Below are 72,089 nucleotides of genomic sequence, written 5' to 3' on the forward strand. Positions count from 1 at the left end.
TATTTCACTGAAGTTTGGATCACATCAATAATACTCACTGTTATTAGCGATTTGTTGTTTGTATAATATGAAAGTAAAGGAAAGGGACATAATTAGATTGTCCTGGGGTGATATAGGTCAACAATGTAGACAAAAAATTGAAGTAGTACCATATTAACTCGCTCTGTACTGCAAAAAGCTATTGTTTGACTATAAGAGTTATATTTGTCACTCTGTCAAGTAATGGTATTGTTATTCCATTTTCTGCAGTGTTACGTATTATAATTTATTCCAGACAAGCCTTCAATTTATTATGTTATATGTTAAGATTTATCCCGGAGAAACCTCCAATTTATTAGGTTACTTATCACAATTTCAAATATCCTGAAGTGAATTAACTTGCCATTTTGGTTTGGAAATTAATTGAATGTCTATATTTATTAAATCTGTTATATTTGCCAACAACATTGTGACATACAGTTTTTTTCTTAATACAAATATATATTAATATACAAACTACAATAACGATTATTTTAAATAATGATCTATAATCTATATAAAAAATTTTAAAAACTTACAAGCAATATTGAGTCTTCCATCTGAAGCGAACGAATTTCGAGCTGATATCAAAATAGTTCACTTTATGGGTAGTTAGTTAACTCGCTTATCACACTGCCGAGGTTATACAATATCTTTATAGAAATACTAACGTCAAAAGTTAATCCACTGAAGTTAAACAATTTGTAATATTCGAAATATACAAACGTTCCTAGTCAAATATCTGTAGTTCCCAATTAATAAGCGTTTATCACAGTTATATCTTCCAACATATATAGTATACGAACTGTAGTAAACCAACAATATAAACTGTCTCTTCGCTTGTTGCAATGGCTACATTTTATAGTCATAAGGCGAGGTTCTCGAAGTTTAAATTGGCAACAATACTGGTAATTACTAGTGATTAAATACATACATGGTATGTTGCTGATTTTTACATCCGAGAATCTTCTATAAATTTATGGAATAGGGATTATTTCTCGATGCATATTTAATAGCATAAGTTATTTACATTTCTAGATTTATATTTAACTAAAACAAACATCAATTTTAAAGTAAATATATATTAGTAAATCCATTACAATGTCCCAGACGTCAACCTCTAACTTTTTGTATTTTAATCTGTTTTGACTTTAGATCACTCTTAATATCCAGTTAAAAACACAATAGAAATAGAGAGAGACTAGCCAGTATCGTGACGAACATAGACCTTATGTTAGCATTGATAACATACTGAAATAGATGTTTGATATAAAACTACGTACAAAGTTACAATACGGGTAAAGACAGATGAACCAACACGTAAACATCTGGTGTATGGAGAGTCTATGTTTATAGTTTGCAAAAGTTAATGAGCGTTACAATTTCCTCAGAATACTGTCCTAAATTACTGGCATGCATATGCAAAAAGGCTACAAAACGTACATGTGCCTGAAACAAACATGTACAGCTAGGGTCGATTTCTAGAATGCAAGTGTTTATGCGAGAGAACATTTTCTATATGAAAGAACAAGTTTTGTGCCAAGCCTTAATGACGGTCATTAAACAGAGCACATTTTTAGTGAAACTAACCACAAATCTAGAATAGATATTTAAACTGTATTTTGAGGACTAATTCACAAACAGTGGAAAAAATTATTTGCACATACCTAGACCAACAACAAACAAACAACAATAAATCCCAAAATACAACAAGCTACAAAACCTTATATTGCTGCATGCCATATGTTCCCGACATCAGCGAAAAAAAAAAAAAAAAACCAACGTGTGGAAGAAACTTATAACAAAACACAACATTCAAGTGAACATCAAATGTATTCAAAAACCAGGTACAAAACTAAAGTCTATACTATGTAAAAACTACACTGACAAACACAACACCAACATAATATAGTACAGTGCAACAACTTCCATGACTTTTATATTTGAGAAACAAGCAGAAAAATGGAAACTAGATTCAAAGAACACAAATAAAATAAACACAGCATAACCATAGAAAACTCCCAGATACTAATTAGGGAAACAAATATAAACAAACGCAAAATCAAAGAAGCCCTACTTATACAACTAAAGCCAATATAAAGGAATACATTTATACCTATGCTAATTAATAACCTAACATCCAACTGCAACGCCCTCTACACTCCCGTACTCGTTTATACTTTCGTCCTTAACACATGTGTGCAGCAACGGCCACTTGCAAACCCTCTTTCTTAATCTGAAGATGACCTAGGAAGGTCAAAACGTTGTTCTCTGTTTATCAATGAAAGTGTTTATTATACCCATACCAGCCGTTCTGAGTATTTGTCTCTGTTAAATACAAGTAAAGTATCCGATATTGTCCGGATGAAAATGGTTTTACATACCCTGAGCCACTTTGATTAAATCAACCACATTAATAGCGATTGTTTTGCTAAAAAAATTAAAATGATATTTTAAGCTAACAAAATATTCTGATTAAAATCAATGACAATGTACGAAAAAAGATTGGTCAGATTATTTTAATCGAAGCAAAGCCATGTATATACATTTAGTTGTAGTCTAGCCATATGAACATTCTAATTACAGATTGAAGTCACGGTTGAAGCAAGAAGTAAATATGCGAAATATAATAATAATATGAAAACCTGACTGTTTCAGTTATTACGTTGTTCAGTTTATAATCAAGACATAAAATGAATCGTTTTGTCCGAACGTTTCGTTTTTTTCAAGTGTACATTTTCATGTGAGTTGATAAGAAAATCTAACATGCCCTTAGAAAGGAACTTATTACATTTTATAATGTAATACCTGTGGTGAGCAGAGCACAGATAGTCATTGTGTAGCTTAATTCAAAACAACAACGACTTTATAGACTTTTACCTTTAAATGTTCCCTGAAATCTCCAGTAATGTTATAACACACAGAAGTTTCGAATAAAATATTTAAAACCTTTAATCAACTGCTTTTGGTATTTTGTGTTTCTAATACAGATCTAAAGTATGTTATGTTGTGTCATTATCGTTACAGTCCATATCTCCCCGTCCGTTCATGCTCTAAATGGCGACAGTACACTTTGACAATAGCCATGCAGCGTAGTTTCTACTGAAGAGGTCTCTATTGTGCCGTCACCCATGTTCAAAACATATACATTCTCCTCTGTACGTTCTTTCGGTCAAACGAAGCAAAACGACGTTTTCACCGAGATCGTTAGATCGCGCAACCATTCCTAAGTGATGCGTTCTGCGACTTGACCGGTATCCATGGGATAAAACCACTTATACAAGTGTAGTCTGAATAAAAGTAAGTGAACCGACAACTTAATGTTTTTAAGTTACTTATGAAAAGCGTAAATAAAACTTTCATGTTCTACTTACCCAAATAATCTTTAGGTTTGTCATAAAACTGTTGTCCTTAATACTATTTAGAAACAAAGTTAACTTAAAAATAATTCTGATTTTATCAGCTCAGACCAGCCAAATCTCCTAATGAATATCTTTCTGTATACCAGTAGTCGGTTTCATTTGCTGGATGTGGTAGAAAACTCTATCATCCGTAATATGCGATAACTAACTCTCTGATGTTACTATAACTTACTAATGTTTCACATCCGGGTTAATATGCCAGCTGTTTAGAGTTAAGTTGCGCAGTAATACATTGCATATCGCATTGATTTTTCACAACAGATGAATGTATGTGTTAATCTCTTTACAGAAAACAGCGAATAAAATATCTGAGCGAACAACCTCCAAAATAAAGATTAATGCACCCTGCCTCCAAACTGAAAGATATATTCAATGCACATGTTTCAACTGGATTAAGGCGCCTTCATCAAAGGCTGATAAGCTATCTGAAGATACAACCTTCAAGATAATTATGGTATTTTGACTCAGAACTGAAAAGCTGTCTAAATGCACATATTTCAGAGAGGTTAAGTCAACTTGAACTAAAACTCATCAGCATTCGTAATGCACATATTCTACAAAACTAAAACACATTGACTCAGACCTGATGAGCTATCAAAATGTACAGCCTCCATAAATACTGATACACCTTACTTTAACACTCAAGCCACTCTGTAGCACAGAGGTACGTCCGAGGTTTCATAACGCTAATAATCCAGTTTGATGCGCGAGATAGGTACGACCCATTATGTAGCTCTGGGCTCAGCAACAAATAAACAAACATATCAGAAACGAGTATAACGAGCTATAACAATCTAACCACCTGTTCTATTCACTTATATCAGGGTCACTCCATAGAAGTAATCTAAACAGACTTGTTGCAGAATAGTTGTAATAGATTTTCGCCAGCTGGTAAAAGTCGTACACAACGTAACAATTATTTAGTGGTCTATTCAGGGGCGTAGCCAAGGGGTTGGGTGTTAAAACCTCCCATGGACCCAGATCTTTTAGACAAGTTCAATTGCCATCTGTGAAGTTTCATAAAGATCCGTGATTGTATGGCAGATAATTCCACACACAACAAATGGTCAACTGCAAATTTCTGATTGAACATTCTTTTAATACAGCAAGTTTTGTCAGAACTAGAAATATACAATCTAATATCTATGAAAGGCTTAAACGCCTGTTCGTTCTTGCCAGGACACCTACAACACAGTGTGGTTAATCTTTAATATCACGGTGAATGTATAATGAGGTCAGACCATTCAATCGATCTTCAGTGGTGGTATTTCTCAAATACGTTTTGAGTCTTCTGAGAGTTGAAAACGAACGCTCCACTGAGCTCGTTGACACAGGCAGCGTGACAACTACTTTCAACAGTCTAGAAATGACTGGGAATATTTCTGCATTGCACATTGCATATGCATCTATGATATTTTTTAGTCTGTTGTTCGCAAGTGATTTGTACCAAACCATAAGTTCACCTACTAGAGCTAGTGTAGTGCTGTCAATGTCAGCCTTGTATATATTGACTAACTCTTTAATTTGGTCACATTGTTGTGCTGTAGGTTCTGACCGTTCTGTGGCAGATCCTGATGGTAGTAGACACATGAAGTTTCAAAGGAGAGTTTTGTGACTGGACAGAGGTCACATATTTGTGAAAGAAAGTGATCAACAAATGGTACAAATACAACAATACAAAAGTACTCCTCAAGGCTAGTGGTTTGTGGGTTAGCACGGTACATTTGTATTTTAGCCTGCCTTGGCATTATGATGTCAATTTGAAGCTCACTACACAGATTTTGAGCCTCATAGAATATGTTGTTAAATTCATTCACAGTATTATTTCTGAGTGAACGTATTAAATCTTCCACTATTTCTGCGTGATGCATCGCAGCACCTAAATCAATGTTGTGTTGCTGCAGTAAGTTGCACAGAAGTAAACTAAAGGAAAACAAGTTAGCAATGGTAAGTAGAGTGATGATGAATTCTGGCTGTGTTATAGAACACAACAATTGATTGGCTTGCGTGGCAGAATCTCTGTCTTGCCAACCTGATATGGTCTCAAGGGCATCTGCAACTGCATGGATTAATTCTAGAAAGACAATGACTGAGTCATGACTCTCAATCCACCTGGTGGACCAGAGACCTTTCAAACTTTTTTTTTCGATTCAGGTGCTTTATTCTCCACAAGAGCCAAAACTTGCTTTCGTTTAGATGTATTGAGAAAATGTTCAATGCTAGAAATTACTCCCATGTAATTTCGTACAGGAACTTCTTTACAAGCATCAGAAATTACAAAGTTTAGGGAATGGGCACTGCAGTGTACATAGGGTGCAAGTGGAAATTGAATTTCCCACTCATAGAGGCAGCACCGTCGTACCCTCGTTCTTGCAGGTAAGCCATGTCAATACCATATTTTGTCAGATTGGTGATGATAAATAACATCAGCCAAGTTTCTGCCTGTCACATCATAAACAGATATAAATTACAAAAAGAATATTCTCTCATTGCAACAGAGTTGTCATTGGCAAGCAAATAATTAACACACTGCGAAAACTGTTCAATGCCTGAAATATCTGTTGTTTCGTCAGCTAATATTGAGAAACACTTTGCAGCATTAACCCTGTTGACCAAAGCATCAAGAACATGAGTATTACAGACATTGATGATTTCATTTTGAATTTGAGGACTCAGATACGTAGCATTCCTCTTTGTACTCTTAAGGCTTGCTGAAAGCTTGACATCACCCTTTGCCCTGTAGCGCAAAATTGCCCAAAATTCCCATCATTATTGATGGGTTCCTCATCAGTTTTACCAACAAACATTGGACCAGAATTATATTTTCCCCTCAAAGCTAAACCCTGTCTCCCACACAACAATACAGTATCAATAATAGGCATTAAATATTTCCAGTTCTGTTCAATTTCTTGCTTGTAAGTTGCATCAAGCTGCAAGTGTACAGATGAACTTGTGTTTACGACCTGTAGAAAATTGTTAGCTTTTTCTTTGCTGTCTTGGTGGTACTGTTTCAGTTCATGTGCCTTGAAGTCTTCAACAGCCTTCATTCTTCCAGTTTGTGTATGGAAATTTCACTTCCAGGCATTCTCAAGGAGGCATTTTTTTGGTTTCAGCGTTTATCTAAAAGAGACAGAAAGACATAGTTATAATTAAGTTATTTTGCACATAGGGAAGTTTGTTATGAGAGTACAATAACCTCGAAGAGAAAGGCTTAGAGCTGTACTTCACAGAGCAGGCCTAACATCCTGAGGCTGTAGGCTTACAATTACTAGCAGCAATGAATATTCAGTCTAAAACTCATCAGAGTGTTTCCACGATTTTAATACAAAATTAATATTATGAGGAGTCGACTTACCTGTTTACCAATGCTGACATCATCAGAAATGTAATTTCCAATGCCCCAGACTGGACCTGAGGTGGTAGTGGCAGCACTGGTAGAAGGCCACGGTGATGACTCTGACAATTCAGTTGACAATTATGATTCAATGTGATTGGCTGCAGCAGATTGATCAGGTTCAGCCTCGTGAATGGGTTTAAAGAACCCTTGCAGTGTCTTTTGCTTTTTCAGGCTTGACATAGTAAATGATTGTTTATCGCAACTTCTGTTTGTCAACGTCACATTCTTTTTGTCAACGTCATGAATCAGTCACTATAGATGGCGCCAATGTAACTAGGTTAGTGCCATGGTGCTGCCAGCCTGCCACGGTGCCACCCACTGTTTATTTGTGAAGTTAATTCTTGAAATCCATGGAATCTGAACATACACTGTCCATGATATTTGAATACAGATATATATATTTTGAACTCTCCTAAGTGACTCTATATTTTATATGTTGATGACAGGACTGTCGGCCTACTTTGCTGGGCCTGATAACTTTAAGCTATATATTATATATATGGGCCTATATATTTATTTATGATTAAAAAATTAGACAAACACCTCAGTGTTCCATTCAGAAATTTGCCAAAAAGATGGTCTCAGAATGCATAATTCAGGCTTTTCTTTTATGTTTTTAATAAAAAAAACTTCCAGGGGGACATGCTTCCGAACCCCCCTAGCATGGCTTTGCGCCTGTGGCGCTTGCATCAAGTACTCAAACTACCCCTGCATGGCCATTTCTTGCTACACTCCTGGGTCTATTTAACTTTTCCTTACAAAAAACAAAGAAGAAAAAAGGAAAACTACACAAAAAGCTGTCAAATGTGTGTATTCTATCTTCAAATACATAAAAACAACACTAAGTTATATCACTTGAAGTCCATAAAATTGATCTGTTTTCTTCTGTGTTCTCTACAAGTTATATCTGTTCTGATCACAGCAGCACTTTTTATTTATCTGTAATATCCACACCACTTTATTACTTTTATATAATATTAACAAAATTACATTACGACAACAATGAAGAATCTTTTCTAGAATCTGACATTATTATCAAGTGTTTCGGTTTCCCATTGTTAATAAGTTTCGAACAAATAATCATTCTGCGATAAACTTCACAATGAAAATATAACAAGCTCCCATTCCTCAAAATGAAGGTTACAGAGGTATATAATTCATATACTACAGGGGTTTACAGGAAACCCACAGACGTGGTTACTACCTCGACTATAAATCAAACCACCCAAACAGGCCTCAGACTTCCTACTTTTTTTAATCAATAGAATTGATCTATAGTAATTTCTGCTAGAGCATTTCTACATCTTCCTTGTAGTGCAGAACAATATTATACGTTTTAAAGCTGTAATACTATTGAATAGACGCAACTGATCTTTTAGAAATTTTAATATTTTTTGTTAATATGAACGAAATCCAGCTGTAAAAGTTAAACGCAAAGCTACAATGGGTTATCTGTACTCTGACCAGGTTTCAAGCGTTGTAAGTCGAAGACATCCCGTTGTGCCACTAGAGGAGCATATTGTTAAATTAACATTCATTTTTCTACTATCCTGAGATTCAACGACAGAAAAACTAAGAACTCAATACAGAAGTATTCTAAAAATATATTATGTTTGCCATATTTTGTAAATTATACATGTTTCTAATTTCCATAGAATAAGTGAATTATAACAGAAAATGTTTGCAAAAAGAAAACTTAAGTTAATGTTCAAGAGGTTAACAAGTTAAAATGTCTTAAAAACTGGTAAAAGTGATGAATGTATTGTTTCAAAATTCAAGTCTCACATGCTGTGAAAAAGAATACGCAAGTGTGTTTCGTGCTACGTAAACCTGATTTATTATGGAATTTGTACGAGTTTCATCCCAGTATGAATTTATACTAGTACCTATTCTCAGTCAATTTCACCATGGATTAATTTTACATCTGATAATTATTATATGGAAAATATGTTAAAATGTTTTATTAATCATTAAGATATTGGTTATTTGATATATATTATTTGCACACTCGTTTGAGGTTGAAGCACATTTAATATCTTTAGAAGGATAGACAGATGATTTATTTAAATATCTTGTAAATTAAAAATACCTGTTTGATATTTAGCCTGAATAATTTGATACTGATATCAAAATCAATACAATTTATGTAACGCGCAATTCACCAAATGATCGAAAGGTCACTCTCAGCCTACACTCTGCAATCACGAGCTCACGACATGTAAAGGCTAAAGGTACACCCAGAAAGCCTTATGACACTTCACTTCTGAGGTTAAACTTAAACAGTGGAGGAGCTAAAACAACTGAATATAAGTTAGTGAGGAATTTAGTGTTTTTGAGATGAGTGGAATAATCTGTAGAGGACTGTGAAGCAAATACTGATGAGAACTGGTTAAGTGCAGCGTTGGTTAACTCCACCTAAAAGTCAAAAGTACCATTAGTGCTACCAACATAAACTACTTTGTTAGCAGGTGAGGTAATAATACTTGACGAAAGACACCTTTGATAACAGATGAAGTAGAGGAACGTACCTCTGGAATAAGAAACGTCTTAATTTCGAGCCGATATTTGAGAGTGTCGTATAAACCATTGACAGTCAAACTAAATTTCCTTTGTGATCTAAGAGACGTAACAATGATCTAAGATGGGTGTCAATGAAAGTTGGGAATGAGACTTAGAGATACTCAGGATTGTTGGTAGGCGGCCACTAAGCTAAAATTAATGAGTGAGTTGCCACGGGTGGTCATTTGACACTGACAGAATCCGTATCATTAACAGGTGAAACAATAAGCAGTCGCCAGTAAGGACAAATATCAGGGGTAGTGGGGCATTCCAGAGCCTTTAGATAAAAGAGACAGCTAGCTACTTCAAGAGCAATAAGAAAGTTACACTGGTAGAAATGTTCAATTAAATCGAGCTTTTGTGCCAGTGGGTACTGTAGGAAACACCAAGAGAATCAACGTAATTGAAGATGAGGGTCTTAGGTGGCCAGAGTTTCTGAAGAAACCACAGAGTTTCCCACGTGATTAACAACGTGCATACAGCTCCTCGTGTTTCAACAAATCTACGAGGTGACGTCAATTCTCGATATAGCATAGATTTTCTATAACTCACTAATCTAATGGGCAAGTACAATGCTTTTCCTGAAATGCAAAAAGTTAGACAGGAAAACCAGGATACTTCTTCTGAAGGTCCAAGTTTGTAACTGCCCGAAATTGATTGTTTTAGAAACTTGTGATACAATGCCTGATCCTGAAACTAGACATTTTAGCTTTCACTGCATTTGAGAATAAAAAAAGAAGTCGCAGCTTAAAAAAACCTATCTCGAAATGCCAATGGCAGACGATGTTTTGTTTTTACTTTCGCGCAAAGTTACACGAGTGTTATTTCTCTAGGGGCCTGGCATGGTCTAGCGCGTAAGGCGTGCGACTCGTGATCCGAGGATCACGGGTTCGCGCCCGCGTCGCGCCAACCATGCTCGCCCTCCCAGTCGTGGGGGCGTATAATGTGCCGGTCAATCCCACTATTCGTTGGTAAAAGTAGCCCAAGAGTTTGCGGTGGGTGGTGATGACTAGCTGCCTTCCCTCTAGTCTTACACTACTAAATTAGGGACGGCTCGGTGTAGTGGGCTAACAACCTACTCACTTAAATACCTGTTGAAGAATCCGCAAGCGATTGAGGCCCTATGTTCCTTGATGGAATCTAATGGTGATAACTAACTAACTAACTATTTGCTCTAGCCGTCCCTAATTTAGCAGTATAAGACTAGACGGAAGGCACCTAGTCATCACCACCCACAGCCAACTCTTGGACTACTCTTTTACCAACAACTAGTGGGATTGACCGTCACATTATAACACTTCGACGGGTGAAAGGATAAGCATGTTTGGTGTTATGGGGATTCGAATCCACAACCCTCAGATTACGAATCGAGTTCCTTAATCACCTGGCCATGATGAGTCCAATAACAGACCATAAACATATCTTCTTTGGCACGTTCATTAAGGAACTTCCAAGTAAGACACTAAAACACCACTAGAAGATGCGAGATACTTAAGCCGTAATTAAGTTGATTTGAATAATAAAGAATTTCCAGATAATCTCCTGAATATAAACACAGGATCATAAACAACATTAAACAGCTGTTCTGTCTTCCACATCAGCAAAAAATTATGTTCAATAAGATATTTCATTGCAAGCTTCAACTCCATCACAATTTAGTCCATGACAAACACCTCCAAACATTATAACATAAACAGTCTAGTTATTTTACAATAGTCTGTGGTGTCAAATCTCCCTCATTATATTTATGGTGAATCCACTGTTGTCACTGTTTATGACTGAAGTTTTATTCTAAAAGATAAGGTGTTAAGGGCTACAAATAACCTAAAAATAACCTAAAACTAAGTTATAGGCTAGATGGAGAAGACTTTAAATTATACCTACTGGTTACATGGTTACACAGAGCTCTGAAGTTAGCTCATAGACTCATGCATTAGTCACTAAAATTAGACCCCAGTTTTGATAGCTGTGGTGGGCAGAGCAGAGATATTCCATTTTGTAGACTTGAGCTTAATTCCAAACAAACGCTAAAATTACAAAATATTTGAGATACTGCACAGAAAAGGAAAAGAGAACCTCTCACCTGATGCGCTATATGAACATCCTATTGATTCACTACAAGGAACTCAAAGTTTGGATGTTGGTAAGATGTCACCTAAATTTTTTGCCATTGTCAAGTTAACTCTAACACATAGCTACATATGATGAATATAAGCTTATATACTCTTATTTAAAAACTGGAATATTATAAGACGATTTTGCTATAATTTCAGGGACTGTAAGTAAATCTAAATAATATGTCTTGAATGATAATGTTTTTTATTAAACGAAAAGGTTTGTTAGTAATGGTGAATCTAACCGATTTATTCTCAAAACACTGCGACTACCAATGTTAGTCCAATAGCATGATCATCCTATGAATAGTCATTTCGGTGTGAGAAAGGACATTAAAATTATGCGTTCTAATGCTGCGTTTGTCAGACCACTAAATTTGATCAAAAGTTAAACTAATGCGAAACACTAAACCAATGGAACCTGGTTAGATCATGAAAGTAGACGTCATGGGATCTTATCCGAATATAGAATAGGGAATAGTTATTTGTTGGTTGTTAGAGATAAATGGGCTGAACTTCTCGTCCTACTAATCTAAGAAGCGCTAAGGTTTGTCACACATTGTGTACTACTATCAATCTTCTCTGTCTCTGAATTGACCTAATAGTAGTCGGAGTAAGTCCTAGTGCGACTCCAGTATCCAAACCATCCTCTTTTACATCAAATCTCCTTAACACATCCAATATATTCACCAAACTAATACGTTTTTGAAACTAGAACCAATAGTTTCACTTAATGCATTATTCTGGGTGAGAGGATATTACTTTTGAGGAAGAACTCAGTCTCAGGAACACTATGCGAGGAACTACCACTAACGACAGTGGCTAACATTTGCTTAGTTGTTAACGTTGGTGTTCTTACACCACAGGCAACGTTTAGCAATCACTTGCTCCTTAGCACTGAGTAGTTACGCGTTGGCAAACAATGTCATAGCGAGATGCTGCACAACGTTAAAGGAAGATTATCCCTGTTGGATCAGCAACTTAATGATCAAATATTAATCAGTATGACTTTAAGTAAAGACTTCCTGTATTTATTATCAAGGAATCTTATAATATCGTAAATATTTCATATTTATATTTGATATCCAAAACATCTACTTCATTTTATCATAACCTATTACATTTTTTACCATTGCAGTGTTTTAGGATAGACGATATGGGTTATTCTACATTTGCTGCCAATATTAAAAATTTCGTACTATCTCCAGCTCTGAAGCACTAAAAATAAAGCTGGCTACTACTAGTTTAGTGATAGAGGCGCAAGGGGGATATAAAGAGGGTTATTGTAAAACCTTGTAAATATATTGAATAAATTAATAAATAAGCCTAAAGTAAAGATATATGTAAAATAACCTAGACTAGAGCCAACTCCATAAACTATTTTATAAAAGTAAACATATTGATTCAGTTTTAAACATTATTAATTTCTGAATTAAGGTATTTTCTGTTATATCCCAACGTTTATAATAAAAATAAACAAGCCTCTTCAATCAACGTAGAGTCTAAATTAAAAAATCAACAAATATTTTTTTTTCCAGTTTTTGTTGTTTAAATATTTTCGGTACACAGACTAACAATAATATTAGGTTATATTTTTTCTGCTAACAACTAGACATAAAAGCCATTGTTGAAATGCATTGTTACCAAAACGCACTGGCTTCTCTATATATTACAAGTTGTTGATCTAATTGACATACTACAGGAGTGATAGTACTTGCCTCGTCATTGTTGACGGATTGTGTACTAGGTAAAATGGTCTGTAATATCTATTTATGACATAAGTAGCTGCTTATTTTCTATGTGGTTTTTCGCTAATTTCCTTCATTAAAAAATGCATGAAAGCACGCATACACGTAGATAAGTAATAATAACCGGGTGCATAGCCTCAGGGTCTACTCAGTAGAAAATGTCTGGTTTCTAGGTTATTTCCTGTTGAAGCTATAGCAGTTACACACACAGACATGTCCTCTGTCATTACAGATTTTTTCTTTTTAAAACAGTTTCTTGGTTGCATAAGTAAGCAATAATAAGGACAAGGTATTTTAGACATCAAACAGACTGTTTTGGTCTATTTACAAAGGTAATTTTTCCTTTGACTTGTCCTACGATTTTAAACTTAAATCAAAATTTCTATAGTCAATAAACTCCCTGAAAGCTTCTTCTGCAGCTGTCTGGTTTTTGAAAGTGTTTATTGTTCGAAAAGTTGTCAAAGTGCTTGAAAAAAATGAAACTCTGTATGGAAAAGGTCTGAGGAATAAGATGGATGAGACAGAACCTCGATTCCTAATTCGTTCAGTTTTTTGGAGTGTCGTCCTTGACAGGTCTCATAACTGTTGATCTTCAGTCAGCGTAACCCAGTTATCCAACTTTTTCGTTTTTCCAATCGCACTCACGTGGTTGACAATGCTTGATTTGCTTGTGCCTAGCTTTTCTTCAAGCTCGCGTACTGTCAAGCTCGTAAGACAGTACGAGGGTCCGTCTTAACTGCGTCCCTTAATGTGTTTTCATCTAAGTATGGCTTCCTTCCACGACTTTCGTGGTCTTCAAGACTTTCATCTCCATGTCGAAACCTTTGGAATCAACGCTGAGCTGTACGTTCAGTAACAAATCCATGGCCCAATGCCTGATTGATGTTCCGTGTAGTTTCGGCAGTTTTTCGTCCAAGTTTGAAGTCGTAGATGAAGATTAGAAGGAAGTCCTTTTTGTTCATGCTGCCTTGGGGGTTACAAAACTTACTCTGAGTAGAGCTGAAACAGCAGACAACTAAGACACATTTTAAACGACAACACCAACGATAAGTTACTCAATATTCAGCTTCTAAATGTAATCGTGAGAATTTCGATAGTTATTTCTGGACAACTTAATATATATTTTAGTATCCACTGTCAGATGATTTAGACTATTTTTGGAGTATATGTGAAAGGTTTCTGAGCTTCCATACGTTAAAAGTACAAGTGTAGAATCTGTATTCCTAACTTTCTGAAATAAATACTTTTTTATTACTAAACTGATGGCTCCAATAGGATATTGATAAATAATGAGCAAACCAAGTACAAATTGTTTCTTTTCAATATCTCAACAAGAAAATATAAAACACACTTGGGTATATTTCACAAAGTCTTACGTTTAAACTCTTGCTAACAAACACACAATAGGTATCTTTAGAGTAAGATGGTCAAATTAAGAGCAGGCCAGTAATTAAAAATCACGTAATTACACTTAAATGCAGTTAAAAACAAACTCCTGAGAATGCCAAAAGATTAAACAAAGTCAATTATTCTATATAGAGAATAAGACAAGGAATCGATATTTTCGGCAGACTCTACATTGAGACATTACAAACAACGATGTAAAAAATATCAGCTGTATAGAGATACTCCACTACATTATCAAACATGTTACTAAACAAAGTACTCACTTTAGACCCTTTTTTCTTTTTCTCCCACGCTCTCTCTGAGTGTCTTAGTAGAAGTTTGAGAATTTGAGATTTTAACCAAACAGATCCGACCAATTACAAAGTTGTGAAGTCATTACAAGATATACTCTTCACCAAGACTGTAAATCTCTACAAGTTCCTCAGCCCAAACATTGTTTGTCTGCATCTTTCGAATTTCATGCAAAGCTAAATGAGGGTTATCTGGGCGAGTCTTCTCTAATTAATCAGTTTAAGACTAGAGGGAAGACAGCTAGTCATCACCACCTACTGCCAACTCTTTTAACAACGAGTAGTGGTATTTACCGTCTCCTTATAATGCTCCCACGACTTAAAGGGCGAGCATGTTTGGTATAATTGCAAATCGAATGTTTTAACCACCTGGCCATGACGGGCCTCCCAAATGTTGTGAAAGGTTACTTCAAAGTCAAAGAACACAGATACTGCAAAACAAGTCCTGATAATGGACTTTAAAGATGAGCAAGGAAGTTAATAGTACTAGAAGAGAGGCCACTCTACAGGTACCTGTTTGTTCTACCAGTACTAATAGTAATATTCATACCTCATTGAAAGAATTAAGAAAAAGTGAACATTTTAGAAAAAAATTAGATGTTTGGGGAGAGAATATTGTATGTGAAAAGTGTTAGAACTCTCACCTAAAGTCCAACTACTTTTATTGAAAATTTTGTTCCGTGGTAAAGAAATGGTTGTTGCACAAACCTTGGTAATTTTCTTAAGTATCTCAATATTCAATACTCAAAGTGTGAAATGTTTTTATGGATTCTTGTTTGTGGTGCCTTTTAAAATATGGCGTCCATTTATTATTTCGGTCACATATATAAACACACATATATACCCTACGTCAATTATAGTGAGATTTCACCCCCCCCCCCTTACAGAACCCATCTTACTGAGGAAACCACTGTTCACCATGGTACAGAGATTGCACTAAATGAGCTAATCATATGTTGTATGACCTTAACAAGAGTAATGCAGCGACAAAGCCTAGGTTGTCAAGGTTATCAAACTTCAGAATATGAATAATACAGTGAAACCTGTCTAAGAAGGTATCACAGGGATCGAGTAAAATTTCCAGCTTCAGCAGGATTTCCGGCTTAGACAGAGTGAACATGTGTTTCCTTAATTATATATATATTTTTAGAAGAACGTTATACTTGCTTGACTGAAGGGAAGTAAGAAGTTTGTGAATAAATTTATTACACTGTTTATGCTATATTTATTAGAATAAGAACAAAAATAGACATTCAAAATACGCAATAAGTACATAAAATCTTAATAAAATTTATTTGAAGAAAGTGTCCAATTTCAACTGTTTAGTTTTTTAATGGGCTTTCTCATGCGGGTTAAAAGTCGGTTAAAAATTCTACGGCCTTTCCATGAAGTTCATTTTCCCCCATCATTTTTGCATACAATTTGATAGCATTAATATAACTTAACACTTGTGATGAAGTAGGAATTTCTTTGTCTTCACTATCTTCTCCATTTTGTTCATCTTCTATATATCTCACACTATTACCATATTGCGATTCTATTACAGATTTTAAATTAGTTTCATCTGTTTCTGTTAAAACATTCTTGTCATCGTTCACAGAACTTTCCGCATTCAGAGAATCATCTGCATCAATCTTCTCAATCAATGCTTGGATTTCACTAGAATCACCATAATAAACAACTTCACCACAATATCTGCCATTATCAAGAAAAATCCACAGTTTCGAAAGCACTTTATTAAATATTCACTTTTACGTATTTCATTGAATGACTTGAAAATGTATTTGCATCTAACACGTCAATTTACATGGTCATTTCAGATGCTCTCTTGCAATCGTCCATATTTGCAATAATATGCTGAAGCATCAATTTTCTGTATTTCAATTTTATACACTATAATTCCATTATCTATTGACTGTAGAACTGATATTGCACATGGAAGTAGAAAAACTAAACGAACATTTGAAAGTTGAACTTTTGGGTGACAAGTTGCATTACCTAGGAAAAGTAGAATATTCCTATTTATTATTCCATTTTGTTTAATTTGCTCAAACATTCCTCGAATATAGCATTTGTCATCCACACTTTATTGATTCTTCCTTAAATTTTTGAAACAGCGCGTTTTTTTCACTTTTATCTATTACCCGTGGTTTCTCTAGTTTTCCATGAGCAAATGCGACCAAAAGTAAGTCAATCGTTCTTTCGAATAGCGACCTCCGGAACACTTTTCTCCTTTAATCTGCAAGATATTAATATTCAATCAAAAACATTTTTTCTGCCGTACTCAGGTTCTAATCCTAATTGTTGATAGATGAGGAAGGTGAACGTTTTCCGTCCGCTTTACGCAGGTTCTGCCATATAGAGGGCCTTTTATAAGAGAAATCTTAAGATAATGCTGAAAAATGTTATATATCCGGCTTGTACAGGTTTTGCCGTAATATGTTTCCAGCCGTTAGAGCAAATCCCTGTAATCAATCTTACATTGTAAATAGTTAATTAAAAAACAAAAAAAAATAACTAGAGGACCCAGCAAGAAATAACAATCACTCACTACCTAAAGCCCAGGAATAAATCTTTATGAAAATACATCACTATATTTACAAGAGGGCTAAAAACTTACGTTAGTCCTTCCCATTTTGATTGGGGACATACAGTTACGACAGAAAGTGTTTGTACCCCTGTGTCACGAGTGGTTTTTGCTCATAACTTAAAAAGTATCACGATTAGGCTAATAGAAGTATAATATAAATATTATACTAACACACATCTACATAATTTTTTTATGTAAATTAAACGACAAATAAACTTTATAAACAAATAACCAAAAATAGCAGGAGCAGAAAGTATTCGTACAGTTCAGAACGTGTGAAAAAACTGATATTCCCGTGAAAATGTTTAGCTTGGTGAATAAGCTACATTATACCATTCCAGAACTAGACACTGGGTTCATAATTATTGGAATTTAGCCAGCAAAACATTTACTTCCGACAATTTAGCGCCGTCTCTGTCATTATCTGTTTGGTCATCATAGCGATCAGGAAACAACTGTCCAGTAATTTAAAAAACCGAATTATTGCAAAATACAAGTCTCATGTGTCTCTTTCCGGCATTGCTACACAACTTAACGTACCGAAATCTACTATTCAAAGCCTAATTGCCAAGTTTAAGCTAACAGGATCAACTGCTAACCTCCCTCGTTCCGGACGCTGCACCAAAATTCCAGAAAGAACTAAGAGGAAGGTTCTCAGAGAAATTAGTAAGAACCCTCGTTTAACACGTAATGAAATAAAGAAACTGGTAAGGGAAACTGGGGTTGAAGTAAGCACTTTTACAGTTACGAATACGTTACGCTCTTCTGGGTTCAAAATCATGCCGTCCTCGTAGAACTACATATTTAAAGCCTGTTCATTTAGAAGCACGATTGAGATATGCAAGAAAGCATGTACTCTAAGCAATAAGTTAAGACAGATACAAAATCAGTATATATTGTTATTTATTTCTATGTAGTAACAGCTGAAATCACACTTTTTGCCCAAGATTATAGCTTCTAACCAGACTGAAGAAAAGCTAATTGAATGTGCTATTCTTATACTTACAAACATAAAACCTGACAAAAGGTTTAAAATTTTTGAAAAATTATAACTTTATAAGGTAAAATATTATAAAATACAAAAGTTAATAATGAACACATTTGACTATTTCTAAGTGTAGCTAAATAAAATATTTTGAAATGAAGTTTTATTTTATGAAATGTGAACATAAACACTAACTGAAATTAAAAAAACAACACAACTATAATTACCAGGTTGTACTTGGAGAAACAACAAGATACCCTAATTTAGACAGTAATTAAATCAACTGATTAAAAACTAAACAAGAACAACACATAATTGAGGAAGATAAATGCAGCAAAATTTCTAGGCTATTTTAAGCAATGAAATTGATTTAAAATATTTAAAGTGTTACAAAGTTTTTTTGCAGATGTAAGTTTTTAATTGGCTTTCAACAAAATATTACTTATTGAAACATATGAATAATAATTTTACATTTTTGTACCTACAGAATGACTTTAATAAATCTATTAAGTACACTTTAAGTACTTTTGATTTTTGCATAGTCAAATTAATATTTTTTAAACTGTTAATAAGTATTTGACAGCATATTATCACACCACTATCCTTTTGTACCTCAAATAAATTTGACTTTCCATTCCTAAGTGAATAAAATTCATAAAATTGAACCTAAATTAAAGTTACTTGGATGCCGTCATTTCACATTATTTGTATCTGATGAACTAAACATTTAATATGCGTTACTATTTTTTTGCTACCTCTTCCACTTTAACAGTCATATTTTAGTGAGATTCTGTTATTTTGACTCTTCATATTTATTTGAACTATATCAAATATTAGCAAAGGTTTTTCTGAACACCCAGCATCACATAAAACAGATAAAATTAAGATACAAACTACAATGTAGGTGGTTTAAAATCAGTAAACCATATTGTTAACCATTATACCTGTTTTGATATAAACAGATTATTAACAAATGTTTGTTGTATTTTTCCATTTTAATATGTTCCACTTCATTTGCAAACAATTACATAACAATAAAACAAACAAAAAACTCTAAAATCAAAACATATTCAAAAGATAGAATTTCTTCACCAGGAACAATTTGCTCTTTTGTTTTTTTTTAACTGATTTGCTTTCCCAACATTATATGAGCAATGATAAAGAGATACATGTACAGATTTGTTGAAGGAGGACAAAAGGGCACAATATTGGTGGCTTTTTACACAATTGTATTATCACAGAACCTTCTGTAACACTGAGGAAAAGAGTGTTAAAAGAAAATTATAGTGGATATTGAGGAGCAAGAGGAAAACTATATCTGATAGAAGAGAGACTTCTTGAGATGAGGATATAGATAAAACAAGAACTCTCTGTAAACTAGGTAAATAACGTGAGTCAGGCATCAGCGTTAATATATAAACAGTACGCAACATGTTAAATGTTAGAATGAATCTGATGTGTCCATAAAGCACCGTGGTCACCTTGACAATTTATCATTATTCAAACCCTGTAAAAGTATGGTTTGAAATCAATATTATGATTACTATGCTAGAAGTGATGCAATTGTGTAACTAAAGTTATTTCAAGCTGGATAAACCACAACTGTACACACACATGCTAAACTTATAACTATCTAGTGCCTGTGTATTACATAGCACGTGTATTTAAGTTCATTTTGCCGACAGTTCACTTTTAACAGCATGTTATCTGCTACATTTCAGAATGTGAAAGGAAAATTAAATTACTGAATTCAAGAATAGTTTTAACTTTTGATCTAGACATCTAAAATATTAGTTTTATAGAACTCTAATCATGATGAAGGTACAAACTTTATTGTATAAGCTTTTCTTTTCACTCACCAGTGAGTTCCAATTAGAATAGTTAGTTTTATTTTTTTTAATATTTTTCATTTAAAACAACTACATTTTCACTACCAGATGCAGATGTTCAATGTCAGTTTAAGTTGTGAGGTTTAACACCCATTTTTGCTTTTAGTGGTCATAATGTTCCCTCACACATACAAAGATTTTTAACAGAGGTTAAGATGTGCCTTTTCTGCAGTGAAACTGTAATTTCTGTTGTAACTTTTTTACCAAGGTACTTTTGACAACATACTGTAGTTTCTACCTTAGGCTTATTGTCTTGTCTTTCATTTACAAAGTTATGTTTATTAATTTTGTTTTCTAAGAGTAGTTTTAAAATATCATTCAGGTTAAAGAGACACAATTGTTAAATTTGTTTTTTTCTCTTATGTTAAAATCTACAAAACTGTTACATAATTTTATTGAATATAAATATGAGGTAATTAGATTTTATAATTGCAATGTAAAATTCAATCAACAAAATATAAGACAACTAAAATCTTCAATGATGAATGAACAATACACATTCAATGGAGAAAATTACCAACAGTACAAAAAGGATTAAATACATATAGAATCATGAGGATTTAAACTTTGTCAAATATTTGAGAAAGTAGCCCTTTCCTTAGTAATATACATACACATTTTGTTCATCACACCTACAGCTACCAATTGGATGAAAAATGTTACTTAAAAATAAGCAGATAATGTCACAGCTAAGAACAAAATAATCCTTTTTGATAAGTAGCATCTACCAATGGAAAACTTGAAACATAACATACTGGAACTTTATGGTAATAATTATCTTTCTATAATTCATCGTACAAATAGTCTACAGCTATTTGATCTTGCATGTAATTCTGAATGACATTCTGAAGGTATTATAGAAATACAAATTAAAGATACATTAACTACCATTGAAAATTAACAATAAAAAAACAAAATCTAAAAATATCATGAATTCCAACATTGGCAACAAATTTACACACAGAAATCAAGCATTTTTTGTGATATGTTCAGTAAAAATACTACCAGAAATTATTAACACTATTTAGTAAACAAAGTGATATGTTTTCTACACTTAACAAACTTATACTTCCTTATGTAGTTATTCAACATATGTACCAAAATAAAAATAAAAATGTATACAATTATTCTGTCTTTCTCTAGCTCACATCAATGAACTGTTAGAAACACATTTTTTTATAAAAAATACTTTTTATTCAAATACCACTAGTTTTGAATATTAATTTATTTAAAGGACCATATCAAACGTAAATTAATAAAACAGTGAATATTAATTTAAGAGTCATACCACACATAAATTATTAAAACAGTTTACAATGCACATTAGTATATTTAAAATTTTTGAATCGTTGTAACCAATTAAGTCGAAATAAAAAGGAAAATAATACCTTGTTACATATGAGCCTATAAGACTCATTGCTGAACCAGTTGTTTTCTCACTTTCTATAATTAGTATAATATATTTATACGATCTGTGACATAAATTGTTTTCAAATTACACTACAAATTAGGATACATATAATTAAATTGAAATTTACAATTAAGGTAATGTTACAAGGAAGTTCTGCAGGGACCTAGAGTGGCAAAACTTCCACCTTGTGACCTTGTTCAAGAAGATCCACTATTCCTAGAGCTTCAGTAACATCTTTGGAGAAAAGTGCACCACTTATATCCTGCAAACATATAACACAGTAATACTTGTTGGTTAACATGATCCATTAATTCACAATTACATTGTAATAACACGTTTAGGTTTTATGTATTTGTATGCTTATACACTGAAGTATTTGTGGAATACAAAGTATATGCATATTTAATGGTTTCCAACAATCACATTTTTATTTTACAATACATGTAACATACAGTATAGAGAAGGTAGCAGGTTGAAAGGAAAAATGTTCTAAGAAAATATTTTTACTGCCTTCAGATAAGTAGAGTTTAACAAAATACTATTTGGTTTATTTGTGTTTCATTCTGCACTTGATTTTTTCTAAATAATTGTAGAAATATTGACATTATTATAGTATTATTTGAATATATATACAACTGTGTACTGTTTTCAACTGTATCAATACCTATTTTTTTATCATTATTTTTTATTTTGGCATTTCTTATGTTTTGTATAAAAATAAGGAAACGTAACAAATAACAAACATAGAGTTTTTTATATAGGAAATTCTGGTAATTTTCATATAAGCCTTATGATATGATATTAATATTTGAAGAAGTAATATATGCATTAACTATTAATCTTATATAAAAGATATCCTAATGGACTAATTAGTTTGAGTATAATTAAAAGTAAAGTAATGTTAAACACCTTGACACAGGTAGGTCAAAGAGATTGTATGGCAAAAGTTTTATAAGAGACCAAACTTACTAAGTAGGGAGAATTGAAATATGTGTGGAATACAAATACTAAGTGCATACATATTTAATGGTTCAAAGAAGTGCATTTCTATTTTCAATCATATTTTATGGAGAAGGCAGTAGGTAAAAAAAACAAAAATGATATACAGAAAATGTGGACACTGGTGAACTAAAATTCCAAATAAGGAGTTAGCCTGGTACACATTCCAGTTGCTACCTTAGAAGTGCAAAAATTTACAATTACCAGTTCTAAGACATGGTTGTTGAGTAACAACGTCACTAAAAGGCAGTTAGTAGTTAATGTGTCAATGATGAAAGACAAGGATAAAATAATCTTAGTTACGAGACCAGAGTTATATTGGTTTGTCTCTATACAACATAAGTTAATTGTCTTAGATGAATTCACCAAATGTATTAGAAAAGGAAGAGAAATAAGTTCTGTAATGACCAGTAACAAAGCAGAATTTGGTTAAATTCCTGATGGAATAGTCTACTTCTTGCTGGAAGATCCCTCCTGTAACAACCAATTCAAAAGAACTACTTTTAAAAGTATATCTGTCAAACTTCTTGAAAAATTAGAAAAATGCTAAATATTGTGTATATAATTTCATGTTCATCTCCGAACATTGACTTCTCTGCACTTACTAGTACTTGCAAGTGAGTATTGAACAGCATAAACAAATGAATTTAAGTAATGAGGCCTACTTGAATTGGAGAAAGTTTCTTATATGAAATATTGAGAGATAATGTTTAAAGTATGTGTAAAACTTCTTATTTTGAATAGTAGTACAAAGAATTATTAACTTTCTGCAATCAGGTCAAATACACCATTGTACCATAGTTCTATACATAGACATTTGTATTGTACAGGCTGTTTATGAATATATTGTCCATTTCTATCTTATATTATTGTCTTTTTTTCTAATTTCATACTTTATTCTGTATATGTGTGTATGTGAGTGTGTGTGTGCATATATACACAACTTTGAGTAACATATAGTAGAGAAGGCCATTAAGTTCATCTCACTCCAGCTGTCTTTGTTCCTATGTTTATGGGGAGTATTAAAACAAGACTGCATGCTGAGCAAGAATATTGACAGTTGTATCCTCTAATGGTAGATCAGGTGATATATCAATCATAACCTCCCTTATATCTCAAGTAACTGACCAACAATTGTAAGGTGACACTCATGTTCTGGGAACATAGTGTTATAAAATTTGATACATAATACCATGGTCTCTTAGTAAGCTCTCAAGTTCAAGCCATCTGTTTGATAACTGAGTCTTTTCATTGTAAATAGTAATAGTCATCTAAAATTTAGTCTGTAATGTTAACTGCTATATATTAGCCCTTCTCTTGTTTTTTTTTTCTTAAGTATGTTTTTATTTTATTTTGTTAAAGTAGAGGTACAAGTGAAACATGAATACGTTTTAAGTTTATCAACTGTATTATATGAAAAAAAAAGTCTAACAAAACTTTTAATAAAAACCCAAGATATCTCATGCAATATAAAAAATGTAATGAATATATTCAGGTTTATTTGCATGAAATACCTCATATATGCAGAAAACAATTACACTATTACAACAAAAAAGTAAAAAGACAACTCATCAGAAAGATACATAGTCGATAACAAGGGGATGAAATGTTCCCAAAAGCTAATTCCACTTGTGGGAAAGTAACTTTTTTTTCTCTCTTGCATTTCAGTAACTTCCCTAAAAAATGATTTGAGGAAATCAACTAAAAAAATTCAATTTCCTCACACTATATAGATTTTCCTCTATAAAATTGTAGAAATATTGGATATGGAGTTTCTGTTTAACATAGGACCGTATATTAATAATGTAAATAGTTATGGAATTGCATAAATGTAATACTATATGTAAACAATACATTTTTGTTACTCTGAATATGTTTAACTTGATGTTCTATAAAAAATCACTATTTCTTAATGTTTATTAGTATTATAACTAAAACTACATCACCCATATCACTTCAAAAATAAAAGAACATCGCACTAAAAGTTAAATAGTCCATAGAATAAAATAGATTAAGTTAAAAAGTCTATAGAATGAAATAAATTAAGTTAAAAGTTAAATAGTCCATATAATAAAATAGATTGAGAAATATATTTTTCATACCACTTCATATTAAAGCATTTTTTAGGTAAGACAATGCGTAACATAGTTGTAGATCACAGTTAAGACAATGTGTAATATAGTGGCACATCATAGTTAAGACAATGTGTAACATAGTGATACATCATATTTAAGGCAATGTGTGACATAGTAGTGCATGAAAGTTACGACAATGTGCGACATAGTGGTGCATGAAAGTTACGACAATGTGCGACATAGTGGTGCATCAAAGTTAACACAAAATACTTGTTTTCTCTACATATTCTCTTTCCATGTTACATTTTGTAGCTTACTTCTGATAGTAAATGGAATTTCAGTTTCACATCAACTTTACTCAAAAGAGAAACTTTTGTGGTACAAGCAACCCAATTTAACATGTTTAAAGGATTATTTTCAAAACCAGCTTGCTCAAGTTTACTCAGGTTTACAAAGCATAGAGAGTTGACTATACAGTAAAGGTAGTGCCATTCATACTGTACTCATTATTTTGGTTGTTTTAGAATATAAACAGAAAGTTTTCACTGAAGTGGTTTACATTGTGTCTAGTCTTTCTTTCTCAAACTCAGTCAAAGACACAGAATTCTGAATGACTTCATAATAATAATCCTATTGAACTTTTTGTTATTAAGAGGACCTATCCTATTGCTCTGAAGATTTACCTTAATACACCACATCTTCTTGTTCCCAAAATTAGTAAGTTTATAACAGACTTTTGTTGTTATGAAATAATCAACTTTAAGATAGCTGTACAGTAATAATACAAGGAAATTTCAGCTAACCACTTTCCAAAATCAATCTTTTGTTTCAAGTACAAATAACACAACTGCAATCACATCTTCCACATCACCTATTGGAACCTACTTGTTCAGTGATGGGAAATAGATTTTATTCATTTCACTTTAACACTATTGTAAAAAGAAAGTCTGACAAGAAACAAAAGTGGGTATTATTATTATTATTAAATCTTAATCATCTGTATACACTTCATTCTTCTCAGTGATAACAATTATTCACCTAAAAGTATGTTTTTGCCATGTTAAATGTAGTGACAGCTTTTTTTATTAAACTTTCATTTAGACATTCAGAATTAGCTACCTGATTAAATTGGTGGTTTTAGTTGCATATAGTACATGGAAGTTAACGTATAACGTGCACTTTGACCAATCATAGGAAGTATGTTTCATAACCTTTGATATATCAGCAATGACATTGTTTTGGTACATTTGCTTGAAATCTCAGTCTTCCCACTTGAAGTTCCATCAATAAATCGTAATAACTTAGAAAGGACATAATATACTGGAACATATAAAGTAATTTGGGTTCATAAACTTTCTGATTCATCAAAATATAGTTCATACGTTTGTTCACTGATACTGATCTAACGTGCACATTATTTGTTTCTGTTTAGTATGAAAGAGAAGAAAAATGAAAACACAGTTCAAACCATACTTTTCTGAAGTTATGTTGTGAATCTCCAAGTACCATACAAAGGCTAAATACATGAACAACTTTAACCACAGCTTTATGGCATCAAACATTACAAATGAAGGTGTAATACATATATATATGTATATACTAAAGTCGACACATTTTTGTAAAGAATAAAATTTATTTTCTTGAAGAAAATCGATTAAAGTATAGATACAAAAATTACATTTTTAGAAACTATCACAATTTGTATCAAACATGAATTAAGCTTAATGTGTAAACGAATGACAGTTTTAATTTGTCTGAATTTGTTTAATACGAAAATAACAGGAAGCCAACTGCTTTGGTTTACAATAGTCAGTGTAGTAAATATTACTATACAATACCTACAATGTAACATTAATTCCATAATTTAGGTTCTTTATCTATCTATCCATCTATATATATATATATATATATTAGATAATCATTTTGTTTTTATATCTCCACTTTGTTCAACTACTGAAACATTGTATGTGTCTAGTTCCAATTCAGAAAGTACAAAATTTTTACTAGAAAATAATCAGTTGTACATTTAAGTTTTTAAAGTTTTCTTTATCTCTTCCTTAGCCTACCTGCTTGTTTGCCAAAATTAAAAAATGAACCTTTTGCAGACGTTCATCAGCTAAAAGCTTGTACAGCTCAAGTACAACTGTTAACCTTCTGGCATCTTTAGCATCCACAACAGAAACAAGCACATCTGTGCTAATAAGAAATTTGGACCAATACCTCTGAAAAGTTTCAGAGCCACATACTATAAATATAAAAGTAGAAAAAAAAGAAGCACTGTTATAAGTTAATAAACATATAAATAAACACACTTTTATAAAACCTTATTTTAATTATTAAGTTCTATATAACTTGCTTACTATTACATTTTACTAAAAACATTTCTCACTGAATTTTAAGATTAACCCAATTTCATCCATTTACCAAATGTTTTTCCAATTTATTAACTGGAAACAGCTAATGATTCATAAACTAACATAATGGCTATATGTGAAAATAAGATGTTTTATGGTGTATGATAAAAATTCATAATCATATAATTAAAAACACAATCATGACGCATTGCCACCAAATGGGTAATACTGTCTTTAGAAGTAAACACCTTTCTCCTGTTCAGTTGAGTGCCCAACGTAAACAAATATTACTGCTGATGTCACAGATTAATCATGTTTTGCTATAATGTACATGTTTAAATCTTTTATTTGTTTATGTCTTTGGTATGATGTTTTAAAATGTATCACGGTAAATTCAGTGATTGTGCACATATATTGTTACACAGATGAAATAAAGTATTGAAATGAAAATATAAGTTCTAATCCAATCATTTAACTTTTGCGTGAAACCAGTTTGTATTATTATTTCTGTTTCTTTGTTATGAATTTTGCCCAAAGTTACACGAAGACAACCTTCGTAAGCGTGTTTGGTGGAAGGGGGATTCGGACACACGAGCGTCCTAACCATCTGCTCATGCTGGGTCCTAACAAACATTGAGTAACTCACTAATTGATACTGAGTAAGGCCTGGCATGGCCTAGCGCGTTAAGGCGTGCACTTCGTAATCTGAGGGTCGCGGGTTCGCGCCAAACATGCTCGCTCTCCTAGCCGTGGGGGCGTTATAATGTTACGGTCAATCTCACTATTCGTTGGTAAAAGAGTAGCCCAAGAGTTGGCGGTGGGTGGTGATGACTAGCTGCCTTCCCTCTGGTCTTACACTACTAAATTAGGGACGGCTAGCACAGATAGCCCTCGAGTAGCTTTGTGCGAAACTCCAAAACAAACAAAAAAGATACTGAGTAACTAACTCAGTCTGGGATTTTTATATTGCTTTACTTACCTGAACGAAATTTTCGTTTGACTTTATTTTTATTACAATATGTTTCTTTTAAAAGAATTTTCTTAGTTTTATAGCAAATGAATGCTAAGCAGTAACAGTATTAACGATAAGATATTCTAGACCAGGGGCAGGTAACTCCACGGCCACTGGCCACTTGTGGCCAGTGAATAGCGCAATTGTGTCCAGTGATGTCGAGAAAACCCACTTGTAGAAAAATATATATGCAAAAACGGTTTGTTTGTGGCCCGGCATGGCCTAGCGCGTAAGGCGTGTGATCGTAATCGGAGGGTCGCGGGTTCGCGCCCGCGTCGCGCTAAACATGCTCGCCCTCCCAGCCGTGGGGGTGTATAATGTGACGGTCAATCCCACTATTCGTTGGTAAAGAGTAGCCCAAGAGTTGGCGGTGGGTGGTGATGACTAGCTGCCTTCCCTCTAGTGCTAAATTAGGGACGGCTAGCACAGATAGCCCTCGAGTAGCTTTGTGCGAAATTCCCAAACAAACAAACGGTTCGTTTGGATTCAGAAAATATTTTACATAGAAGAGCGAACAACGTTTCGAACAAGTATTGTTTTATTTTGTCTAATTCATCGTTAATTTTATCTGGTGAGCATAGTTTTATGGCTGTGTTTATTTGGTTTCTTAATATGTTAAGTTTTTGTTTTGTTTCATGTGCTGAGTCCCAAGGAATGTATAGTCCAGTATGGGTAATTTTTCGGTTGATTTCTGTTTTGAATTGTGTGTCGGTTCTTGTAATTTTGAGGTTAAGAAATGATATTTGATTGCTTTCTTCCTGTTTACATGTGAAGTTAATGTTGGGATGTATAGAGTTAATGTGATTGAAAAAATTAAGTATGTGTTCTGTAGATTTGAATCCTGCAACCGTGTCATCTACATATCTGTACCAGTATAGTGGTGGATGTAATGCTGTGTTAATTGCTTGTGTTTCAACTTGTGTCACACAAATATTGGCTAGAACTGGTGATACTGGGTTGCCCAAGCTTAGGACATTTGTTTGTATACAGTTGTGGGTGTTGAACATGAAGTTTGTCTTTATTGTGGTGAATTCCATGAGGGTTGCTAATTGGTTGCTGGGAATGTCTATAGTTGGGTTAGGGTCTCGGATATAGAGTTCTAAGGCTATCTTGCAGGCTTCAGTGGTTGGAACTTCTGTAAAGAGGGATATAACATCGAAATTGGCCATTAAGGCTTTATGATTAAGGTGGATTTAGATTAGACTTGAAATTAAATGAGTCTTTGATGAATGATCTGGATGATGTTACATATTTGGAGAATGTCCATGCTATGTAGGCCTGGCATGGCCTAGCGCGTTAAGGCGTGCGCTTCGCAATCCGAGGGTCGTGGGTTCGCGCCCGAGTCGCGCTAAACATGCTCGCCCTCCCAGCCGTGGGGGCGTATAATGTGACGGTCAATCCCACTATTCGTTGGTAAAAGAGTAGCCCAAGAGTTGGCGGTGGGTGGTGATGACTAGCTGCCTTCCCTCTAGTCTTACACTACTAAATTAGGGACGGCTAGCACAGATAGCCCTCGAGTAGCTTTGTGCGAAATTCGAAAACAAACAAACCATGCTATGTATTTACCAAGATTGTAATTAAACGATTCATATGTGGACATTATTGGTCGTAATGGACAATCTGGTTTATGAGGTTTGGGGATGCCGTATATTTGTGGTGTGCGTGAGTCGGTTTTACGTAGGTAGGAATAAAGTGTTTGTGAAATTGTGTTGGCTTTTTTCATTTTTAGTAGTAATTTGTTCAGTAGCGTCTCGTGTGTCTTTGTTGGATTTGTGCGTATTGGTTTAAATTTGTTCGTGTCTGATAGGATGTTCTTCATTTTTTGGATGTATTCATTCGTGTTCATTATGACTATAGCGTTACCTTTATCTGCTTTTAGAATTTTTATGTTTTTGTCTTGTTTTAGGTTTATAATGGAATTAATGTCTCTTTTTGTAAGATTATTTTTTAGCTTTCTGTTTTGTGAAATTATGTTGATGGTTTTGTGAGAAAATTCTTTGAAAAAATCGTTTAAGATGTTGTTTTTAGGTGTTTCTGGAAAATATAAATTTTTTATTTTACCTGGGAAGTTTGGATGTTGGATGTCAATAAAATTATCTAAGTTGTCTTCTTTCTGTTGATTGTATTTGGTTGTTTCCTTGTTTTTGTTTTCTGTAGAAAGTATCACAAGTCTCCTGGCTAGATCTTCTAAACATGTTTCGATTTCTATGGTTGGAATGTACGTAGGTGCTATTGCGAAGTTGAGTCCTTTGTTAAGTAGATGTATCTCGTCTGTGTTTAATTGTCGGTCGGATCTGTTAATTATGAGGTTAGTCAACGGTTTGTCGTGTTGGTGTCTTTTATGTTGTTTGTATCTTAGTTTTTCTAGTTTTTTGTTGTGGCAGATCTTTTGTCTCTGCCAAACATCTAACACCGCTCTCTACATTCCGACACTCAGTTACACAACCCCTTCCAAACATGTGGTCAGCTTCCGGTCAGTTACCTCTTTCTTTGTGAACCTGACGATGACCGAAGAAGGTCGAAACGTTTTCGCTCTTCTATGTAAAATATTTTCTGAACCCAAACGAGCCATTTTTGCATATATACAATTGTTTCCAGCTCGAGTTTCGGAATAAACTTTTTCCATAATTTATTTTTTATCCCAAATTTAGTAATCAGCAACTGCACTGCCTCAGGTCATCGCTAATGTCGCGCGCTTCATCACTGTCTGGCCCGGCATGGCCAAGCGTGTTAAGGCGTTCGACTCGTAATCCGAGGGTCGCGGGTTCGAATCCCGGTCGCACCAAACATGCTCGCTCTTTTAGCCGTGGGGGCGTTAGAAAGTGATGGTCAATCCCACTATTCGTTGGTAAAAGAGTAGCTCAAGAGTTGGCGGTGGGTGGTGATGAGTAGCTTCCTTCCCTCTAGTCTTACACTGTGAAATTAGGGACGGGTAGCGCAGACTGCCCTCGAGTAGTTTTGCGCGAAATTCAAAACAAACAAACTGTTAGCATCCTCCATTATATTCGTTGTTATATTAGTTACGTCCCTCTGCTCCTCGATAGCATAATCCAGTTCTTCCCTCCCTATTTACTCCACAGGCTATTCTATTAACGTAGCATACTAAATAATTACGTACAATAATAACTTCCTTATGCATTGCATACCTATTCCTATCTATTTCTTTTGTTATCCTTCCACCTCTTAGTTCCTTATATGAACAAGCCAAAGTCAGAAATATGCTACTTAATATAGCCTGCTCTTTATAATTAAGTCCTCTACTGCTAGACTTACTACAACTGTTTCAACTTCTCTAGTCGATATTAACCATTGTATCCTTCGCAACAGCTGAAGTTCCTCTTATTTCTGTTGCCATTTCTGATAGTTTACTCTTATCTTTATTTACTGCTTCTACCCCATTGATGAGAGATTCTATTCTAATTTCTTCCTCAGATTATAAACTCTACATAGAAATTGCACATCTTCACCACTAATTTTTAAAATTTGCATGCCATTCCTGAGCTTCCAAATAAAACCCACTCATTGTACCTGTCACATCTTACAAATTAACCTTTGTAGGCTGACAGTAGTGAACCAACTCGGGCTCCAAGACTGGCTGTATCAGTATCTTAATAGAGTTAAACTCTATCGCCTGTTAGTGCCCAACCTTCATTGCTACATGGTTTAGTTGACTCAACTTACGTTGGTGTCCTACAGATAACTTTGGTGGCCACCAGAGAATGAGATCCGATATTGCTCTGGCCTTTTTAGATCTGAAAACCTACATTTGTCTCTCAGCTTTCGAGTGTCTACCCGTTTGATTCCAAGTGGTTTCACGAACTCTTAAACTTTGACTTCAAAAATATTTTCAAATTTCCTTCTCGGCACGTGTTTGCTATCACTTCCGTGGTCATATTTAGATCGAGAAATATCTCCCCAAATCCACGTTTTCCATATCACTGTAAAGACAATTGATTTGTAACTAGGCTCTTCCTTCATTGCCCGCCTTTTTACTCCTAGCTGGTTTACTTTTCTTTCACTTATTCACATTGCTTAATTCAAATTTTCACTATCGTACAGTTTTTCTTCAATATCTACAGTCTCGTACAGTGTATTCTTACCGATATATCTTACCCAACACAGTCAAAAAGCTGCATAATTCAATGACATCTTAAATAAGGCTACCTGTTAGTACCAGAACACACATACACTTAGACATCTGCACCTGACGACGCCTTTATTGGCGAAACCATGATCTAAATAAATGATGTATTTGTGAAACGTACCAGCCCGTGAAGGACAGCAACATCGTAATGATAAACACAACTTTTCTACATTATGTCCTAATTTAATAACAGTTGTTGTTTGTTTTTTACAACTGACAACCTTACCCAAAAAAATCATTATTTTCTTTGTGACTAAGAACAAAACTTGGAAACATTTTGACAGCCGTTCACACAATCGTGGTATTTGTAAATGATTACGAAGTTACTTGTACCGCTAGTGTACACTTATGACTTGAAGAACAGCACAAAGTTTAAGGTTTTCACTGGACTCTTCCGATTTCATTACTTATTGTTAAATTCATGTACGTTAGACTAACATGTTGATTTTGTTAATAAAGTTGTTCCTCCTTGTGTAAATGCATTTTGCTATCTTCTTTCCGATACATTTGTAGTGGTTTGGTTTGTTTTATTTATAAAATTCTTTGTAGTTTGTATCGGCCAAACATGTAGAAATTAAAACACAGGGTCAAGAAACATAAAAACGCGGTAGAAAAATATAAGATGAATAAATCAATAATACCAGAACATATGGAACAAAATCTCATGTTACAGACTGGATTTGTTTGTTTGTTTGATTTGTAATTTCGCACAAAGCTACCCGAGGGCTATCTGTGCTAGCCGTCCCTAATTTAGCAGTGTAAGACTAGAGGGAAGGCAGCTAGTCATCACCACCCACCTCCAACTCTTGCTCTACTCTTTTACCAACGAATAGTGGGATTGACCGTCACATTATACGCTCCCATGGCTGGGAGGGCGAGCATGTTTGGCGCGACCGGGATGCGAACCCTCGACCCTCAGATTACGAGTCGCACGCCTTAACACGTACAGACTGGAACAACAGTTAGTTAATAAAACGGGTACAACTTAAAATAGAACCAAATAAGAGAATTTATAGAAATTAAAAAACAAACAAACCTGAAAACTATTGTGTTGCGCAGGTACGCTGCGTTTGGCGTGGAAATAATAAAGTACTGAATAGATTTGTTAAAACTTTGGATAGTTTAAGTCAAGATGGCGAATTAATATGCAAATAATTGTGGATATACAAGTCCAAACCTAACTTCTACTGGTAGCGTGATAGTAGCATTGAAACATTTAGTCTTTCAGGGTAAGACTGTGTTTTAATTATTTATTGTATCTGATATTAACGTTATATTGCTGTGAAGTCTAAATATATCCTTTACTCTATTCCAAGCGTAACTAAAGTAAAAACAAAGCCGTGTATTTTAACAAATTTTGATTAGTAAAATAGATAGCGGTCAAATTCATAATGATATTATAACGCTATTTTCTCCATGATCAATGTTAGATAACGTTTAGAATAAATGTGTGTTGTTTCCTTGCTCAAATTACGTAGCAGCAAGAGTACAAATAAAGTTATGCACACAGAGTTACATTAATTTACATATGGCCTTGTAACTAACTCCACACATCGTGAAAAGCCTTAGCGCCATCCTGTGCCAAAAAAGATCAGTCTTAATAATACAAAACATTTGACCAAAACTAATTCAAGAGAAAGTTCAACTGAACCAAAAGAAATAATAAAAACATGGCATATATCAGAAAAAAGAAAGAAGGAGTACCACCACACTACGTACAACTGCCATAAGCAAGTCTAATAAATAAAAATTATGACAGGAGAAGAGTACAAGGAGAAAAAGGAGTTAACAATAATTTATAGTATGAAAATTTATAAGTCACACTCCATATTCTATGTGGATTTCGTTTGATAAAGTTTTTTTATATATGTTTATATCTGAAAATGGGAGGCATTGTTAAAAGAAGGCCCGGCATGGCCAGGTGTGTTAAGGCGTTCGATTCATAATCTGAGGATCGCGGGTACGAATCTCCGTCGCACCAAACATGCTCGCCATTTCAGCCGTGGGGGGTGTTATAATGTTACAGTCAATTTCACTATTCGTTGGTAAAAGAGTAGCTCAAGAGCTGGCGGTGGGTAGTGATGACTAGCTGCCTTCCCTGTAATCTTACACTGTTAAATTAGGGACGGCTAGCGCGGATAGTCCTTGAGTGGGTTCGCTCGAAATTCAAAACAAACAAACAATTGCTAAAAGTCAGCGACATTTTTTCGTGTGCTGTATCGATAAAAACTACATTATATTTTATTTACTTCTCAGTTTATAACTACATATGTTTAACAATTCAGTATAAGTGCGTATTATCCACATTTAATTATAACTGTTTTCACTATTCACGTATTGAAGTACTTTACGATTTCACATTTATCAATACATAAAAATTCATCTTTATTTCTACTTAGAAGACGAAAATGTGTTATAAGACGAACCGTTTTTACCAGTTAGTGTTTGTTTTTCACTTAACGAAATATTTCGTGATTTATACCCATCTCTCCATTTTTTCATGGCTGTTATTACGACAGAAAAACAAACAAGGAAAGCTCCAACGATACTAGTCCATGATGGATACTGGTCAAGAAAGAATACTCCAAAAACGAAGGCCATGACAACAACAATCGTTCTCACTAAGGACACAGGTTCAGCTTCTTCTAATTTCAGCGCAGTAGTAAGTAAAAATTGTCCACATGTTCCACAGAGTCCACACATAATCAGGAGAACGCTATCCTGGCCACAAGTAGGAATACTAAATTTACTAAAAATGGAGAGATAAACTAAACCAAAAGTAATGGATGAAATGGAAAAGATGCATATCACTACTGGAGTTGAGGTTTTCTGTATCTTTCGCAAAACTATGAAGACCAATGCTGCCGCGATACATGAGCAAAACGCCACCAGAGAACCCTGGAGACGATGTGCTGAACTTACTTTGCCTGTTGAAGTAACACCAAATAAGAAAGACGGCCTAGATATAAGTAATACACCTGTTAGAGTAATAATAACTGTAAATACTTGAAATATTCCACATGGTTCTCTCAAAATAGCACAGGCAAAAATATTCACAAGTACTGGTCTACTAAAAACTATAGTCGAAGCATCTGCCAGTGGAATTAGTCTGAAGAACAGTAAGCTGTTCCCATGGAAACTGTTCCTATCAAAGCTCGTATACAAACAAACCATCTCTCGCCTTCAACTCCTAAGAATGAATTTCTCTTAAAGATAACGACCGGTACGTACGACAACAACTGAATGCAGCTTCGAATAACCAAAATCTCGATAGGATCCACACTGGTTACAAAAGCAACAATAAATGACGCAGTGGCAAAAAACAGGCCAGAAATTAGAGCACAAAGAACACCTAGAAATGGAATTTTGTGAACCGATTTATTACGTTTCTTCGAAGTGTTGCCTTGATATGTTGATGAAATGTCCAAATTATCTTCATTCGTTGAAACTTCAGTAAAAATCTCATCGTGCTCAACGTGTCGAGACCTTAACGATTTATTCTCCATTCTTTTCTTTCCAGCCAGCAGCTGGAGAATCTGTAACGAAAATGAAAAACGTACTTAGAAGCACTGGTAGTCGCTGTTAATGGTCGTTATATGAAATTAAAATTTATAGAAAAGAAACCCAAAATGGGCCTGTTTATCACAAAGGTTCTTGTATACTGAAAATATTTTTTTCTAGCAAGAAAAATGTAACATGTGTAACATGAAAGAATAACTTTCAGTCAGAAGAGTTAATTCATCTGACATTCTGTTTAAACCCAAAAAACAAACACGTTTCGCACTGAAAATCATGCATACGAGGTCTGTTAAAAAAATACGCGGACTGACGTCATAAAACAAAATGTACTTTATTTAGAAGTTACAGGTCTGGGACCCCTTCAAAGTACTCTCCTCCCCAACGTTGTTTCCACTTGTTGAAACAGTCCTGGTACGCTTCTTTTGCAATGTCCTCCAGCTCCTTCGTCGCATTTGCCTTAATCTCGGGAATCGTCTCAAATCTTCTTCCTTTCAAGGGTCTTTTGAGTTTGGGGAACAAGAAAAAATCGCAAGGAGCAAGGTCAGGTGAGTAGGGGGGTGGGGAAGAACAGTGATCGAGAGTTTGGCCAAAAACTCGAGAGTTCTGAGAGCTGAATTTCGCAGCAACGCAGTGCATCTTCAATTTTTCGGTCAAAATCTCGTAACAAGATCCAACTGATATCGTTTGTTTGTTTGTTTTGGAATTTCGCACAAAGCTACTCGAGGGCTATCTGTGCTAGCCGTCCCTAATTTAGCAGTGTAAGACTAGAGGGAAGGCAGCTAGTCATCACCACCCACCGCCAACTCTTGGGCTACTCTTTTACCAACGAAAAGTGGGATTGACCGTCACATTATAACGCCCCCACGGCTGGGAGGGCGAGCATGTTTGGCGCGACTCGGGCGCGAACCCGCGACCCTCAGATTACGAAGCGCACGCCTTAACGCGCTAGGCCATGCCAGGCCCTACCAACTGATAATCCACACTCTTCAGCAAGCTTCTTGACAGTCAGACATCGATTTGCCCGCACCAGGGTGTTGATTTTGTCGGCGTGTGGGTCGTCAGTTGACGTGGAAGGACGTCCAGGACGCTCATCATCTTCAATGGACTGTCGACCATCCTTAAAACGTTCATGCCACTTGAAACATGCCGTACGATTCATAGCAACATCACCGTAAACCGTGTTGAGCATGGCAAAAGTTTCAGTCGCAGATTTTCCAAGTTTAACACAAAATTTCACGGCAAGTCGTTGCTCCTTCAGGTCATTCATTCTGAAATCCGCCAAACGAAAAAATCGCACTTCACTTAAAACCGCGTAGCTAATACACAAATGAAGATATCTACAATCGGGAAATGGCGTCGTAATCAGCTGATCTGTGCGAACCTAGCGACACCAAGCGGATACCCCTGGAACCAACTGGAGTCGCGCAATTCAAACAGTCCGTGTATTTTTTGAACAGCCCTCGTATGTCGACTTCTTATTTCATAAAGTTAGTGTAGATATGAAGAAAAGACGATTTTCTCCTAAAATTTGTAATTTCTAGTACTGACTAAGTAGTGTAATCATAAGAACACGCTGGAATGAAAACATTTCTTTGAAGTCAAGATATGAAACTAGCAGATTCAAACAAATGTACTGTAAAAATGTTTTCTTACAATTTCCATTTAGTTAGAAACGTTTAGATACGTACATTCTTTAAAACAATTGAAAAAAAATTAATTGTTTGGTTTTTCGTTTGTTTTTGATAATCGCAAATCTCCACAAAGAACTAATTGCCTGTGATCTGCTCATAGCGGGTATCCAAACCCAATTTTTGTTGCTATAAGCTCTGAAATTTACCGTCGAGCCACGACAGAACTAATATTTATATACTTTTAATTACAAGAATTTTTTCTAAATTCATGATATGATTTTGAAGTGAATAATTCTTTCACAAAATATTGAATGAGCATACAGTGTAATATACATTTGGCTGCTTAGACAGTGATAATAACAAAAATATACTTTTTACAACATAAAATAAAGAGGCCGGACTAAATTATTTTACATTATTATTGGATAATGTAATAATTACTATTCAACAGCTGTCTTTTGTTTATTGTTTAAAAATATCGTATTCTAGCACTTTTTCCGGAATTGGTCAGTTTGACCAACTTTGTAATCACCATGTAAAGATGAAAGTATAGATACAACTTTTAATGCACTAAGTTTTAACCACATTTTGCAAGCTAATTGCAGAATAGCAGAAACGTCGTACCACGGACGGCTACATATGTGCTAATAATTAGTAATCGTAGTACATATACGTGATTGTAAGACGGCTCAGCATGGCCTAGCACATTAAGGCGTGCGCTTCGTAACCTGAGGGTCGTGGGTTCGCGCCCGAGTCGGGCCAAACATGCTCGCCCTCCCAGCCGTGAGGCCATTATAATGTTACGGTCAATCCCACTATTCGTTGGTAAAAGAGTAGCCCAAGAGTTGGCGGTGGGTGGTGATGACTAGCTGCCTTCCCTCTAGTCTTACACTGCTAAATCTATCACAGATAACCCTCGAGTAGCTTTGTGCGAAATATGCCAAAAAACAACAATTCATTGTAAGAAATGGGCGTCATCTTTCAAACTTTTATTATTGAAGATTCTAATTGTCTGAATCTTTACCAATAAAAGTCCAACAGATGGCGCCTCATATCACACCTCAATAACTTCTATCATTGAAATCTTGCTGTATTTTAACACATCAGATGGCACAACTATATTTATTATTTGTCTCTTTCTCTCTCTCTCTCTCTCACACACACACACACACACACACACACAATTAAGTAAATAGATAGACGATAATGTCATTGCTCCATTATAGTAAGATTACAGGCGCAAAAGAAATCATTTTAAAATTATTTCTACCAAGAATATGCCGATGCATTTAACAAATTTTTACCGAGTCTATGTTTCGGCATGGCCTGGTGGGTTAAGGCGTTCGACTCGTAATCCGAAAGGCGCAGGTTCGAATCACCGTCACACCAAACATGCTCGCCCTTTCAGCCGTCGGAGCGTTATAATGCGACGGTCAACCCCACTATTCATTGGCAAAAGAGTAGCCCAAAAGTTAGCAGTGGGTGGTGATGACTAGCTGCCTTCCCTCTGGTCTTACACTGCAAAATTAGGGACGGCTAGCGCAGATAGCTCTCGTGTAGCTTTGCGCGAAATTAAAAAAGAAACAAACAATACCAACTATACGGAAGTGAAAAGTGATTAAGAGCAAAAGTACTTTTTCATCTAACAGTTCTCAAGTTGTATTTACATAACCACTAGAACCTTCTAAATGAATATTAAAAACCCTTCCATCTGAAACTGTTTTATGCGATTATTTGCTACCGTAACACTAACTGTATCAACCTTGATCAATCGGACCGACTGTATAGCCACATGCAACATAATCCAAACACGAAATAACTCCAAGTTACATTCTCTTTTTCAGCATGATTGCACATTGTAAAATTTGTAATAAATTACAATATTTTATTAATAATGTTGATATACTGATACGAAAATTAATAGTTAATGGATTTAATAAAAATTTAGATATAATTACATTATTCTGTAATAAATACAATGAAAGTAAAATCAGAGAAATTCGACTAAAAATGGAAGCCACCATGGTGACATGGGAGTGGAGTTGGGTAGCCTCAAGAGGCTGTTCGGCCCCTACACAGTCTATCCAGACCAAGCAGCAGCGTCATTTATTCTTCCTTCCTGGATGGTTGACTGGTTTTTCCTGCATAACTTTAAACCTCCAGGGGATGCGTAGCGTTACTAAGCAATTATACGCGGTTTCCCTCTTCAACACTTTCTGGTTGATGTCCTTTTTTTTATTGCAGGAAACTTATTTTGCCTCAAGGATGGACCATTTTTCGTTTTCCTGTCCGTGCTTTTTGATCGTTCAGCTCGAAGCGTGTGCGTGGTGTGGGGATTTTTTTCACACGCATTTTAATGGCACCATCCTCGTGTCACGTAGTAATGATGAGGGGCGGGTTGTATGCGTTGATATCGTCGCCTGGGGTCGCAAGATTCGGGTTGTTAATGTCTATGCGTCTATTGAGGGTGGGGAGGTTGTTTCCTTCTTCTTGGCCTTGTACAGGTTCTTGATAACGCAGGCCGATATTGTTCTTGGTGGTGACTTCAATTGTATGCTAGATCTCCACCTTGACAAGATTGAAGGCGATCCTCTTTCTGGTGATCGGTATACGCGGGGTTTGCCTGCAGTGCTGTCGGACTTTGAGTTTATCGATGTCTGGCGTACGCTCTATAGGTCTGCTTTTGTGCCCATTTGAACCAGTTAGTTCATTTGTTGTCACCTGGACAGGTTCTACATTACACCTGGTCTAAAGCAGAGCCTCAGCATGGGTGCAGTTTATCGGGTTGGCGATATTTCATTTCGTTTGTCTGACCATCGGGAGTTTCTAAGCACGTTCCAAGATTTTGTCCCTATTTTTTAGGGTTCGGGAGTGTGGAAGCTCAATGTCTCCCCTTTGCAGAGGATAAAGTTGGAGACGAATTAATTGCCTTGGTTTGGGGTCTTTGTTCTGTTGAGTCTGTCGACAAGTCCTGGTTGGTGGGTTTCAAGGAAGCCTGTGCCTCCTTGTTGAGACAAGCTGGCATACAGCATTCGCGAGCTCGCCGCCTGGCTTTGCAGGGCAAGCAGGACATCTTAGCTGCCTCGCTTCGAGGCAGGCCAATGAATCAGTGGTTCCTCTCAGTCATTGAGAATGTTAAAAAGAATAGAGATTTGGAGTATTCCAAACTATTCCATGCAGCCAGCGTTTCCAGTCTGATGGAATCACTTGGTTCCAGAAATGTTACTTGTGTTCCACTGTGCAAAAACAGGCACATCTCTAGTCTGTTGATGGAGCAAGGTCAATCATATTCTGACATCTCAGACATTCTAGACATGTGCTTCGGCTTTTATAGCCATTTGTATTTAGTTTCACCCATGGACGAAGGGTTGTGGCATGACATCACTCTGTTTTTGCCCTCCCTTAATTCTTCTTTACATGACCAGCTGGTGCAGTCCATCAGCTTGGGTGAATGTTCGTCGGCCATTCGGTCTATGCTGCTTGGTAAGTGTTGTAAGGATTCCAGTCAGTCTGACGATCTTTCTTCCATGCGTTTCATATCTCTCTTGAATGTAGACACAAAGATTATTTGGAAAGTCCTGTGTGCCTGTTTGGAAGCAGTTATACCTCATTTGGTTCACTGCACTCAGACATGTGGCGTGCAGTGTAGAAGCATCCAACAAAATCTGGTGCTTCTCGGGGACCTCTTTCATTACATCACAGATAGGGATATCCTTGCAGACTCTATCCCTTGATCAGAGCAAAGCTTCGATCACGTTCACCACAAATTTGTTTTGGAGAGGTGTCGTCTTCCTCTTGTATTTGTTCAGCATGTGCAAGCTTTGCATGTAGCTGCTTCTTGACTAACGAATATCTGACGTCATCCTTTTCTATCTTACAGGAGGTACGTCAGGATTTCTGTTTCACATTCGCTTTATGTAGTAATGATCAAGTGCCTACTCTCTCATCTGTATCACTCAGTTTCGATACGTGCCCTCAAGTTGTGGTAATCAAGTATATTCTCATGTGGACAATGTGAACCTGTACCTCGCGAACCCAACATTCCTAGGTTCGGCGCTGTCCATTGTCAATCGTTACTCTTAGGCCAGTGTAGCCCAGCTCAACTACGTCAAGTCTTGGGCTTGGTGGTAAGGCAAGTTGGCCTCATCTGCTGACACCCTGTTTGGACTGGATTGGACCTCTTCTCCGGTCATTTGCTTTGGAGTTCGTTTTATTGCGAGGCCTGAGGCTGTCTGGAGGAAGGAGGAGCAGCATGTCGGTTCGGCAGTTCACGATTATCGTTACTGCCCTGCTAATTTGTTTGGCAGGGCAGAAGTGGTGGTGAGGAGGATACTCCCCTTGATCTGGTACATTGGGACTATGTTTCCTCTCGATGACCACAATGCGCGGGTTATCAAATGGCATGTTTTCGCCTTCCTGTGGGGTGGTAAGCCTGAGACTGCGTCTCGACTTTCATTGGTCCTGCCACCTTACATAGGAGGTCTGGGCATCCCACGTGTCTATACCCAGCGTATTTCTCTTTTCGTCTACCACCTTTCACTGTTTTTTTCTTGGAGGTTCATCCCTGTTGCCACCTAGCCAGATTCTTGGTTTGCGTGAGGCTCAGGTTTTTGGTGTTTCACTGAGCCTGCAAATACCGATGAGTTTTGATCCTCCCTCCTGGTACGTGGACGCTGCTTTGGTTTGTTTGTTTGTTTGTTTTTGAATTTCGCACAAAGCTACTCGAGGGCTATCTGTGCTAGCCGTCCCTAATTTAGTGGTGTAAGACTAGAGGGAAGGCAGCTAGTCATCACCACCCACCGCCAACTCTTGGGCTACTCTTTTACCAACGAATTGTGGGATTGACCGTCACATTATAACGCCCCCACGGCTGGGAGGGCGAGTATGTTTTGGCGCGGCTCGGGCGCGAACCCGCGACCCTCAGATTACGAAGCGCACGCCTTAACGCGCTAGGCCATGCCAGGCCCAGGTTAGGACTGATAGACTGTGTATCCTCACCGTAATGTGGGTCCTACTTCTTTAGTCACCTCCAAAATCTAGGACAGATTTTATAATCTTTTGGATCCTTTCTTTAAAAATATGCAGCATATTTTATTTCATGTTAGTACTTTGGTTTATGGCTTGAAAAATTTTATGGTTATAATATACATTTTATCTGACCTACTTTCTCTACATTTACATCAGCTCAGAATACTTCGTTTATTTTTTGTTTTTTAATTAGACGTACTTTCTGTAAACAAGTTATCGAGTTCCAGTCACTTAAATAAACCTCGTGCCATCGAGCGTTTTCTTTGAAGTATTTTCCTACTTTAATTTATATAATCTTATATAATCTAGTTAAATTAGTTAGTAAATTAGTTTTATAACAATAAATAAAAATACACACATGAACGTCAGTACTTAGATTTAAAATCTTGTCTTTTCCAGCTTTGTGATCTTATGTTGCTACCAATATAATATAAATCGCATCATTATTTTAGCCTAAATATTGGTAAAGATACTGTGGTTCAAAACTTATCTTCTATTCAAATGTGCAGTTTAGACTATGGAGTATAAAGCGATTATCAACCAATGTCCTAAAACTAATAGATCCATCTTTCGACCTAAACTAAGAATAAACCAAATTATTCACATTTTCCAATGCAAGCAAATTACAGAACATCTAAAGGTCTGTAATTTGTAATATTAATTTGTAATATTAATCGCTCAGGCCCCATAACATTGAAAAAATTGAAATACTTTCTTTCAATTGATTATAATGGTCCAATAACAAATGTCGAAAACAATTAGACATTCTTTAAAAAACAGGATCTACTGTGGCCTTAAGTTATTATAGGGCTAAAACAATATTCTGAAGAACGTAACTTGTTTATTTCATACGAGAACTTGTAAAAAACGATTGATGTATCCTGCTTCTACACTGACGACTTGTACCATTCTAAAAAAAAAAAGTCAATTTTCAAGAGTTATTCGTTATGCCTTTCATATAAATAAATTTCCAGCTATATTTACCAATTTATCCTTGTTATAATCATCTGGCTATTGTTACTATACTTGTTTATATATCAAACGCCATAACAAGACGTTGAACATGGTTTACATGATTGGTGATCACAGATTGAATAGTCACACCACGTTTAACTTTGCCTAGGCCATCTTCCTCTATCAATTAATATATAAAGCGTGTCATTGATTGCAAATAAATCCTATGACTTTTCTGGACATGATGTGTGACCATTCCAAAGTATTTTCTACCTATAGGCTAGCCTTTCTTCTAAGAGATAAAAAAAAATGAAAAAATCCATAAAATCATTTGGTTTTTGCTTCCTCGAGTTTATCACCGGACAATAGTCGAAAAACTTCATTGATTTATACTTCATTGTTTTTCACAACAACTGGAATTAAAATGTAAGATCTGGATAGAACAGCTGTTTATTATGTTGTAGGTAGAAACACAAAGCAACTGAAATCCTCGTCACTATTATCAGCTGAACACAAAATTACATTAATGGAAGACTAATGCAGTGAGTGTTTGACTTGATGTATTTAATATTGTGAAATACCCCTTCAATGAAGAATCGTTGTCTTAGACTCGTTTTTAATGATCACATACTAACACTTTTACAGGGTGTTCGGAAAGTCACTGCACATTTATATATTTATTAACATACAAACAGCACAGTGACTTTCCGAACACCCTGTATAATGTTCTCCGTTTGATAATTTTTGGCATAACTATAGTAAATCCCAAAGAAATTGGCAACTCTTTCAGTTTCGTTTTCGAATTTCTAGAAATTATCTCAAATTTTACAAACTTAATCATCTAAGTTAATATGTATCGCGTTCAGCTGTCCTAACTGTAAATAAAACTAAACAGCCCTCTCAATATCATACGGACATTTCACTACAAAACACTGCTCGATACTAAGAAATTAAGGGATGCCATTTATTTTCATTGATCTTATAAATCACGTTATAGTAATAACGGCCGATCTGGTAGTTAATTTAATTACAACATTCAATCTCTTAGATGATTTCCCCACAAAAATACAACTCGCATGTCGCAGAAGAAACAAATCATTGAATTTACTTTGTAGGTCCATTTTCTAGATCTGTTATTGAACTAAATTCAAGAACAGCCACCTCATTCATATAGGTGACACTGTCTAGACAGTCTGAGAAATACCTTTCAATTATGGTACAGCCAATCATCAGTCACAAAACACAAGTCAATATATACTGACAAAGTAGTAGCTTCACTTCAATTTCCCTGTATACAAGGTCGTTTAGGGTTTTTCAGCTGCAGGATTAATAAGAAACTCGACTAACACACAAACACCATACAGCACTGAATGAGCGAGCGAGGCTGATTACTAAATGTTTTGATGAAAGCTAGGTAGTCTTCTGCTCAATCAACATAAATCACGCATCTCTCCTCCTTCATTGCCAGTGGATCATTAAATAAATGATCCACTGGCTGGCGTATTTAAGAATTTTTCAGCAACTTTAATGGATTGAAGTTTGACTGTCAACTGCTATGAAACTTTGCTTTCAATACTATTCTCTTCTAGTGTTTTACTCTGAACTTGCTAGATGAGGCAACTACCAATACTTGATAGTTACAGCTCTCAGCTGTAAAGTTGCTTAAAATCCTCAAACTTAGTTCTGTTAAATGAGCAGCAAAATGAATAATTTTTTATACACTACTTTACCCATTAACACTAAAATCTGTGTCGTAGAGAAACCGATAAACTTCTCATGATACTTTCCATGATAACTTCCGAAATGATGATGTCATGGTAAGAGTACTTCGGAGAGGCCTTGCTGTCATAAATAACAAAGAAAAGTTAATGGGCAACCAAATTTTACAAATAATGACAATATATATAGTAATTTATGCGAATAACCTTATAATAAGATTAGATAGCAGGTCAAAGTGTTTAAACAAATATTATCGTTTTGGCTTTACACAATCAATTATTACATAACTGAAATGTTCTTCGAACGTTGAGATAAGAAATTTTGTGCTACTGCTATTAAGTTTTCTAGCCAATTGACATATATGATAATTGAGAAACATCTTAACTAGTATTTGACCATAAGAAATCTCTCAATTTTGTTACATGCCTTGTTGATACGTGGATGTCCTCTCATGAGAAGTTCGTGGGCAAGTTTCAATATTTCCGAACGATATACTTTTGGAATAATTTTATAAACTACATTCCAGACCTCTGAAGCTGATACATTTGATGGTCTGAATTCACCTATGAGCACACAATTTTATAAAAAGTAACCATTTAGAACTTTTTCCAATTCATATTTTGGGAGTGCATATTTAAACAATGATTAGATCTATAGATCCTTTTCTTGTTCAGCGATCAATTTACTACTAGCAACTGAAACTTTACCAATTTAACCAGAATGATCATGTCCATCATCGTCACTCACCAAAAATCATCATTTGGACAATCATTCAAAAATTTACTGTCGTATTAAAAAAAAATGTCTGAGCCAAATCCACAATATACTTTGAACACGTCTATCATTTGTTTCTGGCTTAATTACTGAGCCAGAGCTCGAGTCATAACAAGGGAACCACTTCTGGATTCTCCTCAACAACATCAAACTTAGATGAAATGGTGATCGGTTCACTAACCACCACGGGTTTAGCAACAAATTTTCCTCCAGCAAAATCGTTTTCCAACAATAATGATATACCCTTAATTGGCAGAGTAGGTCTTACTGAAACCAAGACAGGGCCTTAAACTAGTTACGATGTTTTTGTTCGTTTTCTAAAATAAGATTTAACATTAATAAAACCACCCTTACCAGTAGCAGAAGTCGAATATAAAGGCAATATACCTTCTGACAACAATGACTGAGCCGCGCTATAACGTACGAGTATTTTTTGTCAGAAACAGAACAGACAGACACAAAAGGTTAAATTCCTCCAAAACCACATCAGCCTTTTTATCAGGGGCCATATAAACATCAGATGATCTGGAGAAACTATATTCATATGAGGACACAAACACACTGGGTGTTTCCTTCTTTTCTTTTTCAAACGCCAACAGAGTGACATTACGTGACCAAGCTTCTTACAGCACAGTTGAACAGTTTCTAATGCTAGAAATCTACAAATGTTCTTGGTGAAATTCGGTAGTTTTCTTATTAATGAGCGTTAGTCACAATTATAGCTTCCGAAAATCATAGTATACTGACTTTAGCAGACCAACAGTATTAAACTGTCTCTTTTTAGCCGATTTATAACGTTTAGGCGAAAGTTCATTTGACCAAACAATATTTGGAGATACGCTAGTGCTTTCGTAACACACTCTATTGTTCTTTTCGAGAATCTTCTACAAACTCAGGGAAGAGGCAGTACTTGCGCAATACATATATAACATTACAAGTCCCATATTTCCAAATATATATTAAACTGAAACAACTGTAGATATTAAAACAATTTTAAGTCTGTTAACACCAACAAATTTCCTCTATTTATTGTTGAAAAACTTCATAACCACCACAAAAAACTAAACTCATCTCACAAATAAAATAAATACTGAAAAAAAAACACAAGGAATTATACAATAAAGTTTACCATTTGGATTTCTACAAAGCAGACAAACAAAATTTCTCTGGACTTAAAATTCACTCAAGAGTCTGGCCCTAAACTAAAGTCATGTATCAGCAATACCAAAGTTAATTACAAAATAACGTATATATCACCGAAACTCATGATAAAACATTGTTATCTTAAATAAAGAACCAAGCATTAGAAACGTTGAATTAGAGAAGACATTTTAACTGAATAAAACGTCACCAAACCAACACCCCACAGCACCAAGACACCTTCAAGAAACTGTAACCTTTTAGTTCCTCAGTCCACATTGCTACCATGTTAAATTTCCAATTGTTTCCTTCGTTACCTATTCAAGATTCGGAGTTGTATTATATTTGTATTTGCAACAATTGAGTAAGGCAGCACAAGTGCATTTTATGGTCTGTTCAACTATTTCAGATAAAATACACTTATTCACATAAACTTCCGATTTCTTGAAAGAGATTTTAAAATCCATTTCGATAAAACTGTATATTTTTGAAATTAAAAAAAACGTCTAATTTATAAATTAAAAACTTAAATAGCATTAAAAAGACTAATAACCTTTAAAGAACTAAAAACATTTCTAATTAAGGTGGACAGTGTCACCATCGCCAATAACATTGTCTTAAGTTGTGGATAAATTTTGGGGCAAAACATGTTTAAAATGGTGCCGTCGTTGAGAGCCGTAACGAAGGCAAGACAGTAAAATGTGGCTTATTGTGACCCGAGTGTTACACAGCCAACACATTGGTGCATCAGTCCCAGATAAAAGAAAACGTCGAGTTAAAAATCTATGACCAATGCAAAGTCTAGTTAGATCAACTTCCTCTTTCCGGTCATTACAGAAGCAAGACAGTCAAAGTCCAAGATAGGGTTTTATTTAGAAAAGTTTGTTTTTACGTTCCTCACTGCAAGTCGACTGCTGATTGGTACAGAACCAAGTCTTGAATACAGGACCATTGTCCATGTATGGAACAGGCACAGACACGAAAGTGTGAAATTTATGTGCAGTGTCAGCGAGCCCGATCCCGCGAGTACCAACATGGCCTGGTATCCAGAAGAATAGGATAGAAGTAGATGTTAAACAGAAACTAGCTATTTGGTTTTGAATATTGGCGAGAACTAGCTCAGAACTAACATGAAGCTATTCAAGGGCCAGTAGAGACTTAAGTGAGACAGTATAAATAGTGCAATTTGAATACTGCTTAGCTTCAATGTGATCCAGGGCCAGAGAAATGGCATAGAGTTCAGCAGTGAACACAGAAACTATAGAAGGGATTCTGCATGCAACCAACGAACCACAACAAACCATTGGCAGAGTCCACACAGTCACCTGATATAGAACCATCCGTATAAATAGGAATGAAAGGACAGTTCAAAAGCTGTTTAGTAAATCACAGACAGTATTTGCAAATGGGAGTTTCTCATTTTCTCAGATGACTTAATGAAAGGTCACATTTGTGAATTGTAATAAGCCATAGTTGGATGGGGTGACCAATGGATATAGCACCGTTATCCAATGTCAGACTCAATTCGTCCAACTGCACCTGGATACGAAGACCAAAAGAAACAACGGCAGACTGTCTGTTCTGAAAAACATGGCCCACCGAGGAAGGAAACACAACCCCAGATGGGATGCCATGGTAAGGATCGAAGTTTCAAAGCATACAGTAAAGAAAGTTGCAAATGGCAGAGGTGTAGATAAGGTTCAAGAAACTGTGTATAAGCTCTGGGTCGGGGAAGTGCAGAAAGCCCCAGTGCAGAGCCAAAGCCCCTGATGATGAATGGGGTCTAACATCTTCAAGGCCGAGGTCCTGGCAGAGCAATAGACCAGTGATCCATAGTTTGGTTTCAATTGAAAAAGATATAAATTTTAACATAGAAAATCGGTCTGCTCCCCAAGTGGTGGAAGAGAGGACACAGAGAATGCTCAGTGCTCTTGTACATTTGACACATAGCTACTTGATGTGTGGTATAAAGGTCAGCATCAAGTCAAAGATAAACCCCAAGAACTTTGTCTCTCAGGACCACAGATAGCACAACTTCATCGATACGGAGAATACCCCATTGGCTGCAAAAGTGCGTGTAAACGGTTTTAGAGAGAGAGAAGTTAAAACCGTTTGCTGTGGTCCACTTCAGTAAATGATTGAGGGCAGTCTGTAGCTGCTACTCAATATACCTCGTCGACATAGAGCTCGTTGGCAATAGTAAGAGAGATGTTCAGTGATGGCATTAATGTTTATACTGAAACACAGCTCTGAAGGATTCAAAGTTCCTGTAGAAATGAACGGGAAAGTGTCGAACCTACACGAACTAGAATTCGCCTGGCCATTAAAAAAATAAATAAAAGTGGGCAAATGACCACGTGACCAATATAAATTGAGTTCTTGCAAAATATCATATCTCCATGTTTTATCACAAGCCTTCTCAATGTCAAAGAATATTGATACAAGATGTTGTCATTTGAGAAAGGCTTCTCTGATTGACGTTTCAAGCCAAATCAGGTGGTCCACGGTGGAGTTCTGTCGTCGGAACCCACACTGGGTGGGCGAGAGGAGATTGTTTCATTCGAGGAACCAAACAAGACGAGCATTAACTATCCTCTCTAACGTCTTATAGAGACAGCTCGTAAAAGCAATTGGACGGTAGTTCGAAATAATTCTGGGATCCCTCCCAAGCTTAGAGAAAGGTAGGACAATAGCCTGGCGCCGTGCATCAGGAAAAACATTCTCCTGCCAAATCCAATTAAAACAACGGATTTGCTGGAAAGCGTTACAGTTCGAGTATGTGAGATACTTACGAAAAAAATTTCCAGACCCATTTTCGAACCTTCCGTGCCATGTGGCAGGCAGGATTCCATCACGGATGAGGATATCGTGGAAAACGTGTCGAGATTCTAGGAATACACTAAGCAGCTGCTTGTATAATACAGTCAGTTACTGCTGCTACACAATCGTCTAGTGATGGCTTACAGACGATGGCAGGATCAAGTTCTGCGAGAGCAGTGAAAGTGGGCCAGTTTGCGTGATCCAGCTTCCACTGGGATAAGAGGGTTTGATGGCATCGACCACAATTAGTCTCTCTTAAAATTATAGGAAGATGATCACTGCATTATTGTCAACCCTCCATGAAAAATAAAAGAATAGTGAAGGGGAGCAAACTGAGACATCAATAGCAGTAAAGAACTGACGAGATGCATGAAAATAAGTATAAGAATTGGTACTGAAGAGAGAAAGATTGTAATCTAAGAGCATACCTTCTGTGGAGCGATCCCACTCATTAATATCAGTACCTCTTAAAAGGGGATTATGTCCATTAAAATCTCCCAGAATTAAATAAGGAAATGATAACTGTTCAACAAGAGCATCATGGTCTGACTGATCATGGGTCTCTCCAGGAGACAGGTAGAGAGAACAAACAGTGATAATATGACCAAAGGAAACACAGATGGCTTTGGCCTCCAAGGATGTGTCGGGTGTGTCATTTCTGAACAAAAAAATTGCTGAAAGGTGACTGTATCAGCAGGTTTTAGAAATGTTCCCTGAAAGGAAAAACAGAGAGGATGGTAGGAAGCAATCAGTGCTTTGATGCCATTCAGATTAGAACGTAAATTTCGACAGTTCCATTAAATCAAGGTAGCCATTTTTATTTATGTGTAAGCCTGGGTGGAGAGCCTTCTGTTTTATAGCACGTCTTTTTTCTCTATTTTCTTTATTCGAAAGAGGTCTGTCGACATTCATGGATCCTGCCCTAAATCGATTGGGCAGGTGTTTGTTGTTGGAAGATAATTCTAGTGACTGAGGACGTGAACGAATGATCGTTTTGCATCTTAGGGGCGGGAGAAGATGTACCCAAGGAAATGGCTGTACCCAGAACAAAATAAAGTGAATCTTGGGGTTTGCTAGAATTAATGTTAGGGAAAGAGATGGGTGTTGACGTTGATTCACCAGCTTTTTTAACCATGAAGATCAAAAGACTTTTCATTTGATTTCTGAATGATTCTATTGGAGGCACGGAGATCCATCCATGCTCCCTCTTTTCGAGTGACCGAACCGCTAAGACTGGAAATATCCGAGAGGGTTTGGAATGTATGGTCGTATCTTGCAATTAAGATAACCTGCCTTGATGGTGGCAGGTGGACGTGGTGATGTAAATGTCAGAATGAGGACATTGGTCGGCTTCGTAATTCCATCTTTGCGAGTGGAGATGCGCCTCACTGCAGAAACTTTTTGCGTGGAGAAACCAGCAAGAATATCTAATTCGAGGATGTTCCTCAAATACTTTTCAACAATAACTCCTCGTGACGAATTTAAAATAGCAATCCTCAATCGCCTTTGAATGTAAGAGGAGTTCTGTGTTTAGATGTGGATGTTTCTACCAACATGTCACCAGAGTGAAGCTTTCTGACTGACTTTGGAGAGCCAGTAAGTCCCTCTAGTCCATTCTGAATAAAAAAGGGAGACATTTGCCCTAAAGGTTTGTCTGAAAGAGAGTGTAATATAAATAACTGAGGTATAGCTGTTAAGAATATTGAAGATTGCTGCTCAGAATCTTCAAAACGTGGTCGTTTACTTAAGTTTTTCGGAGGATCCATAATTTTAAAAAAAGGATGTTACGGTGTCCACTGACCCCACCAACCATGGAGCCCTGCGAGTGAACGTACTACAATGACAAACAAGGATACTGCAGCAACGCCAGAGTTTAGTGAGCACTATATCCAAACACAAGCACCAGATACAATGTCCACAATATCTGTTGAGAACGTCCAACATTGGTACTAGGTTGACCCCAGCCCAAGTAGACAAGCCGATTTTTAATCACTAAATTACAAAACATTCATTGAATTCTTGGTGGTTACTGCTTGGTTATATCGTTACTGCTAATCTAACCTCTCACAGGTTGATCACCTGTTGTTATTATGCATATATGTTATTTTCTAAGAAATATTCTCAATCATTTGAGACTTTTTCACACATTGGTTGTAGATAATTTTAAACCAGGCACTTATAACTTAAGTTACATTGCGAAATATCGTTAACTTACATTTTACTTACTGGATTTTCATTTCAAAAGTAGTATATAGAATTAAATGTTATTTAAATAGCATAACCAAATGGACACAAATAATTTAATTCTTATATATTTTCAATTTTTATATTACCACTGACATATTCCAAAAACAAAAATTCTTAAAAAGTCTCGCCGTGCATGAAACTTGAACGTCTGCTGCTGTTGTTATACTATGTAAATATTATTAACATGTTTTTAATCTTGTTTCCTCCTACTTATTAATAACTCCTTCAAATGCAGACTATATGATGAATATATTTAAATAATCTACCATGTTAACATGAATGTATGAACACAACTAAACAACATACCTTGTTATATTGCTCTTCTCCGAAACTTGAACGTAAAGTAAAACTAATACTAGAACGAACAAACACTTTTGGGTGTTAATAATTTTTTTTTTTTTTTTTTTTGCAGAGCAAACAAAACAACTAAAATTTCCACGTGACACATACTAAGAATCAACCAACCACAAGATTTTTGGCGCTGTGCTAATTTCCAAAACGAAGCCCTCCTCCAATGCTTTAAATTATTATTATTTCTATTACCACAGTTAAAATTTATAAAATTTACAAGTGAACTAAATGTAACATAACGTCTGCAGTTAGTTTTAATAAATTATTAACCAGTTTTGTTTATCTGCAATTAAAAACGATTCTGTAGCGATAAAATACCTAGACTACGTACCAATGGGAACGAGTACTACGAACGTTGCTGTTCTTCTCATAAAGTAGGCCTAGCTTTAAATATCTTTCGTTGAGCTGTGTTAGTTTAGTCGCAGTCTTTCTAACTTTTGGAGGTTTTTCACCTTTTTTGAGGACAAATCTTCATTATCCAGTGATTGGTAGAAACGTGAAAAAAGGATCAACTGATGTGTTAGAACTGGTAGCACGTAATATGTTATTCTTAGGTTTTACCTTTAAATGTCTACTTTTATGTTGTTGTTAAAACAATTATTTTAAAACAAATTTCGCCAAAGAAATTCCTAACAATTTTCTGGTGTGAATACGTCTTGTATCTGAAGAAAAATAGTAGTATGATGCATAATTTTTTTAATTTACAGTATATAAAAATGTAATATAATTCGGTTTTGAATCATAAATAGTTAGAAACTGTATACATACCAATTTTAAAAGATTGTCAGTTTGTGAAATGTACATCAAAATCTGTTTAGCATCTCATGAAATATTTCCTTGAAATTTGAATACAAAAACAAAACTGAGTCTTAATGCAAACCTTTTTACGATACAAACATTATGGTGCACGTTAGTTGCAACAGATAAAAGAATCCATTCTATAAGGAACAAAAACAGTGTTTTCCAAACGTTAAAAACTTATGTGTGTGTGTGTTTTCTTATAGCAAAGCCACATCAGGCTATTTGTTGAACCTACCGAGGGGAATCGAACCCCTGCTTTTAGTCTTGTAAATCCGTATATTTACCGCTTTACTAGCGACGGGCTGAAAACTTAAGTCTTGATCATTACTGTTAATAATGCAGTTAATAATAACCGTTATTATAAATTATATTGTTTTTGTGTTTGTATATTAAAATATATTTGTGTTAAAAAGGATATTCAGTGTATCAATCTCGTTGACAAATAGCATAAATTTGATACATAGTAACATTTAATTCATTACTGAACCAAAATTCAAATTTCCGGTTATTTTAAATAGTAATACGTCAACATGCGTAACATAAAAAATCGGAGACTCGTCTAAAATAAATAAAAATATGTAACAGGATCACTTTAACTGCACGTCAAAATACATAATATATTCCACTATATTCATGAGTTGTAGAAAATTATACGTGGGAGAAACCAGCATATTATTAGCAGAAAGGACCCGAGAACATCACAAAGACATAATAAATTCATACACATACACAGGTAAATCAGTGGCTAACATTTTAATTTGCACAATCATACCCTTAAACCTCTTAAAATACTTGTTTTTAAAAAGGCTTCTACAAACAAATACAAACGCGATTGACAAGACAGCAAAATCATTTTTGACCTGGGAAATATCCTTCCCTATGAGATAAATGAATGTTTCAGTTGGTTTTCTTTTTGTAATATTTCTCTCTTCCCATACAACGTCTATACTATAAATTTGCACAACCATACCCTTGAACATTTTAAAATATTATTTTATCTCAGAACGGCTGGTATAGGTATTAACATTTTTAATGATAAGCAGATAAAAACGTTTCGACCTTCCTGGGTCATCTTCAGGTTAACAAATAACAAAAAACACCTGAAGGTGACCTTGGATTGTTTGTTTGTTTTGGAATTTCGCACAAAGCTACACGAGGGCTATCTGTGCTAGCCGTCCCTAATTTAGCAGTGTAAGACTAGAGGGTTTGTTTGTTTGTTTTGGAATTTCGCACAAAGCTACTCGAGGGCTATCTGTGCTAGCCGTCCCTAATTTATCAGTGTAAGACTAGAGGGAAGGCAGCTAGTCATCACCACCCACCGCCAACTCTTGGGCTACTCTTTACCAACGAATAGTGGGATTGACCGTCACATTATACACCCCCACGGCTGGGAGGGCGAGCATGTTTAGCGCGACGCGGGCGCGAACCCGCGACCCTCAGATTATGAGTCGCACGCCTTACGCGCTTGGCCATGCCAGGCCAAGACTAGAGGGAAGGCAGCTAGTCATCACCACCCACCGCCAACTCTTGGGCTACTCTTTACCAACGAATATTGGGATTGACCGTCACATTATACACCCCCACGGCTGGGAGGGCGAGCATGTTTAGCGCGACGCGGGCGCGAACCCGCGACCCTCGGATTACGAGTCGCACGCCTTACGCGCTTGGCCATGCCAGGCCAGGTGGCCTTGGAAAGTCGAAACGTTGTTCTCTGCTTATCAATAAAAGTGTTTATTCCCATACCAGCCGTTGTAAGATACATTTTTATTTCAAGTGGGTTTCTCATAATCGAGAATTTTAAAATACTTGCTTTTAAAAAGGTTTAAACAGACAAATACAAACGTGATCTACCAGACAGCAAATTTGTTTTTGACCTGGGAAATATCCATTCCGATGGGACAGATGAACATTTCAGTTTGTTTTTTTATATAATGTTTCTGTCTTCTCATATAACGTTTATACTATAAATTATGTTTATCTAATCCTTTATAATTTTTCATAAATGTTTTCTTATAACTTGTGTCGAATATTTCTTTTTGTCATTATTAGTTCAGAATAGTAGTTTGGATAAAATGAAATCAATCACAAAGTTAACTGAAAAGATTCTATAACTCAGTTTCTTTCCCAGTCGCATTAAACATGCTCGCCCTTTCAGCCGTGGGGGAATTATAATGAGAGGGTCAATCCCACTATTCGTTGGTAAAAGAGTAGCCCAAGAGTTGGTGGTGAGTGGTGATGACTAGCTGCCCTCCCTCTAGTCTTACACTGCTAAATTAGGGACGGCTAGCACAAATAGCCCTCGAGTAGCTTTGCGCGAAATTCAAAACAAAGAAAATCTGATACTTCATTTACCTCAATGGAACATTATAATTTCTTATATTTACATAATTATTACCATCATGTTATTGTATTTAAAATGTGCTATTTTAATCGTTTAGTTAACAGATTAACGTAGGCCCGAGAAAACACAGTTTCTACATTCAAGTTCATTATTATTGCAATTAATACATAATTATATTATTGTACTTTATTTACCTAAACTTATTAAAGTGTCTCAATAGTCTTATAGATAATACGACGTTTACAAGAACAATTGTTGCTGTTAACATCCCATATTAATATCCACTGAGCCCCTTACGTCCCTGATATTCTAAATCATTTTGTTTATTGGACAGTAGGAACGATTTTGATGGAAGTATAAAATTTTTTTGATATTAATGTAGCCAGATACGAAATGTTGGTTGTCCACTGCGTTGCAAGGGACAGACAGAGGTTATGAAAACCCTTGGATACAAGTTAGAATACTATTCCCGTTACACCAAACATGCTCGCCCTTTCAACTTTAGTGGCGTTATAAAGTTACTGTCAATTCCACTATTCGTTGTTAAAGTAGTAGCCCAAAAGCTAAATTAGGGATGGCTAGCGCAGATAACTTCTGTTACGTGGTCGTGGGCTGATTTGCAGGCAGACGGAGTGGATTCTCTCGGTGTAGTAGCCGTTGGAGTTCGACTAATGCTAGATATTGTTACATGAAATATTTATTTGAAGTGAGGCTTTTGTCGTCGAATGGACTACACAAGCACTAACTCGAGGGTTTATAGTTAAAACAAAGCGAGGAGACTTGAGACTAGGACTTCCAATAACACTTTTTATTTAAGTCATCAAACGCTTAATATTTACACACACGTATAAACACAGTTCATCTTTATTCATGTTTATCATAGAAAATCATTCTAACTCTATTAACATGATGGCTGATGTTTAAGAAAGAATTACATTAAAAATACTTACAAAGAGCTTGGCGAGAAATGGCGTTTCTACTGAATGTAAGAGACATCTTCTCTCCTTCTTCTATGAAATGAGCTGAGATGTGATCAGTTCGGATTGCTTGCTAGATTTTGAATATTCTGGCGCCAGTTCTTGGACCTTTTATACTAGGTGAGGGGGAATTGTCAGTCTTTTCATAGCACCATGGTATCAACTAACTTCTTATTTGTGATTTCTTAAGCCAATTGTGTAATAATAACTTATACTAATGCGTCGTCAAGCAGTCACAGTTTCTTTTTGTTTATGAACTCCAAAACTCGTAAGTTACATTGGTTAATCAATCACAATAGCCCACACTGTCACGTCGTCCCGCTATCCAAGGTTTTTATTGATTTCAACGTCCAAGTTTGCTTTACCTCTTTTAATCTTGATAACGTCTATTCACTTCAACTCAAACACACAATGGACAATTTCTAATCTTCAGTTTATAACCAGAATTAATCCTTTTAACTCTGATAGTGTGTATCTGTTCCAATCTAAACATATAGCGGATATTTCTCAAAGGCTTTCTATGAATCTTTGTTTTAACACTCCTACGAAAAGACGTTTCTGTGGTTTCGCTAGATAGTAGATAGGGACAGTGGGAATCTCGTTAATCCATTCATTAATGGATTTAAATGGCAATTTCATTTAAATACAAAATTATCAGGCTAATATTAATAACCTTTCAAGTTGCTCTGGGGCCTATTAGGCCCCACTTTTCGTAGGAGTGTTAAATTACTCTTCTGTTGTCCTTGATTGCGTCAGTTGTTCATGGACTAGCTATAAATTAATCACATTACAACAAGTTTCTCAGCGTGTCTCCTTGAGCTCTCGTTATTCTATAAACATCATTGCCTTTAACATGTTTTCTTATATTTCACTATTTTCTGTTTATGATTACAGTTACTTATACGAAGCATCTAAATATCTAGCGATGCCTCAATTAAAAAATAAACAATTTTCTCTTATACAGTAGACAAAATCAGTTAACTTCTGAAGTTTGTTGCATTTCTACGCAACTCATAGGATACATGCATCTTGTAATTAGTCGTGAGGTTTTGCCAAAAAGAAGGAAGTAAACATGCTTTTTATTTGTTTTCTGTTGTAGTTAACTTGAGTGTTGAAAAAAATGCATAACTATATATAAATATGGAGACAGTAATCGGCTAAAGAAAAACTACAATGATAAAAATTAATACAAATATTTCAATACAGGTATAAATTTTCAGCACTTCCGTTATCTATTATAATTCTACAACGCACATCCTCTTCAGATATGTAAAGATAGTATTTTGAAATACAGAAATTGCTCTATTTTAATTAAAAGTATTTCGAATTTCTTTAACAAGTGCAAGGTGTGTTCTTGTTTGCTCAAGAATCTAAACAATTTGCAAAAATTATTACGTACAGTAATATTAAAAACAAAAGCCTGTCCTGGCATCCTATATTACGGATGCTTGGCGCAGATAGCCCTCTTGAAGCTTTGCTAGGAATTTATCAAAACAATGTTTGTTTGTTTTGAATTTCGCACAAAGCTACTCGAGGGCTGTCTGTGCTAGCCGTCCCTAATTTAGCAGTGTAAGACTAGAGGGAAGGCAGCTAGTCATCACCACCCACCGCCCACTCTTGGTCAACTCTTTTACCAACGAATAGTGGGATTAACCGTCACATTATAACGCCCCCACGGCTAAAAGGGCGAGCATGTTTAGCGCGACTGGGATGCAAACCCGCGACCCTCGGATTACGGGTCGCACGCTTAACGCGCTCGGCCATGCCGGGCACTCAAAACAATCACATAACAACAGAACTCTAAAAGAGAATAATTACAGTTTTGAATGGTATATAATACCGGGGCGTAGGATGGCCCTGATTTATATCTCTGGAATGTGGAATTGTGAGCCGGGTTCGTTACCACACAGTCCTCCCTACTCTTTTAAGGTGTCAAGAGTCAATCCTTTAGCGTGAATGATGAATGGTAGGATACTGCTGACTAGCAGTATTCCCTCTGATCAGTAGCTAAAAATTTGGATAACAACAGATAAAGCACCACGTGGATCAAAGGTAAGTTCACAGACTGATTACGCTAAAGTCAGGGGTTTGATTTCCCGCGGTGGACACAGTGGATGACTTGGTATCGCTATGCTTTAAAACAATAAAAACACAGAAACTAAAACAAGTAACAGACAGCCTGAGTACTTTGTTGTAAATATAAAACTGTTGTAACGTGTCTGTCCTATTGTTGGATGTCTTTTTACGGATTATTTAAAAAAAATAATGTAATGTCCTAAAACGACAACGAACTAATTTGTTTCTCTAATATTTGGTACAGGATATGTTCACTGATAGGCCTAAATTTTCAAACAACCTTTGAACAGAAATCTCAAAACTAATTGTACATATGCCTAAGTTACTAATACACTTGCTTGCAGAAAGTCCTCGCTGATCGATCGATAAAAGCATATTGAAACTAACTTACACACTAGCTTAATAAATGAACCACAGATGAATGGATTCTCAGTGCCCATCTCACTAACTGACACTAAAATGAATCATTCATTAACTATCTCACTCACTCAAGCATTTATATACAATCTAGTTTTATATGTGATTAAGGAACAGAGGCCTTAACTTTCATGACAGCTCTAGATAGGCCCGGCATGGCCTAGCGCGTAAGGCGTGTGACTCGTAATCCGAGGGTCGCGGGTTCGCGCCCGCGTCGCGCTAAACATGCTCGCCCTCCCAGCCGTGGGGGTGTATAATGTGACGGTCAATCCCACTATTCGTTGGTAAAGAGTAGCCCAAGAGTTGGCGGTGGGTGGTGATGACTAGCTGCCTTCCCTCTAGTCTTACACTGCTAAATTAGGGACGGCTAGCACAGATAGCCCTCGAGTAGCTTTGTGCGAAATTCCCAAACAAACAAACAAAACAGCTCTAGATTTTGCTTAGCTATTATGCCACAAAAGCTTCTAAATTAAAATATTGTTTACAAAAATACACATAGAACCAAGTTCATTATAAAATGTAAGGACTATACAGATTTTTTATAGAAGTTAACATGATAATGGTGAGTTAACTTCAGTGAAACGTCGTTTCTACTTTTAAATGAATACTGTTGTTAAAGAGAGTCACAATATATACCATATTACCCTCTTCTTTTAGTCGTTGTTTCAACATTCATTGATTCGGAAAGCCTTGAAATTCCTGATGTAAACAATAATACTAATAAAACATTTTTGAGCTTATTTTGTAAATGTCATTAAAATTACAAAAATATAAGAAACAAGTACTTAGAGCAGGTAAAATTGGATTTAGAAATACAGTAATAAACGTAATATTTCAAAGCAATAAAATACAATAATTATCTCGTAAAAGAATCACTAGAAGAAGAAAGACTATCACCGAGGTAAAATTGAGAAAAGAGGTTTTAAAAGAAGTAAACGGTAAGTTAAACGTGTGTAAAGAAATATATCCAGAGAATAGATTGTTTTTGTTGATTTTAATTGTTTCGAAGTAAATATTTCTTTAACACCATAAGAAAGATAAGACAATGTTCTATGCTTTCTTACGACTGCGAGTAACATGTTAGGTGTACTATTTTGGCCAGGAGTGTCTAGGAACTATGAGGTCAGTAGAGCCTTCTCTTACACTTCTGTAATGCTTAAATAACTGATCACCCAGTTTGTGGCCTGTTTCTGATGCACAGCTTCAATGTTCTGTGACATTGAATGTGCAACTTGGATATTGTTTGAAATGTATAAATGTGTATAGCAAATTGATTTCGTTCAATGACAAGTTGCTAACTACTGAGAGAACGGTTTGTTAATATCAATGATATTCCATTGTTTTGGCTTTTATTTGTAGGTTGTATTGCGTTTCCACATGACTCATTGTGTGAACTCTTTTGATGACGCCCACCTGGTATTTACATTATTCCAAAAATTATAATATCAAAAATAGGATAGAGGTGTTCCTCGAGGCAGTCAACAAATTAGCAAGGGAAGGATCCATTTTTTAACATGGAAACACCAGTAACGTGTTGATATATTTAACAGATTTGTTCCAATGAATTCATTTTGAGAACTAAGTCTACTAGAAGGAGGAATTCAGTGGTGGGAGATTCAGCATCACGTTTGTACATAAAAGTGTTTCATACCGTAACTGTTAACAGTTATTGTATATCATAATAAAGATATAAAATATATGTCTTATGTACTGAAAGTCTTCCAGAAAGTGAGAATATCTCTGATGTCTTTAACATAGGATGGGAGAGAGATGATCAGTAACTGTATGATACAATGTATTTAGTTAGCTATTTGTTCAGTTACATCACTACAAATTAAGACTGTAAGGTGCCCACGAAAACCAGAATTGCTATTCTTAGAAGATAAGTAAAAAATTATTGTTCTAGGATGTTTTGAATTGGGTTTTCGCATTATATGGAAATTTGTTGATTTTTAAATGTTCTTGCGTGGTTTTCTGAATGTGTTTCTAATATTTAGCAATTGGATCTTTACTGATTATCTTGTAAAAGTTGTGTATGTTTAGTTGTGCGAGGGTTTCGTGTATATAAAGACCTCATTGCCACATTATCACCTTTGCACCCTTTTCAGTTGATTTAATCACTATGTTTCTGAAGTTCCTGAGTGAAGATATGACATTTCTTCTCCTTTATTCATGTGTGCTTTTCTCATAGCAAAGCCACATCGGGCTATCTGCTGAGCCCACCGAGGGGAATCGAACCCCTGATTTTAGCGTTGTACGTCCGTCGACTTACCGCTGTACTAGCGGGGGGCTTTTATTCATGTTAGGTCGTAGAGTTGTTTTCTTTAAATCTAGTGTATGGATTTGAGTTCTAAAAAAGTAGATGAAGCACTTGACAGTTTTTAGTTTCCTTCTAGTGGTTTCTATTCACCTACTTAGGCTTCAGTGACTTAAAAATCATAAGTAGAGTTAGATATGGTATCCTCAACAGTGTTGGTGTTATCAGTGCGTTATTGTATGGAGGGGGTGGGTCAGTAGTAGCTGTCTGATTGGTTGGTTTGCTCCCAGTGTCAGTCAAAAATAGTTTATTGCTAAAATGTTATTTCAAACAGAAGCATCTGCAAATATGTTAATATAATTAATGGGAAGTTATCAGGAATAGTTAAACCACATTTTGTTAATAATATGATGATACCAAGTCTCTGCTATGGTTGGAAGTTTCGTGTCAAGATGACTGAAATTTTTATCGAATTTTAGTCGCCATTTAAGTTTCACAAATAAAGCGAAGATTATTTCTTATGATTTGTTGTCTTATACCATACAAAAGATGCTGTAAGCAGCTCTCGTCATAGATAATCTGTGCAGTTTAATGCTGTTTTTAACAAACACTTTTTGAAGAGGACGTAACCTCTTCATTATCATTTTATACAAGACAAGATTCAGTAGCCAGATATTCTTCTTAAAAACTATTTTAATAGAGCATTATGTTGAAATGACTCATGAGTATAAGTTACGAATATTTACATTTGGTGGTAGCTTGTAATGGTAATAAAAGTAATAGTTTTATTACATTCATTTAAATTTAGGTAGAGCATTTTAACTGGTAGTGTAGTCTTTATCAAGTGTAAAACATAGAATGAATGTGAAATCTAACGTTAGAGAGCCAACACATGTAGAGGTATGAACTCAAATAAACTCAAATTAACTCCTAATTTTTTCAATAGAAAACGTAGACACGTGTTTAAGTAAGAAATAATTGAGATATAGACGTTAAAATAATAAAAAATATGCGTCTGGATGTTTAGTAATTTCACGTTTATATAATTTGATTCCGTAATGCCTCAACTTTTTTTTGTAAATGGTCTTGAATAGGATGGCGGCATGAGTTCACTAGCACTTCAGTTAAGACTTAAAATTTTTGTGTTTCTTTGAGTTTCTAGTTTGTTCATAGAGAGTTACCTGAATGAATACGTACACTTGACTCGTTTTGAAGTGTGCAAAATGTGAATATACTAATTGGCAATTATCCCAGTTTCTTGCAGTGAAGATACAACATGGTACACACAGATAGAAATCTGTTTTCTCTGTCAAATAATCTAAAAATAGTTATGGGCTGTCATGTCCTAGTGCTAGATTCACTAAATGGTCAAGGATCACCTATATAGCAACTGTCAATTAGATTATCATAATTTTCTGGCTGCATATCCTTAAATCCCTCTGTAATGAACTGTCTGTTTTTTGGCAGCACGAAAGTTTCTTTTAGCATCTTCTTATATTTGCAATCTATCGTAATAAAACCTGCACATCTAAACAAACATCCACATTTTGAAACTCCTTTCTACACAAATAGATCATGTGTGAAAGATACACTTATGTGGAAATCTGGTTTTATCAGTGCTACTGCGAACTGTATTTAAAGCAACTTTTGTATTTTAAGACAGAATTTTTACAAGACTTAGAAAGATTCAAGTTTTTCTTTCTTTTCCAGAGTGAGAATAATTAGTAATGTTCCTTAAAATAATTTTAGAGCAGTTTTCACATTTAAATTTAGCTTTTCAAACAATGTACACGTATTTCTAACAGTCAAATGTCTGATAGAAAATGAAAGCTATTTCTTTTTTATATACATTCAGTTTTTATCAGTTCTTTAGACTGATACTGAAACACTAAACAGCATTTTAGCCAAACAAATGCTCAAATTTACTTAAGAAAACGTTAAAATATGAACCTCATGGTCACAGTTAAAATATATTTATGGTTAAGTAGTTGTTTCTGGAGGTTCTAAATAACGTACAACCTTTAACTTCGAAACGAGTCCAATATTATACGTCAAGAATGATTTTAAACATAATATCACAATGTTTAAAATAGCTGTTTATAGTAGCCATTAAGAAAACTATAACTGTATAAACAACACGTTAGGTTATGTTCCCGACTTCTTCGTTAGTTATTAAATCTCTAATAATCTCATTATATGTCATTCGCATATGAAGTTATACACTTATTTCACTGATTAAGTAATTATTTCTAAACTGAAAGGTAAATCATCTGTAAAGGTGAAAATACTATTTTCATATGATATGGTTATTTATGTGGCGTGTCTTTGATTTTATTGTTCTGTAATCTTATACAGTAAAATATATATCTTTTCTATAGGCATTTAAAACACATAGCAATTATTCACAAATTGTAAACACTTTAATCCCTTTTCATACGAAGAAAATACCTCTTTTTCAACTCTCGTATTTCATTTGTTTCTGCCAACATCGATTTTAAAGAAGTGTTACTTTTACCGACAGTCGAAAATGTAGCTATGACATACAGGTGTACATTTGGAAGGTGGTAAACCTAGAAATGGCATGCATTGCTAATGCTGATTTCTCGTTAGATTAGTAACATCAAGTAACATATTTATATCTGAAAATGTCATACATCATATAAACAACTTTTGAATTACTCTCATGTTAAACATACGAGGGCTGTTCAAAAAATACGCGGACTGACGTCATAAAACAAAATGTACTTTATTTAGAAGTTACAGGTCTGGGACCCCTTCAAAGTACTCTCCTCCCCAACGCACACATTTATCCCAACGGTGTTTCCACTTGTTGAAACAGTCCTGGTACGCTTCTTTTGTAATGTCCTCCAGCTCCTTCGTCGCATTTGCCTTAATCTCGGGAATCGTCTCAAATCTTCTTCCTTTCAAGGGCCTTTTGAGTTTGGGGAACAAGAAAATATCTCAAGGAGCAAGGTCAGGTGAGTAGGGGTGGGTGGGGGGGAAGAACAGTGATCGAGTGTTTGGCCAAAAACTCACGAGTTCTGAGGCACAAATTTCGCAGCAACGCGGTGCATCTTCAATTTTTCGGTCAAAATCTCGTAACAAGATCCAACTGATATCCCACACTCTTCAGCAAGCTCCCTGACAGTCAGACGTCGATTTGCCCGCACCAGGGTGTTGATTTTGTCGACGTGTGGGTCGTCAGTTGACGTGGAAGGACGTCCAGGACGCTCACCGTCTTCAATGGACTAACGACCATCCTTAAAACGTTCATGCCACTTGAAACATGCCGTACGATTCATAGCAACATCACCGTAAGCCGTGTTAAGCATAGTAAAAGTTTCAGTCGCAGAGTTTCCAAGTTTAACACAAAATTTCAGTGAGTCGTTGCTCCTTCAGGTCATTCATTCTGAAATCCGCCAAACGAAAAAATCGCACTTCACTTAAAACCGCGTAGCTAATACACAAATGAAGATATCTGCAATCGGAAATGGCGTCGTAATCAGCTGATCTGTGCAACGGCTACTCTACTATTAGACATGACAGGAAGGATAATAGAGATCCAAACAGAGGTCTTTTATTATTGTATAAGACTGAACTTATAGTTCAGGAACTTACTATCCCTTCCAGTAATGAATCTATAGTTATTAATGTAAAACGCAAAATCAGACAGACGTTACTGTGGCGGGCATCTACTGCTCGCCTAGTACCGTGTTAGATGTAAATCTATTGAATATATTGTATAATAGCAACTGTAATCTTATTATTATCGGCGACCTAAACAGTAAACATATAGCATTCAACTGTCGTTGCTCAAACGCAAATGGCAAATTACTTTATCAATTTCTGGACGAATCAAACATGACTTTATTAAACGATGCAACACCGACACATATCTCGTACGCACATGGCACCAGTGAAATACTGGACCTATGCCTGTGTTCGTCAAATATGAGTCGCAAATTCGTAATTTTCATGTTGGTCACGATATAGATAGTGACCACCTTCCAGTTTGGTGTATCTTCAATCTCACCCCCACTTAAATAAAATCATAGTGAGAGACCAACTGAACTACAAAAAAGCTAATTGGCCAGTTTTCCAAACTATATTAAATGAAACCTTACCTCCAGAAGTACTACATATTGCCGCGGACGCATCAGATATAGATGCATACTGTCATATCATCTCTGAGTGTCTAAAACATGCAGCCAACAGTTCGATACCGAAACAAAACACTTCACAACAACTCATTCATGGCAACCACATAAAGATATAATACACTTAATTAAAACAGACGTATACTCCGCAGACAGTACATTCAAAATCGAAACCCCACACTTAAAACTCAGATAAACACAATAAGAAATAAAATACGAAACTTAATCAGACAACAGAAACAAGAAAACTGGGACACCTTCTGTTCCGATCTAAATCATAAAACTGATCCTAAACAATTCTGGACACATTTGAAAAGATTTACAAACACAGGAACAACAAACACAGTATATCCACCACTGGAACTGGATGGAGAAACAGCATACACTAACACAGAAAAAGCCGAGATATTTAAAAACACCTAGAAAACACGTTCAAAACACATCATGAACCAGACATGAACAGATACTTTTATAATACAGTCACAAACTTTATTGACCAAAACAGAAGCATTTTACACCTAAATTTCCAGTCAACAATATTACACACCAAGAAAAACAAAAGACTGGAGCACTCATCAACTGGTAAAACATATCACTGTTACAGAAGTAGTAACTGCTATTAAAACACAAAAAAAACAAAGCTCCTGGAGAAGATGGTATTCAAGCTATCCTCCTAAAACAAGGCACTCAGAGATTATATGAACACCTAACAGCGTTATTTAATCTCTCACTATCAGCTGGATATATCCCCGTTTCTTGGAAGGAAGCAATAGTATTAATGTTCCAGAAAGAAGGAAAGTCAGCGAATAAACCAAACAACTACCGCCCGATTAGCTTAACCAGTTGTATTGGCAAAGTATTAGAGAGGATAATTAGTAATCGTCTGTCAGTTTACTTAGAAGAAAATTCAAAATTACCAGAAATTCAAAACGGATTTCGAAAAAACCGCCAAACTACAGACCACCTGATTCGACTTACAGAATCACTTACCGACAGCTTCAACAAAAAAAGAATGCACTGTAGCTTGCTTTCTCGACATTGAGAAAGCATTTGACACAGTGTGGCATAACGGCTTAAGACATAGATTGCTTGAAATGGCATTACCCCAGGAAACTATTCGCTGGCTGTCCAACTTCCTGGATAACAGAATGTGTAAAGTAAATGTAAATGGGGCCCACTCAGGGTCCTTTTCACCCGAAGCAGGAGTCCCGCAGGGAGGGGTTGTTAGCCCTATATTATTTATCATGTACGTGAGTAATATGCCTCTGTCGGACCTAAATTTAGGTTATGCATCACAGTTCGCTGACGATGTAGCAGTCTGGAAAAGTGCCCCCACTCCGTCAATAGCAGCAACGAACCTACAACCAGTCCTAAATAACATCGAAGAATACTGCCAGAAATACAGAATCAAAATTAATATTCCAAAAACCCAAGTCATAGTATTCAGCAGACTGAATAAGCTGAAAAAGATCCACCAAAACTCTATATGAATGGATCACTTTTACTGACTGCTACTTCTGCTAAATTTCTAGGTCTAACCTATGACTCAAAATTAACGTGGCTACCACATATTAAAAATGTACTGATACGAATCTGGAAAAGAGCAAACTATGCAAGAAGTCTTTCAGGTAAAATCCAAGGAACATCACCAGACAACATACTTAAAATCTACAAAACGTACATTAGACCAACAATAGAATATGCATCACCTGCCTGGATTAACATAGCACCCACACATGTACAGAAACTTCAACGTATACAAAATTCTGTACTAACTTCAGCATACAAAGTACCACGTAGCACCTCAACCACATTCATGCACAAGTATGCAAACATAGATACAATAGCTGAAAGACTCTTGCATAATTCTCTAAAATATTTCAATAAGAATTGGCACAAAATGACTTAATGTGTGATCTCGACAGATATCACGTACATGATGTAAATGGTACTAAATACCTCTCCCCTTTTAACATATATTTAAGAAATGTAACACAAGCTGGCCACTATGCACTAGACACTTAGTCCTTGTTTCTTTTTATTTTTATAATTATTATTTTCTTTTTTTAATCATTATTATTATTTTTATTTTCTTCTCTTTTTGAATTATTATTTAAGTATTGAATAATAATAATTATTATTACTTTCTTTTCTGTGTGAGTGTTTGTGTTACTACAAGTAGTAGTAGCATTCTCTCAATCGAGAAAAAGGAGAAAAAAATACAAAAAAAAATATATATATGAAAATACAAAAAAAAAAATTAAATGGAAAAAAAAAACTTCTTGTTCGTCCATGCATGGACTGAGCCCCTGAAATGGACCTGAGTATGATGTTATACTTTTACTCTGGCCCAAAGCTTTAAAAAAAAAAAAACCCTAAAGACAGACGCTATAATCGTTCGGGAGGGAGGAAGAGGTCAAATGTACCTGACCCTCCTGGGTATTTAACAACATCAATACCCAAATACCCACACAGTCAAACTTGGAACAGCCCTCGTACAACAGCCACGTCAAAATACGAGGTGGACCAAGAAAATGGGAAAACTAAGAGATTATTGAATATATGTACAATATCTTTAGTTCTTAAGTTTACAACACCTTTATATTTTGCAACAATTTACGTAACACCTTCGAATTAACATAAGAACTTCAAATACTCGTCAGTAATCTAATGTGTGATACCACATACTTTTTAAAATTACAACGAATGAAATATAAGACTTTGTGCAAGGTATGCTTTAGTCAATAGTCGAAATGATTAGAGTGTAAGTTATTAAAACAGTAGCACATATACTCTTAATCTAAATAACAGGACTGTGAGATACTGAAACAGCAACAATGTACTTGGTTTCTTTTCTGTAAATTCACTTAATCTACCTTAAAGAAAAATGTTATTGAAGTAGTAAACCCCATACTTATATATATACACACACAAACATATACACCTTTCACTATAGGTGGGTTTCACATATCAAATCACAGTACGTTTTGTTGTTACTACGCTAACTCAAATATTTGATTGTCATCCCTCATTTTATATGTAAGTTTACATTTCAATAATAATGTATGTAAACTCTAATCTTTTTTTTTTACTTCAAAGTATGAGTCTTCCACATTTATTGGTGGTCTGTACACCTATCCTTCCTCTGAGGGCATTCTGCAGAACTAACATGTATAATGTCACAGGTCAACTGATCTCTGCTTTTTGATGACTCCACCAGTGAGGTGGTCTATTGTATCCAAATAAAATAAGGCGACTTAGACACTAATGTCAACATGACATGTTCTACTAAAATTTATACGTAATTTGTTTAATGTTTTAACACTTAAACTTAGCATTAGATTCGACTGCAACCTTTAAGAGTATATTTCCATATTTTGGATGAAGAATATATTATAATGATACAAGCAATAGGTTATATAAAATACACATTAAAAATGAAACCCTGGTAGTTTATTACTTTTACTCCTAACTTGTACTCTTTCCATAGAAAACTTTTAATTCGCAGAACAATACTTTCATGAGTCAACCTAAGTGTGTGTTATTCACGTCTAATTACGTCATGTCATTAATATTCTGTTTTGTTTGTGAGTAAAGAGTTTTCGAACAATATTTTACATTTATAAAGCTCTTTAAAATTCTTGTTTAATTTGATTTAGAAGTGAAAAGGTGTTACAACAAATACTGTCTATCCATTTCTTGATGACTGCTACAACAACTTTACAGTAAACAGGGAGGTCTATGTGTTGAAGCCGACTATAATTTAGACTAAGAGGAAGACAATTAATAAAACCTCCCTCTATCAAATGTATGTTTGTGTTTTATCAAAGAATGGTTGGGTTGCTCGTCCCTTATAACACATTCATAACTCAAAGGGCGAACATGTTTTAAAAGAACAATCAAACCAGAAACTTAACGTTTACCATAATCATTTATTCTTTGCTCGTGCCTTTAATCTGTCTACGTATAGCTTCCAGTAATGCATAAAACATCTATTGATGTTGTTTAACTCTAAATGACAAGATGACTTAATGAAATAATATTGTAAGCATAACCTGTAAAACTGTTTATTTACATTTAGCTAATTCAACACAACTCTCCTCACTCTCCATGACTGATGGAAGAAGTTTAGCTAATTCAACACAACTCTCCTCACTCTCCATGACTGATGGAAGAAGTTTAGCTAATTCAACACAACTCTCCTCACTCTCCATGACTGATGGAACAAGTTTAGCTAATTCAACACAACTCTCCCCACTCTCCATGACTGATGGAACAAGTTTAGCTAATTCAACACAACTCTCCCCACTCTCCATGACTGATGGAACAAATTTAGCTAATTCAACACAACTCTTCTCACTCTCCATGACTGATGGAACAAGTTTAGCTAATTCAACACAACTCTCCTCACTCTCCATGACTGATGGAACAAGTTTAGCTAATTCAACACAACTCTCCCACTCTCCATGACTGATGGAACAAGTTTAGCTAATTCAACACAACTCTTCTCACTCTCCATGACTGATGGAACAAGTTTAGCTAATTCAACACAACTCTCCTCACTCTCCATGACTGATGGAACAAGTTTAGCTAATTCAACACAACTCTCCCCACTCTCCATGACTGATGGAACAAGTTTAGCTAATTCAACACAACTCTTCTCACTCTCCATGACTGATGGAACAAGTTTAGCTAATTCAACACAACTCTCCTCACTCTCCATGACTGATGGAACAAGTTTAGCTAATTCAACACAACTCTCCTCACTCTCCATGACTGATGGAACAAGTTTAGCTAATTCAACACAACTCTTCTCACTCTCCATGACTGATGGAACAAGTTTAGCTAATCCAACACAACTCTCCCCACTCTCCATGACTGATGGAACAAGTTTAGCTAATTCAACACAACTCTCCCCACTCTCCATGACTGATGGAACAAGTTCTCCTACCACCTAACTTTCACATTTGTCTTTCAGTTCAAACCTCATAGTCTAGTCTCTATGTCTCCCTTATGCATTGTTCACATCTAATATACTGTACATACGTTACAATACTCCAGATGTAACTCATTATTTTATTCTTAATTTCTCCTTTCAGTTTTGGAAGACTTCTTCACCACTTCAATTTTGATTCTTATTGTTTTAGAAAACCAACCATATGATTTGATCAGATTACCTAAGTAACACAACACTTTCATCTCTCAACCTCTTAACTTTGACAGAAATGTTTTGTTTTCTAACTTCTTTTCTTGGCATCCTCAATTATGAAAATTCTGAATATCACTGTAACGTAATCTTAACAATTCAGTATAAGTGCGTATTATCCACATTTAATTATAACTGTTTTCACTATTCACGTATTGAAGTACTTTACGATTTCACATTTATCAATACATAAAAATTCATCTTTATTTCTACTTAGAAGACGAAAATGTGTTATAAGACGAACCGTTTTTACCAGTTAGTGTTTGTTTTTCACTTAACGAAATATTTCGTGATTTATACCCATCTCTCCATTTTTTCATGGCTGTTATTACGACAGAAAAACAAACAAGGAAAGCTCCAACGATACTAGTCCATGATGGATACTGGTCAAGAAAGAATACTCCAAAAACGAAGGCCATGACAACAACAATCGTCCTCGCTAGGGACACAGGTCCAGCTTCTTCTAATTTCAGCGCAGTAGTAAGTAAAAATTGTCCACATGTTCCACAGAGTCCACACAGAATCAGGAGAACGCCATCCTGGCCACAAGTAGGAATACTAAATTTACTAAAAATGGAGAGATAAACTAAACCAAAAGTAATGGATGCAATGGAAAAGATGCATATCACTACTGGAGTTGAGGTTTTCTGTATCTTTCGCAAAACTATGAAGACCAATGCTGCCGCGATACATGAGCAAAACGCCACCAGAGAACCCTGGAAACGATGTGCTGAACTTACTTTGCCTGTTGAAGTAACACCAAATAAGAAAGACGGCCTAGATATAAGCACTACACCTGTTAAAGTCATAATAACTGTAAATACTTGAAATATTCCACATGGTTCTCTCAAAATAGCACAGGCAAAAATATTCACAAGTACTGGACTACTAAAAATTATAGTCGAAGCATCTGCCAGTGGAATTAGTCTGAAAGAACAGTAAGCTGTTCCCATGGAAACTGTTCCTACCACAGCTCGTATACAAACAAACCATCTCTCGCCTTCAACTCCTAAGAATGAATTACTCTTAAAGATAACGACCGGTACGTACGACAACAACTGAATGCAGCTTCGAATAACCATAATCTCGATAGGATCCACACTGGTTACAAAAGCAACAATAAATGACGCAGTGGCAGAAAACAGTCCAGAAATTAGAGCACAAAGAACACCTAGAAATGGAATTTTGTGAACCGATTTATTACGTTTCTTCGAAGTGTTGCCTTGATATGTTGATGAAATGTCCAAATTATCTTCGTTC

General features: G+C 35.5%; 1 protein-coding gene and 2 long non-coding RNA genes across 8 annotated transcripts in view; all 3 read right to left on the bottom strand.

The window, feature by feature from the left end:
* Nucleotides 1–18,432: 18,432 nt before the first annotated feature.
* LOC143253687 (uncharacterized) lies at nucleotides 18,433–27,462 on the bottom strand. 2 transcript variants are annotated; one of them, XR_013029773.1, is made up of 3 exons: nucleotides 27,329–27,462; nucleotides 26,971–27,149; nucleotides 18,433–22,092 (listed from the first exon to the last, which is right to left on the bottom strand). It is a non-coding gene; the product is annotated as an uncharacterized LOC143253687 (long non-coding RNA). The 2 variants fall into 2 exon arrangements; XR_013029772.1 differs by having other exon boundaries at nucleotides 26,971–27,454.
* A 7,169-nt stretch (nucleotides 27,463–34,631) lies between these two features.
* On the bottom strand, nucleotides 34,632–52,971 carry LOC143253689 (uncharacterized). Of its 2 annotated transcripts, none has more exons than XR_013029774.1 (2): nucleotides 52,553–52,971; nucleotides 34,632–35,950 (listed from the first exon to the last, which is right to left on the bottom strand). It is a non-coding gene; the product is annotated as an uncharacterized LOC143253689 (long non-coding RNA). The 2 variants fall into 2 exon arrangements; XR_013029775.1 differs by lacking the exon at nucleotides 34,632–35,950 and adding an exon at nucleotides 44,497–45,388.
* A 16,564-nt stretch (nucleotides 52,972–69,535) lies between these two features.
* LOC143253688 (solute carrier family 35 member G1-like) overlaps nucleotides 69,536–72,089 on the bottom strand; it is a 14,192-nt gene continuing 11,638 nt past the window's right edge. For all 4 annotated transcript variants that reach the window (XM_076507940.1, XM_076507937.1, XM_076507939.1 and 1 more), the window contains one exon: nucleotides 69,536–72,089. This exon is cut by the window's right edge and continues 95 nt beyond it. In XM_076507940.1, coding sequence (XP_076364055.1) covers nucleotides 71,039–72,089 — 1,051 coding nt within the window. In that variant the 3' untranslated portion in view covers nucleotides 69,536–71,038.

The sequence above is a fragment of the Tachypleus tridentatus genome, chromosome 6 (genome assembly GCF_004210375.1).
Source record: "Tachypleus tridentatus isolate NWPU-2018 chromosome 6, ASM421037v1, whole genome shotgun sequence".
Lineage (NCBI taxonomy): Eukaryota > Metazoa > Arthropoda > Merostomata > Xiphosura > Limulidae > Tachypleus > Tachypleus tridentatus.